Here is a 72089-nt window from a genome sequence, read left to right as displayed (position 1 = left end):
GATCGAGAAAATTTCTCGAGTCCAACTCGGGAAATTTTCGAAATAGCAGGATAATTGATGCGAACTAGCGCGCTATTTAATAATGTTCGGGCTGATGTGAATAGGAAATGAAATAGCGCGCTAATGTGCGATCGCGAAAAATATGTCGAGCTTGGATTTTTATCGGGCTGATGTGAAAACGCCTATTATCAAATAGCGCGCTATTTCGTGATCGGGTTAATTTCCCCAAGTCAGAAAATAGCGCGCTATTTCGAAACATCGGGCTGATGTGAACACGCCTAATGATTTACTCTCATGTGATGCAGTAAATCATAATTTGATTAATATGAATAAGTTCCTGAATGCAAATAGAGTGTCTGTTGTATTGACAATAGTAATTCTATACTATTTAGTAATCGTCTACGATCTGCTCATCTAACAAGATTCAATCTTCATTTGAATGGCTTTAATCTTCGACGTGTTGATGTAACAACATTTCTTGGAGTTTATCTTGATACTAAACTATTGCGGAAGGATCAGACTATGAGGTTAAAAGGAGAATTTCTAAAAATACCGGTATTAGAAGCAAACTTTTACATATATTGCCGAGTAACGTCTTGGGAAGATCATATTGTATATTGTCATTCTTCCATTTTTATCGTATTGTGACATACCATGGGCAAACACATCCACTTCAAATTCAAAACATTTAATAGCTCTACAAAATAAAGTAATTCGAATAATTTTAAGAGCGTAGCCACGATCACAATTATGTCATGTTAAACCATTTTATCAGGAATGAAAACTTCTTATAGACCATGGGATGACATGGAAAAATCAGCCTAGTTTTTCAGTTTCGTAGTCCGTATTTAGGCTCCACCTGAAAATATGTCTCTCTAAGGTAATTTTGGGTGCTGAATCCAAATATCAATGTTGCCAAGTCAGCAACATGCACGTTCTAATGATATTAGTGCTTAATTATGCAAATTTATGCAAAAATGTGATATTTTCCGTTTGTGTTGGTTGGTCTGCAGTTGGATCACTAAAAATTAGCATAGTGGGATAATTTCTGTGTACTGAGTCCATATGAATGTCATTTAGTCAGAAATGTGTGCCTTTTTTTGATAATAATGCTTAATAATGCAATTTCACTTATTCTATGCAAAATTCCTATTATTTTTATTTCATTGTGGTATCATATATACGTTTGGACCAATGAAAATTCATACAATGGAGTTATTTGGGGTGCTTAGTTCATTTATGAATGATGAAAAATCATCAGCCATCATGTTAGATTGGTATCAGTGCTTGATTATGCAAATTAGATTAATTTATGCAGAACATAGTATTTTCATTCTTTCAGAGCGAGTCTTCATTTGTGAAACAATGAAAATTTGCACAGTTGTTAAATTTGGGGTGCTGATTCCAAATATAAATGTTACTCAATCAGTCACCTGCATGATTGTACTTGATTATGTAAAGTTAATTAATTCATGCAAGATACAGTAATTTCTTCTTTCTTGGTTGGTCTGTGTATTTGGATCACTGGGGGTAAAATGCCCAGTGGGGTTATATGGGTTAGGGTCCATATGGTACAGGAAATGTTTCCAAGTTAAGCTGCAGGTGATCAGAGCTTAATGATACAGAGTAAAAACTGCAGTGCAAATGGTTTGCAAATTAAGTGCTTAATTAAAGCTTGTCCACAACCACACATTATCCAGGGTTGAAATTAAGTGTATACGCAGATCTTGGTCATTGTTATGACAAATAAATCATAATCATATTGCCGGCTGATATGATCTCTTATTATTCAAAAAATTGAAACTATTCAATCATACAGTCTCTGTCTGTCTGTCTGTCTCTCTCTCTCTCTCTCTCTCTCTATATATATATATATATATATATATATATATATATATTTGTGTGTGTATAATATTATATATAGATCTATATCAACATCAGACCTTTTCGCAACACAGGCAAAATAGTGCACAAGGTACTTTCAAGTCAAACGAGATCTTACAAAATGTTTCACATCGGAATACCAATGCTATATTGCACAAACAGACTTCAGTTTGCAAATCACTTTTATTTTACTTTAATCTGATCTCAATTTCAGTCACACAAAGTGGTCCATAAGTATCATCAGATACTTCAATGGACATAAACGTAGTGGTCAACTAAGAAATATGAACATAGATAGTGCAAACAGAAAAAAGGGACTGAAATTGACGTATGTGTGGTTTCCTTAATCTTTACATTCAAGAACACTCTTCTTTCTTTTCTTTTTTTTTTACAGATGTACCTTTAATGGAGATTACTTATTGCTTGTTTGTGAACATGGGAAATCCAATTTAATATTCTTTTACTGGAATATGGCAAGTTCGACATAGCAAGAAAGAGGAAATAATTGTCAAAAAAGTAATCGATTCTATCACATGTATAAAATGGAAATTACACTTCTACCAAATAGTGTCAATTCATCACCTCTGTGTTCTATTCATTAAATGTGTAGGCCTACTTTGCTTTGCAACACAAACTAAAAAGTGTGTGGCATATTATATATAACAGTATCATAAACAATAACTCATGATTTCTACAAATTTTAATGTATCTTAAAGACTATTTTGTCACAAAAGTCTATTATGCGATAAGCAAAGGGGTCGCATCAAGATGCAAATTTTTACACTGTCACAGTCACATATGCACAAACTCTTAGTACAAAGTCACTTCTTTAAACCAGTTCAACAGCCCTTATTATGATGTAAAGTGAAGAACATTCAGGGATACATATCTCATAATGTATGTAAATACGCGATTTACATGTGAAGGCCTACATGTGTATTTTCACTGCTAAATAATGCGAACATATCTTGACATATTGTTGAAATCAATGTGAAGGAAAAGCTCAATCTTCAGCACATATGCTTTCAGCCACTTCTTGTTACAAAAAGACGCACACACAGTGACATTATTTGCTATGCATACCATTAAATATGACACAGTGTCCAACTAAATGCATATCTATTTGATATGCATTGTGCAAATACCTAGATAACATACTAGACAAATCAAACCAACAGATAAACTTATGGGAATACTCACCCTATACTTTACATAACTGTCTTGAATAGTTTTCTCTGTTGTCCTCTCGCAAAACCTCCATACTATCAATGGAATGCTGGTTATTGTGTACATCGTTTCTGTGTATTTATTTATTTGATATACAACAACAATGCGGCACCCTTCTTGACAACATTTCCTAAGTCTTGAATGTCATTCTTAATTTTACATGTAAGCAACTGGAATTATATACATCTTTTACCCAAAGTAATTTACTAGGCACTGCTTGCGAAAACTATTTCCATCCACTGAATAAAATTCGTTGTCACATCACTTCTTATTTCTTCAATAAATAGTTAAGCATATATTAACACATAATTTCACGTTTACCAGTGCATTAAGTGTTGCCATGCTCACATTCAGCCACAAGAACCATGATAATAATGACAATGATAATAATGATAAAAATGATGACAATTTTTCAGTCCAAATAGGGTATGCATCCACTACAAAGATTGTAGCCAGACACGAAGTCCCACAAGGACAATTTTTCATTTTGAAGAGGAAAGTTCACATTATTGTCATCCCGCTGTATCGACAAACTTGAAAAAATACCGATTTGTGGGTAATCTCATGATTTCACTGAAGCAAATACAGTATGCTACTCCATATCAGAGTCAAAGACATCCTCAATTTCATCAGTGCCATCATTCACAGCCACTGGCAGATTTCTGCATTCAAGACATTTACACATGTCTGTGCATGGCATCTTATTTTTCAAGCATTCACACTGCCTAGTACTGCATCTACTTTTACGGCAGTTACACTTTACTGTTGCTAGGAAGTTGTCAGGAGCTGGTGGCAAGGTTCCCCACTTGATCAAGAGATCATCACCCTCCTTAACCCATCCATGGAGAGTTGGGCAAGGAGCCTTGACAAACTGTTCTAGAGATCTCCTGTGGATAGCGGCTTGGTAGTTTCTCCCAGAATTGTCCTTGTTGCGATTCAGGCTGGTACCATACTCTTCGTATTTTCTAAGTTCTAACATTTGCAAAGATCATCTTTAACGATGGTGATCCTCAATCGGGAAAGCGTTCCCAGAAAACCTCACGAGTCTGTGCTCCCAGTCTCATGGAACTTAGTAATAAGAAGATCACACTCTCTGCTCACTATTGTAAGCTGAACCATTTTGTGATTTTTTGCGTAAGCACATGTCATATATCTATACACTTTAATACACCCATCCATAACATGATAAAAACCGCATTTCAGAGCCGTCATGTTCAGTCACTTCAGTAACAATCCATTTGGTATGTAAGGCATCTAATGAATAATTCCTTTGACTGAAAAAAAAAAATCAAATGAATAATGCAACAGATGCCTCATATATCCCAGACATGCATAAAATGTAGTGAAAAGACCTCCTCTGGTGACAGCATCAACTGGTTTGAGTGTCTTTGTGCAAGATCTGGGAGTTAGAAAAAAAGTGAACTTTTGCATTGTCTTATTCAAGAACAATATTCTCTCATCAATGAGTGTGATCTGACGTATGAATTTGACATTAATGAAAAGAGGAAAAGTTGTTGTTTCTTTGCATGCGCTAGCTATAACTCTTCAATTTCTCATGTTTTTTTTTTGAAAAATAATGCCTGACATTTGGATTACCTTCTTTTCTTCTTCCTCTTCTCTCTCTCTCTTTTTTTTTGGATACTCATTATATAGCCTGTCCATCACGTCCAACCACTGCTACGGGCTCTGGCACTCTTGTATATAGTCACACTTCTTCCGGAGAAACAACGGTAGAATCACTTTATTCAGTAACCATTGTAATACAGGTCTTAAATCATGATAGAATATTATTATGAGGTCTTTCACGAGTTCCAGCAGGCGACCTTCAATTAACATCAATCAAAACTGCAGAAGTTTCGTTCAAGGTTTTGTATTTAGTGGTTGTGACGCTCTGGTCTAATATTTCCCGGTATCTCGTATATGCAATTCCTGCACGAAGCCATGTTCGGACTTCAATCTCTTATGATCTCTTAAGGATCTCTTATGTTCGGACTTTAATCTCTTAACAGATGATGACTTTGTTACTTTATTTCAAAAAGACCAAAATGTACCTGCTAGAAACACCAAGTTTGATAGGACTGCAACTAGAATCTTAGCCGACAATCTAGACGAACTTAACATTGAGTTTAACAGCCACGATGAAGCGTGTCAACTTGCTCAATCGTCATACTTTACAGAAGCTAGCCTTAGAGAATATTTACGAACGCTAGAACGAGCTGAATTATTTTGTTTCCATTTGAATATAAGAAGTGCTAATCGAAACTTTGAAAAGCTTCGCTTATTTCTTGATGATATTGATTTGCCCATGTTACCTATCATAGGCCTCTCTGAAACGTGGTCTGCTGAAACTCCAGCGTCAGGTCCAATTAATGTTCTTGCTGGTTATGATATTGTCATTAACAACAGATCAAATAGACCAGGTAGTGGAGTAGCTATATTATGTTCCCCGAATATATGATTACGCTAAAAAGGAAGAACTGAAATATATGAATGATGTAATAAAATCATTATTTATTGAAATTTCTGTCTGTAAGGGCAAAAACATTCTGCTTGGAGTTATATACAGACCTCCTTAATCTAATTATGATGATTTTATGAATATTATGAACGATATTTGTCGAAACGGTGCATTCCACAACAAGGATTGCATCATCATGGGTGATTTCAATATAAATCTTTTGTCAAGCAGTAATGCTGCCTGTGATAACTTCCTTGATAACATTTTACAAGCCTCATTTCTGCCTCTTATTTCTAAACTAACAAGAATTACTGGTCATTCTGCTACTCTTATTGATAACATTTTTGCGAACCTAAAACCTGTTCCAAAATCTGGCATAGTGGTGAGCGATATATCAGACCATTTTATGATATTTTGTCACTTTGATATTGGACCAAGGAGTCATAGTACAATTCGAAGGCATGTATTTCGTCGTAAATTCACCCCTGAAAATATCACTCTCGTTCAAGAAAAACTTCAATCTGTGGACTGGTCAATTGTGTATGACGGAAATGAAAATATTGACCGAGCATATGATAACTTTCTTTATCTTTTGAATAATTGCCAAGATGCATGCATTCCCTTAAGGAAATGTCGTACACAGGATTACAAACAAATCCCCAAGCAACCATGGGTTTCCAAAACACTCTTACGCTCAATAAATCGCAAGAGTACTTTATATGTTAATTTTATCAAAAACCGTGACGAAACCTCTCGAATGAAATATATTTCATACAAAAATATTCTTACCAATACACTCAGATTAGCTAAAAAGAAATATTTTGCGGACCAATTGAGTCAATTCAAATGTGATATCAAGAACACTTTGAAAATAATAAATACCGTTTTGAATAGAGGGAAGGCTGTAAATCCCATTTCTAAAGTTCAAGTTGATAATACTATCATTGAGGACAAGTCTGAAATTGCCGAGATTTTTAACTCATACTTTTCAGAGATATGTTCAAACTTAGCACAAACTATTACTCCGAGTGATAAATCATTTTACGAATTTCTTTCCTCACCAAACGACCACTCAATTTTTTTCAAGCAAATTAACAGGCAAGCATTAATCAAAATTGTACTTCAGCTCAAAGCAAACAAAGCCCTTGGCTATGATGACATTGGCAATGTCCTTATCAAAGACATTATACAGCTTGTATAGCAGATCCTTTATTGTTTTTACATAACCTTTCACTACAATCTGGTCAAGTACCATCTAAAATGAAACTCGCAAAGGTGACTCCAATATTCAAGAAAGGAGACAAATTATGTATCAGCAATTATCGCCCAATATCTTTGTTAACTTCGTTATCAAAAATCTTAGAGAAAATTGTTCCTTCAAGTACCTTCCTTAAATCTCACAACATCATATCTGACTCCCAATTTGGCTTTAGAGAAAAACATAACACAACTCATGCCATTCTAAGTTTAATGTAGGTTTTCCCGGTCAATTTCACACTTTTGTCACTCAAATTCATTAATGTGCATTCAAATTCACGCAGCACACGCACGCGAAAATATTGGGGCATTCAAATTCAGAATCCGAGCGATCAATTTCATTTATGAACTTCTATTTCGTTTTCGTGAAATCAAATTCACGATTGGGCATTCACGTGTGGAGTTCCCCAAGGAAGCCTACTTGGTCCATTGTTATTCTCTGTTTATGTAAATGACATTCGATGTTCTTCGAGTGTTCTCTCTTTTATCCTTTTTGCTGATGATTCAAACTTATTCTATACTCACAGTGATCCTAATAAGTTAGTAGAAGTTTTAAATGTAGAACTTACACATGTAACAAATTGGATAAAAGCAAATAAATTATCTTTGAATAAACAAAAAGCCAATTACATGTTATTCAGTAACTCTGTTAAACAACTTCCTGACCAAGTGATATTTGATAATTCTGTCATTAAAGAAGTCAAGACTACAAAATTTCTCGGTATTACAATTGACAATAAGCTAACTTGGAATTGTCATATTGATAATATTTGTAAGATAGTTTCAAGAAATATTGGCATCATTAATCACGTTAAACGGATTCTCCCCAAGTCAGTGTTTCTTATGTTATATTCAACTCTGATTCTTCCTTACCTTAATTATGGCGTAATGGCATGGGGAAATGCAATACAAACTAAAATGGTCAGGGTGCTTCTCTTGCAGAAAAGAGCGATGCGTTTGATATGCAATACCGCTTATAGATCACACACTGATGTCTTGTTTAAAGAAAACCGTATTCTTAAGATTACTGATTTATATCGTCTTCAGCTGGGTTGTTTTATGTACAATGTAGAAATTAACGCTACCCCTGCTGTATTTAAGGAAATGTTTCGAAAAAAATAATGTTATACATAATTACTCAACAAGGTATGCGAATGATTATCATCTTCCTAAAAATAGAACTAGCTTTGGTAACAGAAATTTCATGTTTACTGGTCCTAAGCTTTGGAATTCCTTTGATCGTTCACTAAAACAAGCTCAGAGCTTGAATAGCTTTAAGTATAAGCTCAAAAATGTGTTTCTTGATAAGTATTAATAAACAGTTTTATGGTTATAAAACGTATGTATATTTCAATCAATGTTTTCTAGAAGTACTTTCATTAAGTATACTCGGAAGGTTATCTTCTGTTTCATTCATTATTCTAATGGTACACTGTATATAATGTACACTGTAAACACTTTATACATAAACTTGTGCTTTGTAACATACACATGACTTGTTTGTATATCCACAATACGGTTCATGTGCCCTTGTAAATAGTGTTTATATGGTGTTTTTGTTATTTCACTAGGCCTTATCTTTGATATCATTTTGTCTATAATCTGTAGGGGGACTACATTTAACAAGCAGTGCTTCTAAGTAGTCCCCTCCACATTTGTATATGGTGTTATTCTATCTCAGAATATCACTATATTTTGTATATACATGTAATATACTCTGTATAATTTTGATATAATGTCCACCATGTGGAATATGAATAAATTTCATTTCAAAATTTCATTTCATTACTGTAAGTCTTTTAGCCTTGGCTGAACTTCCTCCGCTTGGTAATCGAGTGCAAAGTTCCAATGCTTCTATTAGCTGTATAGATAATATCACTGTACTTCTCCATAAATATGTCTTTCTAAAAACCATGATCAGATTTGATGAAATTATGGAGCATCACCCTCTTCATGATTAAGTCGTGCTCATTTGCTTATTTGGTTTCTAAATTAAGCGTGCATTATTATGCTCATATGGAGTGAAGTTGTTCATTCATACATGTGTGATCAGGAAATGCTTCCCCCTCCCCCCCCCCCCAAAAAAAAAAAAAAATGTGAAGTCTAGACCTAAGCAAACCGGGTTTCCTTTTCAAAAGATACAAAGATCCCATACAACTTGTCAGGCCCTTTATCATTTCAGAATTTCAGTATCCAACCATGACAAGGGAAACGAGAAACACACTTCAAAATGAACGAAAAAAAAAGAAGAATTTACAGTGATTGATTGGAAACAAATATCTGGGATGTCACTACAAAATGTCATTGTAGAATTTCCAGAGAAAGTGCAGTCACACAGAATTTTCTTTTTTATATCTTGCAAACGAATGGATGGGTCTGGTTGTGATTCGCGTCACAAACGGTGTCAAGCCGTCGACACGTCCCCGCCACATTGGGTGAGCCCAGCTGTCCGTCATTTCTTATATCTCTCCATTCAGATTTCCTACCTTTAAAGCCACGATAGGAAATAACATATTTCAAGGATGAATATCAGACCTAAGAGAACTCAACGTTTCACTTAATAATAACGAATAAAAGTGATGACAGTGAAGTAATCAACAAATTACATACAAAATGGAAATGATAAAAGCACTGCAAAACAAACATGAAATTAAATGACCAGTGGATGTATAGATTTATTTATAATTAATTACATGAACTGACGAAAGAATTATGAATCAACAAATGTATTTTCAGCAACAATGAATAATGATGACAACATGAATGCTATGGGCGTGATAGTTGATAATGGTTATGATCCTGATAATGGTAGCACTTTTACATCATAATGTGCATAATTTGGAATCTGGTCTCAGTGCTGCCACACGGATAACAGATAGTCCCTGCCTTATTCTAACAGGATATTCCCATTATAATTTTGAACAAACAGATTAAGTTTACAATACATGCAGAATCATGAAATCCATCAAGCAGTGAAGTAACATGACCGCCAGTTTCGCAATCTCAGTGTTTATGTCATCTGATAGGTGGCACGTTTTTACAGATCCTGCATGTTTCGAATTTACACGTAAAAGAGGATTAAAGAGCAATTCCACTTTATGTTCAAGTTCGTTGTTGATAAACAAACTAAAACCATGACAGACGAACAAAATTATAGTGCTTTCACGTTTTGTATGTTTTCACCAAATACACGCATATACATCTCTCCCAATGGTATGTTAGAGAAAGGTATAGAATTATGTTCTTGATCGATGATTTAGCAGCTGCGAACTATTCCTTCTAAGAGTGCTTGTTTCTATTACAGTATTACGAGACCAACATAACTATACATATACGAATGATATGGGGTCATCCCACGAGACCGACACCCACGAGTCCGACAATTAAAAAAGGTCCATGAGTCATACATCCCACGAGTCATACAGCCCGTCACTCTGATGAGTTCTACACCAGTCAAATCAGGCCCATGAGTTCGACACTTAATAGGTAAAAACAGCCCACGAGTTGGACATTACAACACGGAGCTTAATGTGTCGGTCCTGTGGGCCTTCTTTGCTTAGTGCCAAACTCATGGGCTGTATGACTCGTGGGCTGTATGCTTCATGGGTGTCGGTCTCGTGACGTGTACCCGATCGATACGGGGTCATCTCATATTGACTTCCTGTGAAGAAGGAATTATAGTGGAGACTTGTGTGCAATTCAGTGAGTGACTTGTAAGATGATGACACCTCTGTTAATTCGAGTGGGTGACGTTCGTTATTCCGAAACACACAAATTCCGTACACCTACAAGTTAATCCGTATGATATGAAATATAGCATTCGTTAATCCAAACATTTGAGGCGTTTTCTCGAAGGTTCATAATCTAAAAATGCATTATTCCGAAAGTTCTATCCCGAAAGGTCGTTAATCTGAATATGGAATAAGGCTTGCTATTCCAAAGGTTCGTTAATCCAAAATGAAAAGAAAAAAAAAATGCGTTTGAACCTTATATTTCGTTTTCGGATTGTCAAACCTTAGGAACGACGGACCTTTTTCATTACCGGATTAATGAACCTTCGAAATAAAGAAATGTAACAAATTCGACTTTACTGTGTGGTTGTGAGAAATATAATTGATTTGTGAAATCGTGGGAAAGTTAAAAATTCCATAGCTTTCTTATTTCATGCCGATACAATAAACAAAAACAAAAACAAACAAACAAACAAACAAGCAAACAAACAAACAAACGTCTACCATTTTGTTCGGTTTGAACTTTACCTATACGTCCAACCTATGGTTGCACTTGACATGGATTCCTTTGCGCAAGTTATCTCTTCACTAAACTTCAAAATTATGCCTATATGTAAAGGAATTCAAAAGGAGGAAAAACGAATCCTTGAGAGGTAGTACGTACTACGTGGCTGTAGTGGAACCTTGGAAAGCAGTAGCCATTTATTTTCTGCATGAAGTTAAACAGGGCAACCTTATTGTTATGTGCCACATGTAATGAAATTATAACCATGTGAATATATGTATATATAATATTAATATCTGGAGGAGCGGTAGGTATAGCTATGGATTTCAACAGGTTAGATGGCCGCCGAGCTTTCGGTCCGTCAGTCGACCTTCATCAAGGCTGTGTTAACAGACAAGATAGATTAGATGGCTCCTTGCAGCATCACTCTGCTTAAAGCATTACTTGTAAAATATAGAGCTGCAATGTGTGTGGAATACACTTGAAATCATGTACTTCACTTAACTTTGAAAAGAAACATGATTATATCTAAATATCACACAGTATAATGTATCAACATATAGCATATAACATACATATATAGCCTTTCAAAAGACACATTGACATAAACATCATTTAGAACATGATGATAGCTTAGCAATGCAATATCTTGGTACTGCTAGGTCTGTAATCATAATAAAAAAGATACACATTATGCACAGATTTTATTTTTTCAACCTTCAGTTGATGTGGATGCTGGGCTTGGGTGTTCGTGGGTGCTGGCTTGTGGGCCGTGTGTGTTGTGATTTCGTATATTATGGAGAAGCAACACTGCGTCTGTACATGGTATTACACGCCCTTCATTGCACTATTGTATATATATATATATGTATATACACGTATATATATATATATATATATATATATATATATGTATGTATATAATTATATATAGGCCTATATATATATCAATATATATATATATATATATACTGGTAAGTTCCCTTCACTCATTTATCTATTTATGGGGGAGAGGGAGGAGGGAAGGTGCATGGAGGGTTCACGATAGGATGAACTCTTTTTTTCGCTAATAGAAACTCAGCTTACGTCCTTGTAAGCAATGCCACCATGTCTCCATTTCATAAAAGATGTTAGGATAGCAACTCTTGCTGGAATGGCAACTTGCCATACCAACAGCCAATCAGGAAGCTGGATTTTTGTCGTTTCCACGACAATTGCCATTCTAGCAAGAGATGCTATCATATCAACTTTTGTATGAAATGTGACCCTGATTTACCAACATGGAACTCCAACAGTTGCTCATTAAATCTGGCTTTGTTCTCGCTGTTTATCGATAACTTCATGATTAAAACAAAACCACATTCTGGATGTCTCAGTATATATTATCTGGGCAGAGTTACTGGTTTCACTGATTCTTCCACTCGCCGGCACTGTAAAAAACACCTTCTCTGAAAACCAGATGTGTGCTTTGCATTCATTTTTCTTCGAAGCGTCCTATATACTAACCGTGGTGCTATTATAATGTGCATCGGAATAAGCAAAAATCTCTCAACTGAGTTTTACCCTCGTACAAACGACAAAATCACCAATGCAATGGCAGATAATGAGAATATATAGGGTTACTCCTGGACTTGAGTAAAGCAATAGATACGCTTATAAATTACCCGATATTACTTCGAAAACTCCATTTTTATATGGAATTCGAGGGCACGCACTGGATTGGTCAAAGACTATTCGTCTATTGACAGCAATTATATTACGAACAGGTGATGTTGGTTATTCAGAAGGTTCGTTAATCCGAAATGAATCATAAGGTTCGTTATTTTGAAGGTTCGTTATTGTGAAACACACAACTTATGCCTTATAGATGTTCGTTAATCCGAAAATGAAATAGGGTTCGTTAATCCAAACATTTGTGGCGTTACACAATTTTGTTATTTCTAAGGTATAACAAGTTACTCCGAGAACGAAAAGAAGGTGCGTAATAGCGATCTTTCGGAATTACTAACCTTCGGAATAACGAAGTGTAACCGTTACAACAATGATATAATTATACAGATTCATGCATGCTACCGAACAAAATGTGGAGTCCCACAAGGCTCCATTTTGCTACAACTTCTTTTTCTCCCACATTATTGTCAATGATATCGTTAATGAATCGCCCCACTTGCCATTCATCCGCTGTCTTCATTTTCTTTTTTTTTTATTGATTTGTTGGTTTTTTTTCACTTTGTCTTCACAAAATAAAAATAAAAATCAAACATAACTGAGTTACAATTAATATTACTATGCAAAACATGTTGTCTTTTTTTGACGTACAAAAATTATCGAAACATACCAGTATTCTAATAAAAAAGGTTAATGGTGAAGGCCCCAATAATGAATTACATCATAGAGAGACAATTAACCACATAACAGAGTATAATACCAAAATGTATTAAATAAAACAAAAACCAACAACTAAAACTGAAGCTCCACTTCGTGAGAAAGAGACAGCAAGAGAGGATAAGAAAAAAAGGAATATAGATGAGTCGAGATGAGATTAGAGGGGAAAGGAGAAATGGGGAGAGGAGAGGATAAAGAGCTGGAGGATTGATAATTTCAAACAGAAAATCTTTGTAATCATATTTTCATTCCTGAATTGTTTCTGAAAGCTAATCAAACTAGATATTTATTTTAAACTTGTGTCATATGAATTCCAGAGTTTAGGGCGACGATAAAAACTATTTTTTTTTGATCTGACAAAATAAAGATGAAACGCTGGTAAACAAATGAAATTTGGAACTACAAAGATGTTATTATGGTTTAAGGGCAACAAGTTATCTCTAACTGTATAAATAAAACAAATTGTATGCACTTCAAATACACATACATGTACTCCAATTCAAATCAAATGGCTAATGTTCCAGTCAACAAAAATAACTTGCCCGTAAAACAAAAGCAGAAATCGAAACTTCTTGGTGTTACATTATGATAGCTTAATATCCCATGATCATTTAGGTCATGTTACAACATCGATCAAAATTAATGCGCAGGTATTTCTTATAAATCACAATTACTTCTTTCCAACGCAAAAACTCTCAAAATTTTCATTCAACAAACTCAAACTGCAATTTTAGTACATAAATCAAGATAAATAGACATCATGGACCTGAGCTTATCCCCACATAAATTATGAACCAATCTTCTAGTCAATGTGATATTATGCAATACGATTTATTCCTTTAAAGCTGCTATAAAACATAATTCCATCTCTTCAAAGTATTTTTATAGGACAATTTAGCATTTAGACTATGTTGATAGAATAGGAAATAATGATGTATCACTATCTTCAAATATGATTCGCGTACAATATCATTGATGTGTGCTAGCTGTTCGCATCATGCCCGCTTATCGCAAGTATTTTTTAAATGTTTATTCGAATTTAGTTCAGTGCCACAAAAAAAAAAATCACATTCACAAAAACAAAACATTCTACAAGACAAACAACATTTTACAAAAACTTTGTACAGGGATATATCAATCTTACATCATGACTCATTTGACCAAAAACGAAATCCGTTGTTGTTGGTTTTTTTTTTTTGTGTGTGTGTATTTGTGAGCAGTCTACTATCCAACCGGAGAGTGATAAAGTGATGACATCATCGCCTATTTCATTTGTGTGCTTCCGACGAAACAGTGAAACTTTGTGATTCCCATGAATTCAAACTTCTTGATAAAGCTGCTGTCATTTTGTTCATCTGATTCCATCTATCACTTAGTAGGCCTATCTAGAATATGATGTTGGTTCGCACTAAGCAGTTTCTTCTATGATAACGTTTAGTGCCTATTTTCGTATATCTCGTAAGTGGCCAATGAAAAAAGAACTTGAGAAAGGAATATAAAATCTACAACATTTGTTAAACGTAGATATTTAACTTGATATTCAAAATTTTCATTTGGATAAAAAAAAGGCCTTTCAATCGGAAAAAAGGCTAAAACCGGAAAACAGGGGAGTTGACTTAATGCATATTAGGTCTCCTGAAAAGCAATCCATGTCATGCGACACTGTGCGAGTTATGAGAAAAACGGTCAAATACTATGCGTTCGCAATGTCGGGCTGCGCATTGATGGAACACATCACATTGACGCTCTGACACACCCTTGTCTGCTATCAACAGAAGCATATGATGTACAAAAAGCTGCTCTTTTTTCATAGTCCATATAACCGGGCGTGAAAGATTACCTGAATATCATTCTCGACAATGTCATTTGGAAGAATCGAGATAACAAACAGCAAAAATTTAAAAAGAAGAAACAACCAACAACAAAAACGCCACAATTCATAATACTTGCACCAATCACTGAGGTCATACCACCTAGGCCCCTATGTTTTATCCTAACAGTCTCGAAAGCTCCTTACTCGAATGGTGCGGCTGAAGAGATTGTCAATAAGTCGAAATATGGGTGTTGCATGTACAACGTTATCGGTACATAGTCCAGTGAGCCCTAATACACTCTCCTGAAATCAATCAAATTTGTTCCGGATTTAGCTTGGTATGGTGTTGCCGTATGGTGCGCTATGATATTCGAAGCAACGCTTTGACATAAACGGAAGAAGCCAAGGAACAAAAAATAATATAACCCCGATCTCGGGTAAGAAGATCAAATGCGTTAAAGGAAACACAAACCAGTTCAGGAATTTCTGTTGGGTTTCTCTTTTTTTGATCCCACAACTTACTCACACAAGAGCAATACAAATAAAAAATAGAGTAGTCACCTCTCGTTAAATGGCACAATGTTGATGACGGCTGTATTTCTCGCAATAAATGACTTATGTTGTTCTTCTATAGTGTATTTTTTTCGTAAGCAACATAACAACTGACGTCGTGATCATTTCGTTTATATTTCAGTCGCTTAATTGTTTCGCAAAGAATGAAGGTCTCTATATATTGGAAGATATCCCTTTACTCAGTTCACAAAATGACGGAAAGCTTTGATAATGTGTCAAATGCAGTTTGACGACAGCAAAGAGAAACTGACAACTTTTTTTTTTTGGGGGGGGGGGGGTCATATAGGGCATTTTTCTATCTCCAAAACGCTGTAAAAATGACTATAACTTGATAAATCTGATAATGATCAAAGTATGTTACGTGTAGATAATTTCTTAATCTTAAGTAAGCCAACAAGCAAAAAAGGTGAGTAGATGAACTATGTATAATTACATACATGTGTATGTGTGTGTGTGTGTGTGTGTGTCTGGATCTATATGCATACCTTTTTTAGTAACTTGATATGTGTATATTATTAAGACTATGCATACTCTTCGTTAACCCTCCCCCACCCCCCACCCCCACACACACAAACCAACAAACAAAAATGGCACATGCATGGAAAATTTACACGCCTTTGTCAAGTATAGCGTGGTCATTTTTACTTTAGTTCACACAACTGCAAGTTTTAAAGGGCCGATGGTCATGCATGCGTCGAAAATCTGCCGTACCTTGGGTGCGCGTTTCAAACAGAATCACACTGTGTGACGTCACTGTCATAATGTATGAGAAATATTTTTATCACGGGCGAAGCGAGTCCTCGAATAGTTGCGGTCTATTAAAAGAATGGGGCTCTGGCAAGGGGAAAGTCATTTACAAACACCGCAATTGTGAAGAAATGCCAGCTAATTTGGTAATTGCGTTTTCCCGTCTACTGCTCAGAATAATAACCATACGCAAACAGTTGACTGTGAGGTATGGTGAAAAAAAAAAGGAGGAAAGGTCAATGATAGTCAATGATGAAACTACAAAATAAAAATCATAAAAAATTACAAAATATGAGTGAATAAAAGCTTGCCTACGAAATTACTCAAGGTTGTATGTGTGTGTGTGTGTGTATGTATGTTTGTGTGTCTGTGTCTGTGTATGCGTATGAGATTGATGGCGGGCGTGTGATTTTTTAGTGTTGCTTACCTTATCTGATATGTGTCAGGAATCTTTAGTGGGAGTTGCTTGTTTACTGAAAAGAGAAACAAAGTAAAATATGGGGAGAGAAGAGCGTGTGCATAATTACACACGGGTCGGCGGCACGGTTTCTGAGGCGCCACGAGCACCAAATTGGCAGGTTCACCATTTGAGAACTGGGTTAATAGATGGCGCACCCGGTGAAATGTGATATAGAATCATGTAACCTCGTTTGCGTCAGGGAAAATCTCGAGCCAGAACTACGTTCCTGGTGATTTGAGCATCAGCAAGAGGGAAGAGCTTGTAGCTGAGCAATTGGTGAGGAAGAAGAATCTTTGCACCCCTCTCCTTTTCTCCTTATTTTTCTACAAAGAATATTGTTCACTAGCATTTTTTTTTAAAAGCATGACTCAGATTGATGGCAAGCTTCCATATCGATCTATCTTGGCTGATACTATATAATGGTTAAAAAAAATGAAAAATAAAAATGATTATCATTATAATCATATATGTATATCTATTATAAAAGCCACTTTTAGCTGACCTTGTCCTAGGACCACCATCGCCCCCTAACTCCCAATAAAAAAGAAAGAAAAACAAACAAACAAACAAACAAACAAACCACAAAACAAAACCCACCAACACACACGCAGAAGAAAAAGAAAATAAAGCATCTATAAAACGTTTGCCCTGCATGATCCACGGATAGTACGTGATGCCTCAGATCCATGAATGCATAACACACGTATTCGCATTATGTGACAATTATGTACATTCATACATACACATAATACGTGTTTCTAATAGTGAGGGCAGTACACTACAAGGAACCAAAAAGCAATGGCAATGGAGGCAAAAATTGTCTGTCCGTCTGTCTGTCACATACAGGATGAAATGATTATTATGACTGCATGATAACGTAAAGGAACGAAAGAAAATAGGAATGAAGGCTTGACCAAAAAACAACAAACAGACAGACAAACAAACACAGAAACCAGTGAATAACATGCTCACTATCCCTCAGCACATAGAGGAGATAAAATCTTATTTTGACAATATGACGACATCGGATATCCAGCACTTAGTCGGGTTCACAGTTACTTCCAAGAGTGGTAATGAATGCGGCTGATTAACCAAGCGAGGATGGGAGATAAGGAAAACGTATCACCGTCCTCATCGAGCTGATGCAGGCGTCTTCTTTGCATGTCGTGGATGAAATCTCCTCGGGGCCAATCTATCGCTTGTCACATGTCATCCGGGGTCTCCATCCGGAGGGATTTGGCCCATTGATTGATTTCAGGTAAGGGGAGATATGGGCGGAACGGGATAGGTGATCACCGCCATCGCCTTTCGGCCACCGCTCGGCAAGGGATGGGGGCGGCTGTCCAAACACATCGTAATCGTGGTGGAGATGCGAGACGGCTGGCCGTAAGGGATTGAACTTAAAGATGAATAGCCGCCAGGTATATGTGACTTTTTGAGCTCTGTATCTCTCTCCCTTCCTTGTCATTGCTTATATTTTAGAGCTGTCGTTTAGAAATCAGCCAATTTATTATGTATACTTTGATATGGACATGATTTATATGGGCGAAAATCATTCGACATGGAAAACAGAAAAGTGAAATGAAATAAAACATGGAATATCGCTAGATTTGACTTTCTTCCTATAATAAACCATTACGTTAAAAATCGAAAAAAAAAAAACACTCTAAGAATAGTTTACAACAACCACTTAAAATTGTCATTGTTATACCAATGTATCAATGTTTGGTCGAATGATATCAATACATAAATGATTAAGTACATAGCTTAGGTTTTAATTTTGGTTTTTTAATCTTGTTATGGATTTGTACACGTTCATTAGCATGTAAAACCCCAAAATGTAGAGAAATGTGAGAGCTGCTTTCTAAATTCAGATTAAATTCAATAGTTTGCCGTTTCTGTAGAAACATGGACATAACATTGCGCTAGTAAGACGAGGATATGTTCTTATATACACGCCATGTGAAGACATAGAATACTCCATGTAAAAATGAAAATCTTATGATTTTGTGAATGTTTTGTGCGCGCAGAGAAGGGAAGTATTGTGCAAAAGAATAATAATTATGTTCTACATTCACATCAGATGCTATATAGGCTAATACGTAAAAAATGACATAATCTTGTTGATGTATTAGATATACAGTGGGATTTGCCTCTTTTCTTTCCTCTTCTACTTTCTTATTTCTTTGCATGTGGCCAGTGATATCCATCACGTCGCGTTATCCATCCCTTTAATCAGGCAGACGAATTAAATGACCGCATTATTCCTAACCTTCTTTCCTATTGTACGCAAGGATTGGCAACCAGAGATTTTGTACAGGCAATAGACTCAAGCTCAGCCTCACAGACCGACTGTCCGCATAGCGGGCGTGCCTCAGATACCAACGACCAAATCTTCACATAGCGGTCATGCCGCAAACATAGTTCCTTGAGCCCAACTCATACAATAAAACTCATCCAGTACAATAGCGTCATTGGTTTAATGCGGGTATAATAGTCTATCCATATAGCAATAATAGGTACATAAGAAAAGTTAGGAAATGCTTCAACAGTCTGTTTCACGTGCTTGGCAAAGGATGAGATGTTCAGACGAGGAAACACAGACACATACACACACACACACACGCGCACACACACACACACACACACACACTCATCAAATTATGCGTTGCACCGAGCTGTGTTCAAATCCCATGACGGATAAAGGATCTTCCGGCGAATCGAGCGTTTTGTCATCAGGAAAGAAGGGATGAGATTAAGAGAGACACAAAACGACAGAGCAAGACATTTTACACACAACACACAAGATTACCATACACAGAAAGACACAATACTTACGCAAAACACCTATTCACGTACATAAATGTTGATATGTATAATATACATTGTAATATGTATATATGTATATAATACGTATGTACGTGTGCACATGTATTATAATTATGTATGTATGTATACGTATATTGTTATCCCGGATTGTTATGCATAATGCTCATCGTAGTATAATGAGTATATCTGATAATGTTTCAGAAAAACAAAACAATTCTAAAAGGAAAGAACAATAGTGGGAAAGTTGTGGTGTAGTTGATAAGGTTCCTTTTTTAACAGAAGGTTCTGAGTTGGAACCCTGCACAAATCTACATTTTAGGACGATTTTGTTACACCGCTGTTCCATTTAACCAGGGTAAACTCTGTAGGCCCTACGTAGTCAAATGGGATACATGTAATATGATCGCAGAGTCTTCTCTAGAAAGGGTGGTGCGAACATTGCAAAGGCCACCTTGGGTTCCAGACAATATTATAGACCGCATAAGTATTTTGAAACTAAAGATAATGTGAAGTAAGACGATGACGTTCAGCTGCAGCCATTTGGATCAAGAAACCAATCTCAAATCTCGTTTGACTATGTATATCAGGTATATCGTCGTGAAGCATGTGTCATCTACAATATTAATGCTTTGAGGCATGGGACAGATTGGCGACGACGCTGGAAGCGTTTCGCTCCAGCGAGAAATATCACTACGGCTTGCATCACAGCGACTATCACCAACTGTTCCGCGTGTATAGGCAACCATATGCGATGTTAGGAAAGTTGGACGCTGGTTTCCATCTGTGGGACTGTTGTAATGAATGAGCGCCAGTCGCCTGAAGTCGGTATTACAAATGAAAATAAACAGTCTAGACAATAAAACTTAGTTATGGAGTCAGTCATAAATGAAGAATGATAGGATGAGGTTCCCTTTTGTGACTTTGAACACCTATCGTTCCCATTTATCATAACAAGCAAGGCCCAACTTTTTTTCCCCTCGTTCCTTCTCTATGTTTGCTACCGAAGATGTGAACTCACTATGCTTGATCACGCCCGTGGTACAGTAACGTCAGTTCCAATTACCACATGCTACTCAAATACTCTTAGAGGAGACATCCAGAGATTTCTAGGTCAAACGATGTAAATGCATACAATACAATACAATACAAAACAATACAATACATTGGAAATTTGTCGATCTCTGGCGACACGCAAGGAAGTGTGTTAAACCATTATTACGAAATTCGAAAGCAAGTCATCAAATTCGAGCCGACGTGTTCGAGCGTGACGTATAGCAGGGTCACACTGGTTCTCTAGCGGGGGTCCAAAATAAAACGCTAAGCTTAATACCTTTGATGAATTACCTTTTAATACCTTTTGATAGTTTCGAAGGCACCATTCATGTATTTAACATACACAATGTTTATATTTTGCCTAATATATTTTACGTTCAATCTTTAAGGAAAATGAGGAATGTACATTAGAATGGGTGTAAATAAATGCATTTTGTTAATACAAAATGACAAATTATTTCATATTTCTATTTGGCAACGAAAAACAATGGCTGTATGATAGCAGGCTACGCACAGTATACACCCATCAGCGTATCGTATGACACAAAGTGTCTCCATGGTTTTTAGTCTTCCGATATCCAATATTTGGTGTGTAAATTCATCATTAAACAGTCAGGGAGACTACCTATTTTGAGGGAAGATTGAAATCCCCCAAAAGAGGGAACATTGAACCGCGAGTAGATGTTACGTAACGGAGCGACGCGATATGGTCAGAGCGAACCGTTACAGATGTTCTTTTTCCAGTCGCTATGAGAATAATTCACCGAGAGGGAGAGAGAGAAACACGTACACACACGCGAGCGTACACACACGGAGGGTCATCCGCATCGAGTTGGAGGACGGATCGTTGTGTGTAGCTATTTTTAGCGCTCCTCTCTCTCCCCCTCTCTCCTCCATCGTTCTGTTGCTGCGTACCCGTGATCAGTGATGATGCTGATAAGCAAAATCCCCAATCACTTACCTTTCGCGACCCCCATGGCAGAAAAAACAAAACAGCAAGTGAATTGACCATGCACATCGACATTGTGTTGTTGGAAGGCGGAGCATGGTCGTGCAGACCTATGTTTAGATCGAAGTTAGAGCACGAGGAAGAGACATGCAAGTTTGAAGAACAACAAAAACCTTCACAAGACAAGACTAATAGTGAGAGGTAATTATCATCTATTAACTCTATTTCAATTTCAACTATTTTAGTTAAAAGCATTTAAAAGCATATGTGATTGTGACGTGTTGATCAAACATTTCTAGAGACAAAGTGAGGGTGGATGTTGCAATATAGTTCCCTGGTTCATTACCGTGATAGTGTACGTGTGATGTTGCGATGATCTAGATGAGGTAACCTTGTGGTTGCATGAGGCTTGTAACTTTTAACCCAGTGAGCATGATCGCAAGAGAGCAAGAAAGTATGAGGACACTGATGGTCATGTAGCAAAAGAAAGAACCCCGGAGCTCCGGCGGTCCGCAGTTGACGTTCGACGGCTGTGCGAGAGCTCCAGCGTCATGCAACCTATTAGAACACCTACGGTGGCGGTCCTCTCTTGCTCTTTTCATTCGGACATTCCACAGAAATACGGGCAAACCAGGAGTTTAGGGGACCGGACTATCTAAGTTCAATACCAGTTCTCACCAATTCTTGATCATTTGACGAAAAAATAACTGAATTGTTGATAGAAATATCGGCAAAAGCATGACAGGCTACCACAATTCCCACAGACGTTGAAGGCGCTCAGCGGTAACAGCGCTCACGTACGCACGGTACGTGCGTGCACTGTGTTAACGCGATTCATGCATAGCGCATTGCAGACACACACACAGTCCGTCCCTGTGTTTCGTTGAATAAGAACGCCTTGAAAGAAACTATGACACGGAGATTCAAAAAATACACTTTGGATTCGCGTTTTCATCCTTCAATTACAAATTTTCCTCACTATATGTGAATATTGATTTTTGGAGGAGATAAACTTTATTTATTCATCTTTCATTGGGTGAAATTTCAATATCAACATTAAATGAGGATTTTTTAAGGTGAATTTTTAAAGACATGCATGTCAAAACGATGCAGTGATAGCCATTGACTTTGTACGCGTCGAGCTTCGGCCAGAGACTGCGGAAAGGTCATGAATAATTCATTAAGTCCAACTTTCCCGATTTTTCGCGAATATCTCCATTCCCTAAAAATCGGCAGTCTCCCTGACTGTTAAACATCAAACTGATACATGTTTTTGTTGTAAACAGTTTCTGCGACTGGCAATCGTCTGGCAGGTCCCTTTCAGAAAAACCAATGTTTGTCTACACATTTAGTTGTACACTTTAGTGTGCACGGTAGAGCGTACATGATTATTGTGTACATGTATGCTACTGTGAATGAGTGTGTGTGTGTGTGTGGGGGGGGGGGGGTATAGGTCAATAGGTGCATGTGAATCTGTATATGTGTGCGCAAGCCTGCACGCATCCAGCCTCGAGCGTAGTGATGAACACAACCTCGATTGTCCATGACCACAATCTATACATCTGCAATGTGGGGTAGTATCAATTGCCGCCACTTGTGTATCATCAACTCAACGATATTAATTGGGGAGTTTGCTACCCATGCAGTGAATTCATCTTAATCCAGCACAGCTGCAGTACAATCCACAATACTGAGATTTCGTAGGTCATATATGCGGTCAGTGTATCTAACCAATATAATTTCCTGTTGAGCTGTGAATAGGTTTTGTATAAGGTATACGCTTTGATATTAGATATTATATTTTGGATCAAAAATTTATCCTCTCGTGATTAGTTGAAAGAGCATCACGTGACCATACATATTTTCAACCATTTTAGAATGTTTATGACGACATTTTCCAAATAGTACACTATTTGTGAAATGTGATGTCATAGAGCAGTTATAACGTCGTGCGCTGCTTCAAGCACTCACTTCGCGTAATGTTATAATAGTGGAGCGGCATAGCCGAAAAATTGTGCATTTAGTGATAAAAGCACCAAATTTCGTACACAGGTTGACAATAACGTTCAGATCAAATTTAGATATTGGGCCATCGTAAATAGCGCCCTCAACGTCCGTGGCAGCCATTTTTCAAAATGGCTGCCACAAATGCCATGTTTTCGTAAAATTTGCTAATTTTAGGAGAGAAAAGTCAATAAGATTTCGGTTACAAATGGAAAATTACATTCAAAATAAATCTAGATATCGGACCATCGGAAATAGCGCCCTCAACGGCAATGGCAGCCATTTTTCAAAATGGCCGCAATCAATGCCATTTCTTCAAAATATTTGCTAACTTCAGAAGGGAAAGCCAGTAAGATTTTGCAAACAAGTGGGAAATTACTTTCAAAATGAATCTAAATATTTGGTCATTGTTAATTGCGCCCTCAACGTCCATGACAGCCATTTTTTAAAATGGCTGTCTAATGTGCCACTACTTCGATGATTTTGCTAATTTCAGAAGGGACAAGTTAATAAGATTTATCCCATAAATGTTGATTACATTCAAAATGAATCTAGATATTAGGCCATCGGAAATTGCGCCCTCAACGGCCATGGTAGCCGTTTTTTCATCAAAATGGCTGCCACAAATGCCATTTTTTGTTTTAAAAATGCAAATTTTAGAAAGGAAAGCCAATGGTCTTTTTTTGTAAGCAAGCGGGAAATTACATCCAAAATAAATCCAGATATTGGGCAATTGAAGATTGCTCTCTCAATGGCTATGGTAGCCATTTTTTTTTCAAATGGGCACCATAAGTGCCACTTTTTCATTAAAAAATGCTAATTTCAGAAGGAAAAGTCAATGAAACTTTGGTTATAAATGGGAAATGACATTTAAAATAAATGTCGATATTGGGCCATCGGAAATTGCGCCCTCAACGGACATGACAGCCATTTTTCAAAATGGCCGCCATAAATGCTATATTTTCGAAAAGATTTACTAAAATCAGAAGGGAAAGCCAACAAGATTTTGCAAACAGGTGGGAAAGTACATTCAAAAGTAAACTTTTTGGGCCATTGCAAATTGCCCCCTCAATGGCCATTCCAGCCATTTTTCAAAATGGCCACCATGAATGTCTTTTTTTTTCCACAAAGGTGGGAAATTACATTCAAACTGAATTTGATAATAGGCCATCCAAAAGTGCACTCTCAACAGCCATAGCAGCCAAGTTCTAAAACAGCTGCCATAGATGCCCCCTTGTTTTGTTTTGTTTTTTGCAAAAAATTGCTGATGTCTGAAGGAAAAGTCAATAAGACTTTGCAAACAAGTTGAAGATTATGCTCAAGAAATAAATTTAAGTGTAAAGTCTTCTTAGAACGCGCTCTCAAGGGCGATGCTGACCGCCATGGATGTCTGCTTCTTTCTTTTTTCTTTTCTTTTCTGGAAAGATTTGCTAATTTCAGAGAGAAAATCAATGAAATTTGTACATACCTTTATATTGAAAATCATATTCAAAAGAAAATAATATATGAGGTCATTACAAATGGCACCATCAACGACCATGGCAGCCATTTTCCAAATGGCCACTATAGATGCTATTTATTTCTTGAAAATATGATAATGCCACAAGAAGACAATATAATTTCTTGTGCAAATTGACAAAAGACATTCAAATAAATTCAGGTTTGAATTTGAATTTAAACTTGAAATGAAGATATTGAGCCACCATTTAAACATCGTCCCCAACGGCTATGGCAGCTCTTTGGCAAAATGGCTTCCACACACTCCTTATTTTTATTTGCTTATTCCAGAAGGAGAAAGCAATAGAATATTGCTAAACAGCCATTATATCTAATGCAATCTGGTGGTCAAAGAAATTTAGATTTAAAAAAAAGGTTTCATTGATGAGTTAGCTCTAAATTCATGTTTTCAGTTTAGTTCTAATTGCAGTATTTCGTGTGTGACGGCTAACAGTATGGATATCAAAGGTATGTGTTTTATGGAAGCATAGCAAGTAAATTAACTTCTTTAGTAAAATGAAAGGCCATTTTTTCGTATCTGTTTTAAGAATATTTAGGAAGTTACATTTTAGAATAGATACACGTCATATATCCCATATATTCAATGATATGGTGTTACTGTCAAAGTTGATACATGGCGCTATTATCCCTGGATATTCATATTACTTTTTTTTCGGAAATTTTTTATGTTTGCCACGTAAAATATGCATTCATCATTGGTGAGATACAATTGCTAAGCATTTGCCTTGTTTATTTTAAATGTTCCTTTCCGTAACACCATATTTCTGATTATGTAATGTCTCTGTGAGTATTCTACTGTCTTCTCCTTCTGAAGTTAAAGCAAATTTTCAAGACAAAAAAAAGAAGTGTATATTGTAGCCATTTTGACAAATAGCTGAAATAGCCATTGAGAACACAGTTTATGATGGCTCAATGTCTAAACTTCTTTGTATGTATTGTCAACTTGCGGCATTAGAACATCTTCATTAAAGAAAAATGGCATCTATGACAGCCATTTTGGAAAATGGCTGCAATTACCGTTATAATCATTTTTTTCTTCTTGAAAATTTGCGAAGGAACAGTTTCTAGAGTTAATGCAATCTAGATATATTGTTAGATTCTAAACATGATTTTCAATTTATGTACACATTTGTTGACTTTTCTTTCTGAAATTACCATCTTTTAAAACAAAATGACTATGACAATGGCAGCCATTTTGGCATATGGCGGCCATGGCCGTTGAGGGCAGTATTATAATAATCTAATACAAATATTTATTTCAAACATAATTTTCAAATTGTGTGCAAAATCTTGACTTTTCCTTTTGTAAAATCAGGAAATAAAAGATAATGGAATCCATGGTGGCAGTTTTGAAAATGGCTGCAATGGCCATTGAGGGCGCTATTTACAATAATGTAATACATAGGCGCAAGATATATTTCAAACGAAATTTTTTTAATTGAGTGCAAGATCTCACTGACTTTTCCTTCTGGAATAAGTAAATTCGGAGAAAAAGGTGGTATTTATGGCAGCCAATTTTAAACATGGCTGCCATTGGCGCTGAGGGCGCAATTTGCGATGGCCCAACATCTAAATATATTTTGAATTTTATTTTCAACTCGTTTGCAAAATCTTGTTGATTTTCCCTTCTGAATTTGTTAATTTTTTGCGAAAAATGGCATTTATGGCGACCATTTATGAAAAAATGGCTGCCATGACCGTTAGGGGGCGTTATTGCGATGGCCCAATATCTAAATGAATTTCAAATGTTATATCCCACTCGTTTGCAAAATCTTATTGATTTTCCCTTCTGAAATATGTAAAATTTATGAAAACTGGCATTTATGGCGGCCATTTTGAAAAATGGCTGCCATGGCCGTTGAGGGCGCAATTTGCGATGGTTCAATATCTAAATTTATTTAGAATGTTATTTCCCACTCGTTTGCCAAATCTTTTTGATTTTCACTTCTGAAATTTGTAAAATTTTACGAAAACTGGCATTTATGGCGGCCTTTTTGAAAAATTCCTGCCATGGCCGTTGAGGGCGCAATTTGCGATGGCCCAATATCTGAACTTTTTTTCAATGCTATGTCCGACACGTTTGCAAAATCTTATTGATTTTCCCTTCTGATATTTGTAAATCTTTACTAAAAAATGGCATTTATGGCGGCCATATTGAAAAATGGCTGCTATGGCCGTTGAGGGCGCTATTTTCGATGGCCCAATATCTAAATTTATTTTGAATCTTATTTTCCACTCGTTTGCAAAATCTTACTGATTTTCCCTTCTGAACTTTGTAATTTTTTGCGAAAAATGGCATTTATGGCGGCCATTTTGAAAAATGGCTGCCATGACCGTTGAGGGCGTAATTTGCGGTGGCCCAATATCTAAATTTATTTTGAATGTTATTTCCCACTCGTTTGCAAAATCTTATTGATTTTCCCTTCTGAAATTTGTAAATTTTTACGAAAAAAGTCATTTATGGCGGCCATTTTGAAAAATGGCTGCCATGGCCGTTGAGGGCGCTATTTTCGATGGCCCAATATCTGAATTTATTTCAAATGTAATTGTCAACATGTGTGCGAAATTTGGTGCTTTTATCATAAAATGCACAATTCCTCTAATTTTTCAAGCTATGCCGCTCCACTATAAAGCAATAGTGCATCAGTGACATCACAAAGTCATTTTGACATCGCGCGCTGCTTCTTACGGTCACTTCGTGAAGTCTCACCAAGCAATTCTGACATCGTGCCCTGTTTTGTGCGATCACTGTAAGATCCCTCCACAACATCGTATTCACCAGACCTCGCCTCATTTTTCTCTCTTCTTTTGAATAATTTTTAATCAAAAATATGAAACAAAATACTCAGCTTAATTTCTCGTTTCTGTTAAAACTATGAGCCTCCGTTCTTCTGCACCCCTCGATCACTAATCTGGAGTCCCTGCTACCGATAGTTTTATTAATCAGAAACTCTCAAGGCAAAACTATATTTGTATGCTATGCAGAGGAGGGTTGAGTACATGTTATATACCCTTTCATAAAGTCAATTACGCGGATAATATCTGCATTATTTGGCCATAAAATCGGAGCGGGATGAAGTCACATTTTCGAAGCTTAACAATTTATATCCGTTATCAACAGGTTACCTTTGAGGGAGGGGCGTGTGCAGTAACCATGACGATAATCAAATCTTTTTCAGGCTTTTTTTTCTCTCTCTTTCTCTTTCTCTCTCTCTCTCTCTCTTTTAAACGGGCCCTCGTTAAAAAAAAAGAAGCTTATTGTTTTCAGATATTCTAAAAGTAATTTTTATTGAAATGTCTCCATCATTCTATATAATTGAAAAATGCATTAATTTGTGAAAGAAGTATGATACAGTCACAAGCAAGCGAACACTAATCTTGGTCAAGTGCGGAAGGTACTTCAGATATTTGATGCAATTATTGGTCGCCTAAGTGTCGCAAAGACATCTCTATACGGGACAATCGAGGTAGACGTAGTGGACATGTGTTAGCTAACCTTGGAGTCTAGTTACGTTGAGCGGCCCAGCTATTTTTATGTGAGTTTTAGATTCTTATGAGACCGATGGTTTTAACTCCCCTCCGCAGGGCAAGGCAATCAGGATAAAGCGCCTTGCCTTTGAAGGGGTGCAGAAGCTGTTCCAATGAACTCGAATCAGGGATCTCCATACAGAAAAGCCAGAATAAACCAAAAACATAAACCCAACGACACAAAAACAGCAACATGTGCAGAGGCATTATGAACTTTTAATGGAAACATGATTAACACATTGTAATAATTCATACCCACTGTATACAGCATGGCACAGAAATGCATAAATAAATACTTCTACAGTCATAAAATCAGTCACCGATAAATTGTCAAAGATGATCTTGAAGTGACAATGAGAAACTACAGTATATCCACTTCCTTCACATAATTACACACATTTGTGAAAACTGAAAGCCTTCCTCACCATTTAGTCATGTACAACCACATCTGACACAAAGAGTGCATGTAAATTATCATGAAAATAAATATATTTCATCTATGTTTACTTCTTCTATTTTTCCTCCTTCTTCATCATATCCTCTGACAATCCTCGTTCATGATTATCCACTTCGATCTTCAATCCCATCGTGTTCCAATTTTCATGTGTGCAAATATCTGTCAAAGTGCAGAAAATATATTCAAGTGACAGAACCCAAATATTCCACGTGCAGGAAGAAATGAAAACATTCTAAGATTACAGCTTCTTTTCTGGCTTCCAAACTTTTTTCTTAATCTACTCGTGATGTATTATATTATGAACAAACAATACATTTAGTTATACATTCCGATGAGATTAGTTTCTTGACAGAAAGCAGATACTAGATACCAGCAAGAAAACAATTCTGAGTCTTGTAAAAGTATGACGAAAAAGCACCATTATCAGTTGATATAGTTTATAAAATACATGTCTTTAAACATATAGAACGTCTTACGCCGACTGCTCTATGACAGTGTTATTCACACACTAACAATAAGAGAATTCAATGAAGGAATGACATTTACAGAATTATTTTTCTTAACATTGGCCCCTGACATTTTCCATGTCTGCGATAAAGTAGTAATGTTAGCCAGATAAAAATCGTAGTGGAAATGACATCTCTTCATCCATGCAATTCATAATGGCATCCATGATCGGATGTGATAGATAATAGAGTGATGAAGAATTGCTATTGTAGTACACGTATTTTTGTAGGTGATAACATAATTCTTACACCGGTATACAGTCAATGAAACGATCAAAAGAATATTTATGAGCGGAAGTGACAATTTCATCCACATGCACAATTAAATATTCATACTAAATGTGAATAAAATACTTCATGTTGCCAATATCATCACAATGAAAACTTTTAAATGTGAAAAACTACACGGTCACGTGACCTCGACGACCAGTCTGAAAAAAAAAAATGAAATCATTCTAGAACAATGCAGTGTCAATGACTGGTTAACAAAGCTTCCATTAACATCATCAATCTCTTCATTTGGGAAATGCTGTTTTCTATTCATTTTTTTAATGCAATGCATCATCAAACTATTCCATTCTGTGTGGAATCCTGTTGATGTCCCTTTAAATTTTTCATTTCTTGCAAGATATTCCCATGGTGCCTTCGTGCGAACGCAAAAATGGAGAGAAGACTTTTATGGGCATGGAGGAGAGGCGTCATTAGCCTACAAATGCGTTTTCTGACCTTTAAATGGCCTTTTACTCTACACTTTTTATTTCATTGTTATGAGGGTGTTAATATCACCTTTATCAGCTTTTACATAATGGATAGTCACAAGTATTTGGCCCATACTTCTGAAGTATCTTCAGGAATACTGTGATTTTCAGGCCCAAGACATTTCGTTACACTTTAAAATGGAAAATTCTTACCGTGATAGGTGAAAAGTAAGATCTTGTTGCACTGATGCCCATCTACTGTATCGCAGCAATATAGAACTAATTATTACCAATTCGTGTACACCCGTCTATGTGGTTTTCTGGATCAAGTCCTGCCAAGGCGGTGAAGATTAATTTACATTGTTGCATGCGCAGCATAGCATTTCACGCGACAAGGTAAATCATGAATTCAACCCAGCCATGGAGAGATCCTCAAAGGATCGCATTTTATGTTTACTATGGGTACTATAGTGCTTCCATTCGAACGTGACGTTCGTATTATAATGGATTGCGTTTATGTACAGCAATTTCGCCATAGCTCTTATTCAAGCTCCGGGGATTGCGCCAAGCGAGCACGGCTTAACGGAGACTATTTTTAGTGTATTTAGTGGTATCGGCGGTAACTGAGAGCTGCTTGGATTTCCCTATCAGTATTCACTTGACCCTCCCTTCGTTACGTATTACGAGTATACAAGCTGTACATTATTGTATTGTATGATTATCCATCTTTGCACGCATATTCGTACAAAGCAAACTCAGAATAATGACAATCCATTGTTTTCTTGTGGTCATGGGAATTTCAACCACTACATTACAAAGCAATTGTATTCACCCGTGAAGACATGAACAATCTGTAACAGTTCTACAGAGCTGCTGGATAACATACATTTAGGTCAGATGATAATAATTGCATGATTATGACAATTACCTTTGTGCCTTAAATTGCACTTACAGTTGCAATATTTCAACACGTTCTTGCCCCAAATATACAGGTGATGGTCAACACAGTGTTTCTTTGATAATAAATGCATACATTGGTATATACCAACTTCTGTCCCGAATAGAATATGAGTATTACAATGTACATTACCAGTGCGATTACTTAAGAACCTCTTGTCTGATTTTAAGCTAATATGTTGCTTTGGTTAATAGTTTTATGACTGATTCATCACTGAATGAAATAGATCAGCTGTCAAAGTTGATATCAAAATGTTTAAAGGCAAAGTAATTTTCAAGGATTACGCTTATTAATGTCGTATAGTTAGAAAATTGAAAATTAAATTTGTCCTAAAAGAGTATGACAACATCAAGAAATATACACGTATCATGAAGAATAAAAAGTGTACCATTGTCATGACTACACATTGATCACATGCCCCTAGTCCTGTACATAACAATCCGAACAACCGCAAAGGACATGCAAAATAGTTATTGAGATTATCTGGCTTCGGCAGAGAGACAACAGTATACAGTTGTATGTTCAGATGTTTGATATCATTATTTCTCTTTTTAATTTCTGTCTGTTACATTACTGGTACGTAATTATATCATGAACAAATATTTTGCAGTGTCGTTATATAGCTATGCATGGAGAGCGAAGTTCATACATTTGCAAGGTATATAATGAGAATATCTAAGACAGGCAAAAGCACAGGTATATAAGTGCGTTATGCAATTATACCATCAAACAGAAACATATGCCCTTTTAACACAATAAGTTTATACACATCTGACAATAACTATGCATTACGCAAACGATACTTGAGACCATAACGATGAAAGGTAATGAAGAAAATAACACAAAGTTTTATTAGCTTGAGGATAACGTAGCTAAACAAACACAGTCTAATCATACGATGAATATATACTGCAATTTCGGCAACATTATTTTCCGCAATCGAACAGACATTTAAAATGTTACAATAATTTTGGTAAAAAGGCAAGTTAATTGGTATCAAGATCCTGACAATTTTGGTATAACACTCCAATTTTGTGTACAAATATTTACAGTATAAATACGTACATTTGAAACCGATTTCATAATACACCAGGTTTTCATAGTTAACACTTTTATAATACACCCTCCATCTCTGACTAAACGATGTGACGTATGTCTATGTTGGCGCAGTCGACTTCATGGTCTAAACTTAGACTCTCCTTCCCTGGGCCCAAACATTCTCCAGAAAATGTTTGCGAGGAGAACGCAAGGCAAATTCATATCACACACGGTTTTGCTGCGCCCCTGTTTAATAAGGATCAGATGGGCGATCTATCAAGTGGACAAAATGGGAAAAGTAAACATCCAGCGAGGCCTCAGCGGCGTAAATGCACGGCAACACAAGATGTGGAAAATATCACGGTGGGTATGGCGCAAGAACACAGGGGGTTCCCGTCTCCGTATGACTGTGTGCATAATTCTTGAGTTGCCAATCCACATAATTCACAAGGCCGCAGCAAATATTAAGAAACAACCTCTCATACTGGTAATCGTTCTTAATTCTCCCTTATTCCAACAGACAATGCGCCATCGACACAGGTAGTAAAATAACGATCTAAAAATTGTAATACTTTTTAGCGGTCTATACAGAATGTTTCTACAACAACGCGTCTTCCGGCAGGGGTGGAGGAGACAATCATAATAATCTTGATCACATACATCACATACCATGAGCTTTCAATACCGACCCCCCCCCCCCAAAAAAAAAAAAAAAAAAATGGACATGTTTTCACAATCTGAAATGATCTTTTTTTTAAAAATTCACTTTCCGTATTTTCATTGTCAAAGGATCGCAAATTGGGGTATAATCAAACAGACAAATATAATATTACATTTTCAATCATTATTCAACGGGCAATACTTGGGGATAAATAGCATCGTTATTACACGTAGAAGTAATTTTCCTCTGGATCATTATTGTTAAAAGTGCTCAAACGGTAGAGGCCACATAGGAGTTCACGCTGTCTCTCTTACAAATAAAACACAAAGAACCGTAGTTATGAGCACAGGTGTTAAACTTGGAAACATTATTATCCATACAGATGTTCTCGTCCAATGGAAAATGGTGTTGGCGTAACAGTCCGGTTGCGTTTAGCGTCTTGAGAGCCAAGTAGGGCCTACTGTGAAATGGTTTGCATGTTTGGTTTCATTTAGCCGAGGGAACCCTGTGCGGACTTGATTTCAAAAGTCCAAAAACACAAGCATCGGTGACAGTATCGTCGTGTTGTTGCAATATATTCATACACTTTCTGTTTCCTTTATTCTCTCCTTTCTCTCTTCCTCTCTTTCCTCACTCATTCTCTTATAATCTCTCTACTATACATTCTCCTCTCTCCTCTCCAGCACTGCTTGTGATGATCAGTTAGACAAAGACGAGCATGTCATTAATCGCCCAGTCACGGTCATGTTTTGTTTGTTTGTTCGTGTGTGTGTGTGTGTGTGTGTGTGTGTGTGTGTGTGCGTGTGCGTGTGCGTGTGCGTGTATGTGTATGTTTTGCCGCTGTATCTCACCACGCGGGGATGTCCGAACTAGACTCGAAAATTCGGAAACGCGAGGCCCAAGTACATCAGTTTCATTAGGTAGGCGTCGGAGACTGCTGGCCAGTCTGCAAGTGGAGAAAATGAAAAAAATACAGGAACAAAAGAGAATGATAAATAATGTTGAATTCTATAAGGAAACAAACGTCAATCATGTGACATGAATCACTCATCCTCCCCACCCCACCCAAAATAAAAAATCTGAATAGTGAAATGTAATTGAATTGGAATAGATCATTTACTTCATTAACAACATAATGCACAAGCATGTATGATTGTACATGAATAAGAGTATATACGCCGAAATGTCATGGGCTAAAGATCTATCACAAATACAAAATGGTTTAATGCAAACATCTTTCATAACTCTTTTCGGATGAAATCTGAAAGAATGGGTTAACCACTGTTCAACATTTTTTTTTCTACGAAACGAAGAAAAGAATGGACAAATAAAATATAAACAGTACACGGGATTACCATGCAGGCTTGGATGTAATTTTCTACATTAGTTCTCCCGCTCATGTTGTCAGGATACACGCGATTATTAAATGACACTTTCGTACTAAATTATATTTCCCACTTTTATTAGTGTTAAACGCATTGCCATCGTCTTCAAAAGGTGCAGGGGGAGACGGTGGCGTGACATAGCTTTGTTTCTTTAATTGCCTGCAAAATTATGGACTTTGTGCTGCCATTATCTTCCATGGTTAGCCTCATGACTTCTGTGATCTGTCAATAACTATGGATAGTCCTTGCCATGAGCCGAAACGATCAAAATAATTTCGCAAAGCGACGCGATGCACTACTGTTTTCACTGTTTTTAGTGGAGTGACGTTTATGCCGATATGGCCAGTCAAACGCAATGAAGACTATACGCTGATCTTGAAATTTATTGTTTTTTTATATTTACTAGAAGGCTAATCCAAGAGGGAACTTTTAACTCTAAACATCTTCTGGTCTAGCTTTATCGTTGTTATCTTGGTTTAAAAGAAAAGAAAGAATATGGTTATTATTTGAAGTTCGTTGGTTGCTTATTCAGGTTGACTTGAGAAGATATAATATACCAGCAACACGATTTAAGAGGCATTTACACAGCCACCAAAAAGCCCTATTTTCATTCATTTAGTTTTTCTTTTCTTTGGACCATTCCAGTTTTTCGTCGGAAGTTGCTGTACACAACTAACGGTATGTGAGCGAATAAAATAAAACTCAACAACCTGAAATTGAATATCAAACCCTCCTCAGAAGTGATTTTTTTTTTTCAACTCCGCAATTTCATTCAGGCATTTTCCTGTGTAAATGCTCGCCTACCGGCTCGCCAGTTTTAATTCTGGCTTATGGTCACGTGACATCGTGCCCGCCTGCCTACAGCACTGTCCTGACCTATTAATATGTAAGAACAACGCAAATTAAAAAAAAAATACAACGCAGATCTGTACTCTCCGAGTCGCAAATGTGCACTATCCCCCCGAAAAAAAACCAACAACAAACAAACAAACAAACCACCAACAATAACAACAAGGAAACACGAATACAGTGTATTCCGGGTTTTCTCGCGCATGCGCATTTCCTGCCAAATGGAAAGTTTCTTTTGGTTCTGGCAATATAAATGGTATAATGGTACATTGCAAAACTTCGGTTTTCCCATTCAATTCATATTTATCTATTAATCTATTTTTTATACCTTTAGTTATTATCTCTTCTTCTTCTTCTTTTTCCCTATGTAAATGCCAATGTAGAGAGACAGAGAGAGAGAGAGAGAGAGAGAGAGAGTACATTATTTCCCAAAGCCAGAATATTATCAGCGGTGATATTTTGATCTAATGAAGCGGTCTATTCTCTCAGGTGGAAATCGCATTAAGCTGCTCTTTCGGGCGGAGCGTATGATATTGCCAACGATGTCACGATCCGCCGTAATACTGCGATAAAAAATAGTCATGTCCAAGTCCATACCTGCACACAAACATAATATGATGATGTTCAACCAGTGCACTCTAAGAAAGGAAGGAAGTATAGTTGGGGGCAAAGCACTATCTCCATGTAATGGTCAGAAGATTTTGTTTGGCAGGAAAAGGGTTTAGAGATTGACAAGTTATCATCACAATGACATTTAATTCTCTATCTTGTTTCCACTCATTGCGTTCTCTTCGTCATTTTCAATGTAAAATTCTGCACAGAAATATTACTGTTCATTAATTACTTTTTGCAATGGGAATTTCTAATACAGATCTTTGTACGTTTTGTCCGAGCTCCACTGAAACAACTACACACTTGTTTTACGAATTAGAATTCTCAAAGACTTATTTCTCGAATACAGGAAATTATGCTATAGAATCAAACTCAAACTACTATAGGAAGACTTTTATACTTGATTCTGCAGTAAACTGTAAGTTTTGCAATGTGTTTGTTTGTTTGTTTGTGTGTGTGTGTGTGTGTGTTTGCATCATGCAAAGCACTTTATATATTCTGCCAGAAATAAAACAGAAATCATTAGAATTTTGCCAATTGTGTAATTCTTTAAAGCAAGCGAAGAAAGTAGATGAATATAGGTCTGAAAAAAAAACAACTAAAGGTGCTGTGTCCATATCAACTGTATGGAATCGCATTCATATCATTTAGACTGTTTGTAGTTGCCTGTCAAATCCTATTATTTGTTTTATGTATCATAATATTATTATGATGTATCATTCTCGTATCTGAATGTTGCTAAGTTAATAACATTCTTTGTGGAAAAAATATTATGTTTTCTGCTTACAACATCGACGATTTCGACACGGTGATCGGTCCCCTCCATCCCTCAACACAGCCAACACTTCTTATCCACTCGGGAAAGAATCCCCTCGCCCTTGTTCTCTTTACATCCTCATAATTGTATTTGGGCTTGGCAACAGCTGTTCTTTGTTCACGGCAAAGAGTAAATTCTAATGATAACTCGTACGAAAATACAGCTGAATGACTGTAAGGACAAACAAATTTGATAGTCAATACTGAATATACCATGCCAGAGCCATAAATTTTCATGTATCCTTCAAGCAGAAGATTGCTTGCGTATCTTGAACAAGACGTTTCTAGGCTCAGTTTATCATCATGAGACTACGGGCTTGCTGGTATGAACCTCATTAAATTATTGCAGTATGATTTCATCGATGCTCTTCGCGCGCATGAGTTCATGTTATTTGGTTGAAATTGCATTTACACGTTAGTGTCTTCTTTTGGATCTCCTTTTTGTCTGCCTATTCTGCGTTTTAAGTCATGTACGCTATAGTTGAAACATGAATTACTCTAGTTGTTTCAATGCCACGGTTAATGCTCATCCTCTACAGTATCTGATCTATTGTATCTCTCTTTCGGACTCTTCTCGTCACGTCTCCCGAAATATATCCCATCCTCCCCCGCCTCTCCTCGACTTCTTTCACGTATGCAATCTCTTTGCGTATTCGACTTAATTGCCTCGGTATGACATGAGATAGTAATCATGATCATGTATTGCGTTGTTATTTTGTGACTAATCAGAATCATTCGTATATATATATCTATACACACACACACACACACATAAATATATATATATATATATATATATATATATATATATATATATTATGTCCCCACCCCTATCCCAAATATCCTAGAGGTGACCTCCAAATAACCAAACGTTACAGTAAATCGAGATGGACATAGTATCGAGCTTTTTCATTCCTAAAAAAACAAACAAGCAAACGGAACAACACAGAGAATTGTGCAGGTGATGGCATATTAAATAAAAATCCATTGCTTGATAAAAGGAACTGTAAGCAAAGAATATTATATTGCGTACTGACGTCGTCCAACTTCTGAGAAAAACAGTTACGACCGATCTTCCAGGGAGGAGCTGAAGCCATGGTCATTACAGTTATCACAGACTTAATCTGCTCTGAATTTGAATTAATCGACAGTTACATGGTTGATCCAATCACGATCATTAAACTGGAGGCAATTCTCTGATGGTATTAGGAGGAGCTACTAATAGTCGCATAGTGCATTTGACTGACACATTGATATAACAACAACGATATCAATGTGTCAGTCTGTCAGACTCAAACCCAGCTCCCCCCCTTAAAAAAGAAAAACTTACAGCATATGCTGTAAGATTCTTTTCGTCTTTTTTTTTCGAGGGGGAGGGGGAGAGGAGTGGGCATCCGAGGAAATTCAAGACTAATGAATCTGATCCTACTTGAACTATACTTATTACTCGTAGATTATCACCTTATAAGAATACTCGTATTTCTCATTTTCATGCAATTTACAACAATATCGATAATAGTACATCAGCGAATGTATGATGTTCTTTGAGTAACGGATATCCACTAAGTTGTAAGAGGAGGTTTAAGAGGACAATACCTCATTATGCAAAATTGTCTTTTGATCGGTGTGGGGTGCAAAACACAAGGAAAATTCAAAATGTTGATAAGATCATTCAACCTGTATAAACCAGTAAGTAGTTAGCAGTGGTCTTCAATGACCTCTGAACCACATACTTTTCAAAACATGAAATAATCTTTTAATTAGAACATCAGTTGAAAACAACCAGGCAGAAAATCGTCTGTATGAATAACTTTCGCTAACATGAATGACAAGAGTCATATTCACATGTCATAGTTTTGATGAAGACCTATCCAGTTTTTCCAATACCTCAGTTTCAAGAGAAGTCCATTTCACTTTCACGAGAAGGTCTGTAATGACCTTTATCTGCATAATAGCATGCTCACAGTAGAACTGGCTGTTACAATCATAGCTCAGGTTACGTAAGTACGTACATTTCGTTTGCAACAAAGTCAGTTACTTCAGAATGGACAGGTATATTTCCTCAGTCCATCTTTCTGCATGAGCCATATTTTTTTTTTTTTGACGGGTGGTTCATGCTCTTTGACTTTTTTGTTTTCACCTCATGCTATTTTCAAAATTGTTTAGAGCAGTATAAATAAATGGAATGAAAAGCATTTTTGCGAATCTGCCATCGAGGGCCGAGTATTACACCAAGAAGAGCATTGCAAGCCACTCCAAGACGTCGAAGTTGCCTTATCCGAGTACCAGCAACAGTAATCATTCATTCACTTCTCCGGTTTCAAGTCTTACTCCTCTGCTACCAGCAAACTCGGGTGATACGTCTCAAATGCGCGTCCAGCACGTGCAGCGGAGCATGCAAGACAAATTGGCGAGCGCTTTATCAAAATAGCATACTAGTATACGCAATTATACCTATATAATGTCATGTCCCATTTTGTGTGGCTGTCAGTTCAGCTGCAACTTACATTTAGTATAGTTTTGACATTCCCTGAAGTTGCCTGTCAAACCAGTTAACTGTTCATGTATGTATATATATATAGCTTTTCCTGTTTCGACGATCAGGGATTGTCACGATCTGCTCGACTCACCTTCCTTATCCATAATTTTCAATACGTGGAGTCTGTGATATGTATATTGTATTATATAGTTTTTGCTATATGAATGGAAATTCTCGGGCAACCTTTTTGTAGGCCTATACCAGAAGTATAACCTTTGTGGACAGATACACATCAAATTTTAACACAACAAAATATGACAAAACAGGTGACTGTTGATACAATGGATTCACAATCAACGTTATCCAAGAGAACTCTGACAAAAAGTTTCTACATTGTACCTGGTTAACTTGCCTAAATTCTATACATCGTGTTTTTAAATCCATCTCAAACTATCAGATAAAATCAAAGCCACTATCATCGAAATGTCCTACAGAATCATCTTACTCACTTGGAATCATCCAAGTACACTAAGTAAGTTCTCCTCTGTAGTAGTAAAAATCAGTGAGCATTAGGCTGCGTTCACATAGAAGTATTCGGTATTCGCTATTCGGTATTCGCTATTCGCTATTCGCTATTCGAGCACCGAATACACCATCACTCGCACCGTTAACTCACCACCCCATGTAGTGAGGATTTCTTCCTCCTACATCGCAGCAAATCTTATTAACAATTTCTAAACTGCATCAGAATGTCAGTCTACACTGTAAAAAATGCGACATGCGACATGTTTATGAACTAAACACAGTGTTGAAAATATAAACACTTTGTTTAACATCTAAACACCCGGTGTGTATAGCACGTTTAAAGTATTGAGAGTTAAAGTGTTTAGCTTGGAGTGTTTAGTTGGAGTGTTTATTCTGGTCACGCTATGTTAATCTCAATATGTCCATATATACATGTAAAAGTGTTGGAAATGGTGTGTAAATTGCAATTTCTAGTTTCCTTTTATCACGAGAAAGTGGAAACTGTTACGACATCAAGATGCACTATGAAATAATTCATGTTTTATGCCTTTCATGGAAATGCCTAATCAATAAGGAAAAATGATAACCTAAAAATATGTAATAGAACTGTAATAAAATTATATTTTGGTTTCGCATGTACAGTCCTGTATTTTAACTGCTAGAAAAAAAATGGGAATTGCCTTTGTTAATGATTTCGTTCATGGTTTAGGGCATTATCCAAATGTTTGTTGGTTAGGCCTAAACACTTCTACTGTCAGGGTAAACAGACGCGTTTACATTTAGAACGCCTCGTAAACACGTTCTAAACGCCGCACATGTTTAACATAAACACTGTGATACTCGTACTCTACAAGTCAGCAGCGCATGTGACATGACGGTCGCGGCCACAACGCACGCAGTGGTGCCCTGTGCGTGTGCTTCTAGCGCACACTCGTGCTATGCCTATTATTATGACCATAATCAATGCACAATTGGCGGGAAAGGAGATGTGCGCGTACGTACCTTGCAGTGCCGTATATTAAGAGAGTCTGGCCAACTCATAAATTGGACGCCATGTCGTTACCCAGCGTACCATGCGCTAAAGGTTTTAGCGTATGTGCTTGGGGGTTAGCGTAGTACGCGCAGGCGTCCAAAAGGCGCTTGACTTTTTTTTTTCATAGAAAGATAGAGAGAGAGAGGGTGTAGGTTGGGGGAGGGACATTCTTTCATTCCATCCATGTTGAACAAAGCCAACAATCAATCCTTTTAAACATCTAAATAGACCGGATGATTGTAGACACAAGCACCGGATAATAGGGAAGCTGTCTAAAGGAAAATTCCTGAATATAAATATGATAAATTTTTGCTGTAGAAATAAAAGAAGAATGCACAGTATGCCGTGTCGTAAACTTTCACTAGACTGCATCCTACATGTATATTGTATTTAACAAGATGTCCAAAGAACAAGAATATTGTATAACAAAATGATATATAAATTTACAATTCTAGCAGTGCACAGGCTATAGACGAATTCCACAGCTATTACTGTTTTGCACGTAAATAACCATCAATTACCAACCTATTTAGTACCATATAATATAGTTATGTATGAAATTGACATGAAGGCCTACTAGTATGTAATTCAAAAGGAATACGCCTATGTACAATGTACAGCCTGTACAACATGAAACGTCATCGGCAAGCGCGTATGAAGGTATGTAAAATGATCTAAAATTGTTTAGAAATAATTTTCAAAAAGACCTGTAATTAAACGAAAGCACAAATACCTGGATAACATGATAATGAGGGATATCCTCAGTGACATCCGTACCAAATATGAATTACGATCAAGATGACCATTAAATAGATTGAAATAGGTTTAAAAAAAACAAATGAAATTGTCAAAATGGCTACCGGTATACCTTAGCCATATTACATTGTTCTCTTAGCAGGTGTAGAGTACGTCTTGACGATGTTACACGATAGTTTCATATAATTGAGAGAAAAAATGGCATGTTTGTCATAAAATTTAATGCGTAGAGTGTTTACTTACCTTGAACTAGGTGTGAATGGATGACTTTTATTGTTTAAGAGAGCAAGTATTAAGGAATTTAAGCATATTTTTACTCGTAAGTTGACCTATAAAGATCTATTTTCATGGCAATACTTTGAGTGGTTGTTTTAACAATATGTGGAAAATCTTGTCATTTTACTATTTTTACTTGACCTTTGACCATCAGGGCCAAAATCCTTCCCTACACGTAACTGTATAGTTATGATGGCATGAAAATTACGTGTTTGGTTTTAAGTTTTTACACTGGGTAATCTCCAAGGTATGGAGTAACCGGGTAATAATATTTCAACAATGGATAGTAAAATTTTAACATTTTACCTGACATTGATCCTTGACCTTCCCCCCCCCCCCCCATGACCCCCACCCCCTCCCCCCAAAAAATAATGATAATAAATCACAAGAGAATCAAAGTCGCCGCAGTAAGTTTCGTCTGGAAATGCACGTACTTATACCTTCAAAAATTTCATATCTATTTACTATATAGATATGGGGGAAATACATGCAGTAATATCTTAAGAAATTAACCATTATGTACATGACTTTGACCTTTCACTTTGAACGTGTTTACATAAAAGTTTATAAGCTAAAGACAAAACTTCGTCCTCTCACACATGCATACATGTCAAGTTTCATTACAAACGGTATCCACAAAATTGATTACGGAATGAAGGACAGACGGAAGGACGGACGGACGACCCAAACAAATGCCTCGGCGACACTTCGTACGTTATGGCTGTGACATACAAATGTAAATCAAAACTTGGATAGTCTAAAAGACACCGCGAGTAATCTAAAAAAAAAATCATATAGTTTTCCGGACGCACTCTGATTTCCCACTTTTTTTTCCTTCGTTTTGGATCTGTCGGAAAGCGGTGCATCAATACGCTTGAGTCATGTCTGTTCAAGCAACGCCATGCTGGGCAGGAGTAAAGGCATGACAGATCTTCAGTTTATCGCAGAAAGATATCAAAATAATTTTAGAATATATTATATACCTTCTACTTCAATAAAGTAGACAACGGCAATGACAATTCATTATCCCCAGTGCGCCATGACTGATATTGGGGATTTCCCAAAGGCAAACAAAATTAGCGCGTAGCTGCGCGTAATCAACAATGGGCACTGCGTATGAGCTTTGCTCGCGCCCGCGTGATTGCCTTTGGTAACGACATGGCGCCTGTAGATCACGGGACCAGCTTTTGACCAATCACAGGCTTCAAAACACGTAAGCCAAAAACCGAGTTGGCCAGACTCTCTTAATATACGGCACTGGTACCTTGTACCTGTACGGATGGATCTGTCTGATTGGCTGGCTGGTGCTGCCCTAGCAGCGTGATGTACTACTCAGTATGTGCGTATGCCTACAGTACGTGCGCATTCGTTCTAGGCTTGGTACACACACTACACTGTACTTACGACTCGATCGACTGCATGACTGTTGTATACTGCATTAAAGCTAAAGGCCAAGGAGCGGATCTAGCTAAGATGGCGTCGAAGCGATAAAGTTCTAGCCTGGCCGGCCTGCATGAAAGCGGTAAGTCTGCTAAGCCTGCTAAGTCGGTGAATATCAAGATTTATTGCAAAATTGCCCTCGTTTAATGTAAAACTGTAGTAGGCGTAAAAATAGGCTAGGCCCTTAAAGATTTTGCTCGTTTGTTTTAGTTTTCTATTTCTAAATCTAACGGTTAACGTTTATATAGAACGGGGAACGCTCTAACTGTAACGTGTTAGTGTTGTTAACGTTACAATAGGCCTACACTCTACAGATGACCGGTACCGTAGTTATGGGTAAACGCGGCCTAGCGGGTAAACTCACTGTATCTTTTACGAAGTTATGAAGTATCTTTCATGTGAATGACGATGGGTTAGTGACTATATTTTGAGTGAAATTCAGTTTTATTCCCTGTAAATTCTTTATAACTCAACAGGTGGTGAAAATTGAATGTAAAGCCCGTTAGGATGTCTTGGAAAGGGATGCCGATGACACCAAAGTGGGTGACGATGATGTCCTGACGACTGTATAAATACTGCAAGACATTACCTCTGCTGGCAGAGAACGAGGCATGCTGCAGTCAGCAGAGTAAATCAACTGGGGATAGTACATCACTGTATACTACCCATGTGGAAAGTGGAAATCAAGTAAGTACTCAAACTTGCAGTGCCAAATCAATGAATATGTACTTAAAGGGCATGTAAATGATTTTCTATAAAATGCAGATTTTAGATGCTTTAAGTTCTTCTGTTTTTTTGTCTGTGTGTTTGTTTTGTTTTTGTTTTTGTTTTGTTTTTGTTTGTTTGTTTGTTTGTTGTTGTTGTTGTTGTTGTTGTTTTTTTTTTTTTTGGGGGGGGGGGGACCTACTCCCGACTCCCGAATCCATTCCATTACCTAAAATATATATGGAAAATTGATTTATTGCAAATATTGTTGAAAGTGTAAATTACAGATGTGAAAATCTTCACCCAAGAGACAAAGGATACAGTAATGGTCGTAACTCTGCTTGATAATGATGATGAATAAGAAAGAAGCAACAACAACAAAAAGACTTGAACTATGTCCAGAAAATTCAGCAAAGTGAGTAAAAACTGACGCAAGACACTAAGTGCTAATGTGACAAAGGGATTCTGTCATTCCTTTTAATTTGAACTTGCTTATGGATTCAGTCAACTTCTTTGCTACCCATTCATTTTCAGAATCTATGGGAGCAGTTAAAGGACAAGTTCACCTTCATAAACATAAGGATTGAGAAAATGCAACAATATTAGTAGAACACATCAGTGAAAGTTTGGGGAAAATTGGACAATCGATGCAAAAGTTATGAATTTTTTAAATTTTTGTGTTGGAACCGCTGGATGAGGAGACTACTACAGCTTGTGAGTCATATGCGTACAACAGTATAAAGAAAATGTAAAAGAAAATTCAACATATTTTCACTTTTTTCGCATAATAAAAGAGCACTTGACTTGCCTCTTTCTAAAGGCAGGGGGAATAATATTACCCATAACATTTGTCGGTAACGAGTCAGGGGAATGTGTACTTTTTTCAAAAGATGGAATTTTGTGAAATTCTCTGTATATTTTCCTTATATAGTTGTACGCATGTGACATCTAAGTTATTCATACACTGCAGTAGTCTTCTCATCCAGCGGGTACTGCACAAAAACTTCAAAAATTCATAACTTTTGAACGGATTGTCTGATTTTCCTCAAACTTTCAATGATGTGTTCTACTAATATTGCTACATTCTCTCAATCCTTATGTTTATGAAGGTGAACTTGTCCTTTAAGTCCATTGTATTGCAAAGCCAACTGATTTGTTTTCCTTGTGTAATCATTTCTTTTTACCAGCACCAGTACGTCATGGAAGAATTGATCAGGGATCACGCCAAACCTGTCTGGATTAGAATGAAAGATGCATGTGCTTACTTCTATACAACCCGTCTAAAAGTGCAAACATCTGAGGATTACAAGGACATCGCAAGATATACTGATATACAGTATATCTATAGGCCTACATGCCATATGAAGGAAATGAACCATGGATAAAAATTTTGAATATTAATAATCTTTTTTCCCGCTAGCCATGTGATGTCTCACATCGTCATGATGGACTACAGACCTATTAGGAGGCATCCCACCTGTTAGAGCAACCTTTCTATTGTTTTTTTTTTCTTCACTGACAGTGTGCATGTAAACCTGTATACTAGAATAAAGTAAATCATATGGGGGATGATAGGGTTTTGTATGCGATAGGGCTTCAGTTCTCCGTGTGTGTGTGTATACGTGTGTGTATTACATAATGACGAACCTCTAAAGAAATATGAAGGTAGGGGGCCTATATAATTCGAAGAGGAATTCAATGCTTATTTGATGAAAATTGGTTTTGAAATGGCAGGGATATCCAAAACAAAGCGATTCTATTGTCCTCTGTGCTTACGATAATGGTCACCTTCATTCTTATTGCTCATAGATATGTGTAATTGTCTTTTTTAACAGCTAGTACGTAAAATTGTAATTTTATCTAATATGTAAAGACACTTGCTCGAAATCGTTTTGCACTATTAAGAAAAACAGTTTTATTCACTTCATTTTATTCATCAACCAATGTCCTTGTAATTCACTGTTAAGATATTACTCAAGAACTTTGTTCGATTGGCTTTCTGTTATATTCTTGTGCAAAAAGGAATATAGAAATCAAAACAAATCAAATCAAAGTATCTGCCATTTCATTTTTTTCCCTCAGGTGCTTCCTATACAATCAGCAGATATTGGACGCAATTAGGTGTGGAAGTAGTTGTATTTGTTCGGAATTCTTTGCAATTTTTTTGTAGACCTGATAGGAAATGCAGTATTCAGTAATTAATATTTTCTTTCTGAGATATTCTTGAAATCCGTCACATGGAGAGAGGTATTAGAAATGTAGTACAACATGTATGGAGAATAGGGAGGAGTCTTGCAACTGACTGACAAATTGACAAGGGAGGAGTCTTGCTTATCACATCGCGTGTTCATGACAGCCTTGCATACCCTTCCGCCTCCAGTTGCAATGCATTATTTTTTCTTTGTTCATATCCTCTTGTCTTTACCAAAAATTCTGCTGTGTCGAGATTGAAAGTAGCCCTCCATACCATGATTATGTGGAGTATGATGAGACTGATTGGACTCTAATAGACTATTCAAGCATACCCATTGAGTTTGACTTCTTTCTCCAAGGTTCTAGCAAGGTACAGTTGTAGAAGTTTTTTCTCACTCACCCCTTGAAATCCACTAACATTCTAATATTTCTCTCAAAAATGTTAGTCTCTCTATGATGGAGTGCATCATCTATACTCCCTGATCAGTACCAATACGACCATAGTGTTGTGCATGGTATAATTTGCCGTGAGCCTAATCTGGTTCGGGTACCCAAAGCACTTTGCCAATAATTGATGCAATCTTGGATTTGTTCACAGACTGCAGTTATGTTCCTGGAGGTGTTACATATATGTCAAGCTTCCGAAGCGTTGAGTTGCAATTCACAATCAACAAGTTTATTAGTTTGTTTTACAATACTAAGAATTAGTTCTGAATACAGTAGAAAGAAGGCAATTCTTGAAAGTAGGCCAAGAATTACATGTGACTGAAAAGTAGTTGTTAAATGTAATATTTTTTTTCTCCAAAATGAGTTGTGTGCCATTTCCTGCATATACAAACTTTACTGTCTGTATAGGACAGAATTTCATTTATGTCTTCGTGTACATGCCAGTGACTCCCAGGTATCTTGCATTTAACTCAGTATGGTGTCGTATAGCAAAACATGGCAACAGCTAAAGGGGAAATCCAGTCCAGATACAAGTTAGTCTGATAAGAAAGAGTAGAATTTAAGAGTTCATTGGTAAAATTTTGATCGAAATCGGATGTAAAATAAGGGAGTTATGACATTTTGAAGTTTCGCTAATTTTTGAGGAAACAGTTCTTGAATGGTTAATATGAATATGCAAATCGATGGCAACGTGGGCATGTCAATCCCTCACAACTTACTTAATTTAAAGTTTTTCATCCAAACGCAATTATTCCCGAGGCTCAAGTCCTGATATATCTAACTGATCACTTTCTGAAGTTATTCAACCAGTAATACCATAATGTTTCACATTTCATCAACATAAACATTGAATTTCATCATTTTTTTTTTGTACACGATCAATGGAAAATTATGAGGTTATGACGTGGTCAACTCACTCATTTGCATATAATATCCACTTTTAACTGCTTTGCAGAAATTAGCAAAACTTCAAAATTTTATAACTTCCTTATTTTTCATCCGATTTCATTCAAATTTTTACTGTTAAACTTGTAAGATTTTACTCTTTTTTATCAGACTATCTTATTTATTGGACTCGATTTCCCGTTTAAAGGATTTTAACTTATTATTCATCAGATATTGCCCAAGCTTTGACTGATGTTTTGATAACTTACATTCAGAGAATTGCCTTTGACTCTTGTAGCCAAAATGTTTGTGAAAGCTAACCCACGTCTTCCCTTGTATTATGCCATGTAAGTGTGCTGATGATTTGGTACATCACTGGGTAAATTCTATATAATGTTATGCGTTTATCTCATTCCATTCAAAAGTGGAAACAATCCACTTTACATTAATAATTACATGGGAATTAACATGCATGATGAGTAACATGTCTCATTTAAACACGTAGAAATTAGCATGTATGAATGTATAATGTGTAAACATGTCTCATATAAACACGTGGAAATTACCATGTATGATGTGTAAACATGTCTCATATAAACACTCAGCATGTATAAGGTGTAAACATGTCTCATATAAACACTGAGAAATTGCGATGTTTAATATGTAAACATGTCACATGTTTAGTGTATGCAATTTTGTGATCGATCTAAAAATCAGACATGTGTTCTGAGAATAAACACTCAAATGGCAAATAAACATGTCGCAGTGTTTTTAATCTGTCACAGCGAATAAACATGTCGCAGTGTTTACATCGTAAACAGTGCGTCATGTTTATTTTTTGGTTCAGTGTTTAGATCTTAAACATTGTGGGTGATTATGTGACTGTGCGGTGTTTAGTATTTAAACACTGTGAGTGATTATGGTGTAAACGTTTGGTGTTTAGGCTATAAACAGAGCAGGTGTTTAGTTTTTAAACATCAGAACCGTTTAAAACATAAACATGTGTGTGTGATAAACACCTAGGGTGTGCTGAAAATAAACACAGCATGTGTTTAGTTCCTAAACATGTTTAATATATAAACGCGTCGCAGTGTTTTTAAACTGTCACAGAAAAGTGTTTAGTTAGGTGTTTAGAAACTAAACAAATTTTTTACAGTGTACATGCTTATTTTTGCTAAAGGGCAAATCCAGACCAAAATTGTCATTATTTTATAAACGAGAGACGGTATACGCTGCAAGAAAATCGAACAAGCTCGATTCCCACTTTGCTATACTTTTCGCAGCTATTCGGTACTTTCGAATAGTGCACTCTTATGTGAACCGGTGTGTGGAAATCCTATCGTTCGATTCAAGCTACACTGTATTCGCGTGCCCTCGAAAAACGAGCCCGAATACCCGAATAGTATACTTCTATGTGAACGCAGCCTTATAGACATAAGAACCTTACGACACCACATACAACAGCACACGTTGCGCAAAACACCAGAAAAAGCTAAAGCTTTGCTTTTACCATTATACGTTCATAAGCACACAGCAGTCGGATGAGTAACGCATAAGAATGCCTGATAGGCAAAGACACTATCTTAATACACTTATACCTATATTTTTGTCAATTTTGACGGTCAATCTAATCAAAATAATTTCTGTCAACGAAATATGCACTGTATAGCAAGTTTGCACAAGTACATGTGTACCTGTACAATTAGATGGTTCGGCGAGCGTGCTGTGTTGTAACTCTGAAAAGCATCGTTCCCAATACTAGTAGGCCCTAAGTTGCGTCTTTCAATGTTCAATACATCTAATGAGTACAAATACTTGTGAAAGGGTGTGCATGGATTGGTTATTGCTATGTCAGGTAGTCATCGGGCAGTTTCTTGCGTTGTCAGGAACAGCCTTTGTTTAAACTGGTATGAATATGATACATAACATTTGGATGTATAGGCCTATTGGTAAACCGGCTCTTTAAATTCCTTATTTCGCACAATGTCTTATCGAAGGCTCGTCTGTTTGGCCACTTCTTTCTTTTTTTTTTCTTTTTGCATAATTAAACTGGGACGGACACTTCCACAAAATCTGAATAATGCAAAGCCAATTGAATAATTATCTATACTCTCTATACATCTTGGTTGTACTACATTGCCCATGATTTGTGTGTGTGCGTGTGTGTGAGTGTGTGTGTGTGTGTGTGTGTGTGTGTGTGTGTGAATTCTTGTTTCAGTCAGTTCTTGATTAATTCTGATCTCCCTATTGATGCTAAGAATTTACCTTTCCTCACTTTTGGAAACCTGTAAGCTTAAGCTTTTTGGGAATAGGTTCTCTTCATGTTTCTTTCTCTGCCCTTTTACATTGTACAATATCAGCGTATACTGACCATAAAAACCAGCTTATACAGCATATTTCTTTTTGACACGTTAAAAATTGTGTCTTTATGTGCATGTTGTCACCACAATGTACTGTTCATTCTTTAGAAATATGGAAATGAACTCAACCAAAAACTGAAACTGATCTGTCGGATGGAAAAGAGTGTAAGGAGGTATAACTACGGAATCAGCGGAATGGGAACATTATACGCATTTGTCCGATATCAACCTCATCTACAGAGCATGGCATTAATTCATCAATCTTATAACTATTATAGCTAAACACACCTCCGTCAATGAAAAAAAAAAAGCAAATCAGAAAAATAGCAAAAAACTGAAACATTCTAATGATTCCGTTTATAGAATAAAGGTGATAACCCTGCAGTTCAAATATGGAATTGTTCTTCAAATGTGAAATTCTTCCGTCGAGTTTTTTTTTCTTTTTTTAATTGCAACTGACTGACCAATTGCCTTACATCGACGTAGATGAGCACTGACTTGAACAGTGTTTTAGTATTAGCCATGATAAAAGAAATCATGGGCATTATTACATACTCGAGCAGGATTCGAACTAAGGACCTCGTACTCCGCACAGGCGTCTTATCCACTGGACCATCGAGCTTCCACCCCACAGCCAGTGCCGGCTGTAATATAGCGCGCCGCGGGTACTGCGTAATTATTGTCGAGTTTGTTTGTTTGTTTGTTTGTTTGTTTGTTTGTTTGTTTGTTTGTTGTTGTTGTTGTTTGTTTTTTTTTTGGGGGGGGGGGTACGTGCGTTAATTGCAGTTGATTGACAAATTACCCTACATCGAGGTAAATGATTATTATTGCATATCCTTCGCATATTCCATTGATTTGTGGGTAGCAAACGGGTGTAGATCAAAGAGACAACAGCCATGTTGATGTGCACTTTTTTTTTTTTAATGTAGAAAAGTACTGAGAAGAATGAGCTCGTGCTCTGGCAAAATAGTCCATTCCTCAGTAAATGTCATGTTTGTCTTTTTCCATCGGGCGGAGTAAAAATGTTTGTTCAGTAAAATTCAGCTATTAGCTTGATCCTATTTTAGACTATAGGAGCACCTTCCGACATAGAATTCTCAGGTGTGATTGATTATGACATGTTTACTCGCGTTCTACGACTCTTACAACCACCATCATAACTGCTATATTTGCGTCATGCTCAACTGATATACCGATGGCAATCATGAAAACGATTATATACAAGACTACTAAGCAAATGTAGGAACATAGAATAGTATCAACGGTAATCAACATTACCATGGAATATAACTTTTTGTACGTAATGACAGAGATGCAATCCTTTCAGTACCATTATTTCAAATGTCATTGACTTTGTAAATAGGCCGCCAGCAGTGTTGAGACGGTTGAGAGATACATGCTTTGGCACTCTTGTTTTTTTTTTTTTTTTTTTTTTTTTTTGGAAAGTAAGGTACAGTCGTGAGGAAATAATTTGTGATGCTGCATAATCGACACACGCAAAAACGACACTCAGCATCATCTTCAACAGGATACTAGAAGTTTGACAGAAACAGAAAGTGGTTGATTTCCAAGGCGTCGGTATCAATGCAAACCTATACAGTGAAATATGACATCCTTCCCTCTCAGACATTTTTATTCAGCAAATCATCCACATACACTTTTCCCCAAATAATATCAAAGACAGCAATTCAATTTGATATTAATATGTGCAACGCAACGAAAAATGATCAATGTCACAATAAACAAAAATAGTTCTCTATTTAGCGTACAATATGTTCGAATTTTGAAAATATTTTCACTCATTTTGGAGTGACCTCAGGGATCACTCGAAGATTTTGGAGTGATCCCTGAGGTCACTCTATAATGAGTGAAAATGAACATTTTCACTCAAAATCCACTCCAGTTTCACTCTAATTTCAATTTTTTCTGTTTTCTGTTATTCACTCCTTCAAGAGTGAACAATTTCACCCGATTTTTTTTTAGAGAGTACAACCACTATCCCCTTAACATTCACAATTACGAAATTATCAAAACATTGCGAATTAATGTAAAGGATACAGGATATCTATACCATATTCCTGTTGATTTTCGTTTAAAGAAAAATATGAACATGGGTGAATATTTTGTGTGCAAGTAATTTGGACATCTGTTGAAGCGATGATACTTCATAAGACCTCATCTTATTCGAATGTGTTGCTGTCATTAATATCACTGTTACTTTTGATTTACCTCAAAATTCAATAACTTCATATTTTATTGTTCGATTTTGATTCAATTGTTCTAGGATTTTATTTGTTTGATTTTGCTCCTTTTATAGTCAAGTGAAATATTGAGTGGAATTGCATTCTTTAAAAAAAAAATCAAATAATGATGAAGCGCTCTATATAGTCCATGGGCCAGGCCAGATATTGGTACCATCTGAGGTGGCAAAACCTTTTTGGTGTCATTTTGTTTGTCGGGCATAGATATGCTTATCAAGCTATGATAGCATTTCCAAATGAGTAGCTTACAACGGCGTAGCCAGGATTTCATCTTAGGGGGGGCGGTTAGTCTGCGAGGGAGCGAAGCGACCGAGCCCGAGCGAGCGGAGCGAGCGAGGGGGGGGAGGGTGTGGGAGGGGGGTGTCCCCCCTCCCACGGTAAGAACTTTTTGCATTTGGATGTTGTAAATGGTGCAATTTGATGCATGTTTTTGCGCGTTTTATCGACGTGAAACAGTCCCACTTGTTTATGGTAGCAGTTTATTTTGATGTAGATTATCATTGAACAATTTGCCTATAAAATGATATAATTTAGATACACTTCTTGTATTAATTCTTTTCACTGAATATCATGAACGCGACTGAGCCCGGGCGAGCGGAGCGAGCGAGGGGGTAGGGGAGGGTGTGGGAGGGGGGTGTCCCCCCTCCCACAGTAAGAACTTTTTGCATTTTGATGTTGCAAATGGTGCAATTTGATGCATGTTTTTGCGCGTTTTATCGACATGAAACAGTCCCACTTGTTTATGGTAGCAGTTTATTTTGATGTCGATTATTATTGAACAATTTGCCTATAAAATGGTATAATTTAGATACACTTCTTGTATCAATTCTTTTTACTGAATATTATGAACGCGACTGAACCCGAGCGAGCGGAGCGAGCGTGTGGGTATAGGGGAGGGCGTGGGAGGGGGGTGTCCCCCCTCCCACGGTAAGAACTTTTTGCATTCTGATGTTGCAAATGGTGCAATTTGATGCATGTTTTTGCGCGTTTTATCGACGTGAAACAGTCCCATTTGTTTAAGGTAACAGTATATTTGAGTGTAGATTATTATTGAACAATTTGCCTATATAAAATGATATAATTTAGATACACTTCTTGTATTAATTCTTTTCACTGAATATCATGAACGCGACTGAGCCCGAGCGAGCGGAGCGAGCGAGGGGGGAGGGGAGGGTGTGGGAGGGGGGGTGTCCCCCTCCCACGGTAAGAACTTTTTGCATTTTGATTTTGCAAATGGTGCAATTTGATGCATGTTTTTGCGCGTTTTATTGACGTGAAACAGTCCCATTTGTTTAAGGTAACAGTATATTTGAGTGTAGATTATTATTGAACAATTTGCCTATATAAAATGATATAATTTAGATACACTTCTTGTATTAATTCTTTTCACTGAATATCATGAACGCGACTGAACCCAAGCGAGTGGAGCGAGCGAGGGGGAGGGGAGGGTGTGGGAGGGGGGTGTCCCCCTCCCACCGTATAAGAACTTTTTTGCATTTTGATGTTGCAAATGGTGCAATTTGATGCATGTTTTTGCGCGTTTTATCGACGTGAAACAGTCCCATTTGTTTAAGGTAGCAGTATATTTTAGTGTAGATTATTATTGACCAATTTGCCTATAAAATGGTATAATTCCAATACACTTCTTGTATTAATTCTGTTCACTGAATATCATGAACGCGACTGAACCCGAGCGAGCGGAGCGAGCGAGGGGGGAGGGGAGGGTGTGGGAGGGGGGTGTCCCCCCTCCCACGGTAAGAACTTTTTGCATTTTGATTTTGCAAATGGTGCAATTTGATGCATGTTTTTGCGCGTTTTATTGACGTGAAACAGTCCCACTTGTTGAAGGTAGCAGTAGAAGTATATTTTAGTGTAGATTATGATTGACCAATTTGCCTATAAAATGGTATAATTCCAATACACTTCTTGTATAAATTCTTTTCACTGAATATCATGAACGCGACTTAACCCGAGCGAGTGGAGCGAACGAGGGGGTAGGGGAGGGTGTGGGAGGGGGGTGTCCCCCCTCCCACGGTAAGAACTTTTTGCATTTTGATGTTGCAAATGGTGCAATTTGATGCATGTTTTTGCGTGTTTTAACGAGTTGAAACAGTCCCACTTGTTTAATAAGGTTGCAGTATATTTTAGTGTAGATTATTATTGAACAATTTGCCTATAAAATGGTATAATTTAAATACACTAGTCTTCTTGTATATTCTTACACTGAATATCATGAACGCTGTCTGTTCAGCAATCAAACAGAAAAAGCATGCACACGAGGGTGTAGATAGGGGCATATCCCCTCCCACACGAAGGTGATTTTGCGTTTTCAGACCTGAAATTCAGCGATCTGGTGCAAATTTTTGGTGCAATACTTTTTCATCGAAGTGTTAAAATCACGGAATTTAGCTCTTATTCCGAATGTGCACCATCTGTGCGTATGTATAAAGTCTAGTGAGGTAGAGCTTAGGGGAAGGGGGATTCCCCCTCCCGCTCGCGGAGCTTTTGCGTTTTTAGAATTGAAATAAAGCGATCTGGGTATAGCCACAGTCTACTTCTTTGCATGGCGGGGGGGGGGGGGCGAGCAGGGAGAAGGCGTGGGCGAGTATTATCTCCACCCTTCCCTTCCGATGGAGCTTTTATCTTTTTAAGGTTCAAATTGAGATATCTCGCAAACGCATATTTGATGGAAGCAACATTTGGGAAATCACACACACACACACACACACACACACACAAACTGATGGGGGGTGGGCTGAGGGAGGAAAGGGTCGATTAAAAGGGAAATTCCCCTTATACATGAGGGAACCTTCAGTTTTCGGAATATAAGTCTTCTGCACCCAGAATTATTCAGAATTTTTTGTAAATCTAAAAAGTGTACTTAGCTAGGGAAAGAGGCACAGAGGGGGAGGGTTTGGGAGGGGGATACCCCCTCCCAAGCACGAGAGATTTTGCATATTTTGAATTGAAATTCAACGATCTGGTGCACACTTTGAGTGAAATATTTAAAAAAAATATCTTATTTGATGAAAGGTTGCAAAGGAGATCCGCTTCATGTGCATGCATACAGTATACACGCATTTTTTTTTCCGCCTCCCAAATCCCCGGTCCAAATCTTAGGGGGGGCGACCGCCCCCATCGCCCCCCCTGGCTACGCCAGTGGTAGCTTAGTCATAGTAAATGAATTTTTAACCAATTTGGTCTCGTTGTTATATTCCTATACTTCTGAATTGAAACTAACCGCTTTACAAAGAAGAGCACTGTCTTCTGTATGTTCCATAGAGCTGTAAAATGCAGCTCTATGGTATGTTCACAGGTGTTCTGTTGTAAACGCGGTGCGCTTAGTCTTTATTCAAGGCAGCGAAGGGAATATCCAAAGGTTATGATGTCCACAGCGCTTAGTCTTTATTCTAGACGGCGAAGGGAATATCCAAAGCGTATGATACAGTGTATGTCCTTTTATCTAAAAACAACAACAACAACAAAAGCAATTTCTCGTGAATTTTACCGTATCTTTCAATTATTTATCATTTTCCGGCGAAAACGCTACGGTGAAAACGCTGATACCACGCCAATGTCGCTTTATTTCCCTCCAACAATATAAGATAATGCAAAAACAATGTACCGGTACACTACAATACATTATAATGAATGATATTGTAAATGAACAGAGTGATTTTTGTTTAAAACTGATGTATTTGTTGCTAGGGTGGTATAAACACAGTATAGATAATCCCTTTTATGAGGAACTTTAGATATGATAACGGTACATTGGTCTAGATAAAGACTAAGCGCACCGGGTGACAGCTGTGGACGTCATAACCCTTTGGATATTCCCTTCGCTGCCTTGAATAAAGACTAAGCGCACCGCGTTTACAACAGAGCACCTGTGGACATACAGAAGGCAGTGCTCTTCTTTGTATAGCGGTTTAGTTTCTATTCAGAAGTAAAGGGATATAAAAACGAGACCAAATTGGTTAAAAATTCATTTACTATGACTAAGCTACTCATTTGGAAATGCTATCATAGCTTGATAAGCATATCTATGCCCGACAAACAAACTGACACCAAAAAGGTTGTGCCACCTCAGATGGTACCAACAATCCATTTTTCTGGTCTTGGCCCATGGATTAATACGTGTGAGCAGGAAGGCTATATCCTGATACATGAAAAAAAAATCATCAACATTACATTTGCTGCTTCTTTGCTTACACGTATACCAAAAAAGAAAAGAAAAGAAGAAGAGATTATTAAAACATTTATACAGATGCTATTTTTAGTCACCTGTTTTCGTTCATAGCAAATCCTCTCTAACTTTAGGTAAGAGAGACAAATGATAAAACCAAAAAATAACCTTCCATCTCGTCCTTTAAACATATCCTGCCAGCAGCTATTCTCATGTGAGTCTGTGGGTCCGTCACGTCGAGGTCATTAGTGTGTATCTGTTTTTTGTTGCTGCTATTCAAACTCGATATTGGCATGAGATACGCCACTCCCACAATTTAAATATTGAAATCGAGGATCCTGCCAGATATACTGGGCCTATATTTTCATGGAATTACAAAGAAAATTATTTCTGTTCCCGTGGTTGCCCGTACATGTGATAATCATTCTCTATGACATTAAATTAAGCACCTTTACTTTTACACACCATGTAGACCGTGTCTATAATTCTGTTTGGTTTTTTTTTTTTCTCATTTGCTAAATATGTTATGTTTAGTGCTGTAAACGTCCACAAGGGCGAGCCCTCGCAAAGACACGGTTATGCATTTCCCAAAGGGACATGCCAAGTGCCATACATTCGCTTTTTAATATTGCTTTTGTTTATAAGCAGTGTGCGTGTGTGTGTGTGTGTGTGTGTGTATGTGTGTGTATGCCTTGTACGTTCGTGTATTGCTAATGTTGTTGTTGGGTGTGGGTGGGTGTGTGTATGTGTCTTTGTGTGTGCGCGTATGTGTGTGTGTAAAAAAAACAAAACAAAACTGCATATTGACTTCCTGTGATAAGCAATCCCTGCAGCTAACAGTGAACTACGCTAAAGGCAGGTATACTGAATATTTCTGCGGAACGTCTATTCACGTTAGTCCAACCAGCGAGGTACTTATCTCACCTCCCTGGTCTAACTAAATAGTGGTCATGACTTAATGCAAACTGATTTTGATAAATCACGCGTGCAGATACATTGTACAGAAAGAATACAGGCACAGTTGCACAAATAGGTTGTACGTTTGTCTCACTTCACAACTTTGAATAGGACAAGCCAAGCTGAGAGTTAAGTTTCGCGCTTGAACGGAATGGATAGAGGGCACTTGTTCCGTGTACTGACGCTAAATACATGTATGAAAATCAAGAGGAATTTGTCTCGACAACAGCTTCGAAGCCAGCATTTGTGTGACAGCGATAGTACGCAGCATCATCTTTACAATCACGTGATAAGATGTATAAATCGGGAATTTCTTCTTTATTTCCGTCTTTTACGCAGCATGCTTGGATATTCTTTTAATGTGTATGTGTGTGTGTGTGTGTGCGCGCGCGCGCGCGCGCGTGCGTGCGTGTGTGTGTGAAAACCATTACAATGTTTGTATAACGCACATCCAAAGAGACTATGGGCTAATTATGAATTGAGTACATTTCATGTGGAATATTTTAATGTAAAATATCTTGGTAATTGGCATTGGAGAAACCTTATTCATCGGAGCATCGGCTTTAGAGTGATCAGCATCACTGTCCACGTTTCCTTCATTCCTGTTTATTTTGTAACAAAAAAAAAAGTTGAAAGGAACCGCACTTAAAAGAAAAAGCAGTCATACCCGTGTACATGAGAAACACTTATTGATTGTTTTCGACTCGATAGCTCTGAAACATGAATTGATAGAGAATTCAGTGGTCTTGCATAATGGTATCACATTCGTATCAAGGCAACCATATTGGAATTACTTCACATATAAACAAGCTCTGCCAACTGTTCTTTTACTTGTAAACGGTCATCAAAGGAAGGTAGGCCTATATATCATAGAGAAGGAGAAGAAACTAGAATGTCCCCTTTATCCAAGTTATGCGCTCCATGTTTTGACAAAAGGCAGAATTTCTAAGTATGCATAATTCCTAAATAACAAACCCAGCGAGCAGGAGTTCGCTGTCCCTGTCAAAATTTTGGTAACAATTTTGTGTGCACAGAAAACAAAAACGAGTAAAAGATTTACGTCTTTAAGTGTTAAACGCCTCCGGAAACACGCATTTGCCAGTTATTACTCAATCCGAAAGATCTAAAATTTAAGTGCTCACTAAGTGCACAAAAAATGTGCTCAAGATGGTTATAAAATAATGTTAATTTTTTGTGAGATTCTAATATTCCTTTTTTCAGTCCTGAGGTAGGGCCTATTTGTAACGAAGAGATTGAATGAAGAAAAATGGGAATGAATTCTTCCGTGCCACATTATATAAATTACCAAGTTCCATACAGGATTTCAGTATTTTCTCTCAAATACGGCGTACAATTATCAACAATCAAGAACATCTTCTTTGGTCTCCACATCCAAGCTCCATAAAAGAGCGGCTTGGAGCATGAAACACCAAAGCCAGACAAATATTAAAGGGGAAGGCTAGTAACTGATCAGTGGGAATCAGTGGAAATGCTGGGGGATGATTGTTCCAATCCTTATGGGATTCATTCAAGAGTTCATTATATATCTATTGTTGTGTGAAAATGATTTGCTTCATAATGGTCTCATATTCAAGTAATGTGCAGTTTAATGCTTCCAGGTTAGCGTCCCTGGTCAGTGACGGAGCATTAATCTGCACATTACTTGAATATGAGACCGTTCTGAAGCAAATCATTTTCACACAACAATAGATATACAATGAACTCTTGAATGAATCCCATAAGGATTGGAACAATCATCCCCCAGCATTTCCACTGATTCCCTCTGATCAGTTACTAGCCTTCCCCTTTAAGCAGTCAATTGTCATGCTATAGAACTTAGACATAAATTTGCACAAATTACGAAGAGATTCTACTAATTCTCTTAACACCTCCCTGGTCATCATTAGGAAACATTGTCATACACTATAATATAGAATGTAGTTGAAATCATGGATTCTGAGTTGGCCGGTCGCCAAGGAAACAATGATCTCATCAGTGGCCCGAAACAGTTCATAATATTTAGTTTTAAATTGTTTCCATCTTGCAGCGCAGATAATCAGTGAACCGCGGTGGTCTATATGGGGCCGGCGGATATCAATCATCAATAAAACGAATATTTACAGAATATACAATATTTGATTAATTGTTTATAAATCTCTTCACATTTTTCATTATGTCACCTATGTGGTCAACGTCATACAAAACAATATAACTCATTGCAACTGATTGACAAATTGCCCTACATCGACGTAAATAAGCACTGAATTAATCAGTGTTTTAGTAGTAGCCATGATAAAAAATCATGGGCGTACATACTCGAGCAGGATTCGAACCCACGACCTCCTGATCACCGGACAGGCGTCATCTCCACTAGACCACCGAGCTTTCGCCCGACAGCAAGTGTTGGTTCTAATCCTTATAGCATGCAGCGGGTACTGCTTTTTGTTATTCAAATTTATGAAGTTCTTCCGTCGTGATGTTTTCATTGCAACTGATTGACAAATTGCCCTACATCGACGTAAATAAGCACTGAATTAATCAGTGTTTTAGTAGTAGCCATGATAAAAAAATCATGGGCGTACATACTCGAGCAGGATTCGAACCCACGACCTCCTGATCACCGGACAGGCGTCATCTCCACTAGACCACCGAGCTTTCGCCCGACAGCAAGTGTTGGTTCTAATCCTTATAGCATGCAGCGGGTACTGCTTTTTGTTATTCAAATTTATGAAGTTCTTCCGTCGTGATGTTTTCATTGCAACTGATTGACAAATTGCCAAAACAAAAAGCAGTACCCGCTGCATGCTATAAGGATTAGAACCAACACTTGCTGTCGGGCGAAAGCTCGGTGGTCTAGTGGAGATGACGCCTGTCCGGTGATCAGGAGGTCGTGGGTTCGAATCCTGCTCGAGTATGTACGCCCATGATTTTTTATCATGGCTACTACTAAAACACTGATTAATTCAGTGCTTATTTACGTCGATGTAGGGCAATTTGTCAATCAGTTGCAATGAAAACATCACGACGGAAGAACTTCATAAATTTGAATAACAAAAAGCAGTACCCGCTGCATGCTATAAGGATTAGAACCAACACTTGCTGTCGGGCGAAAGCTCGGTGGTCTAGTGGAGATGACGCCTGTCCGGTGATCAGGAGGTCGTGGGTTCGAATCCTGCTCGAGTATGTACGCCCATGATTTTTTATCATGGCTACTACTAAAACACTGATTAATTCAGTGCTTATTTACGTCGATGTAGGGCAATTTGTCAATCAGTTGCAATGAAAACATCACGACGGAAGAACTTCATAAATTTGAATAATATAACTCATTGTTGATGTGTTTCCCCTGAGTTAAATGTTTATTGAATACACAAAGCGAAATTGTACAAATTATGCTACCATAATCGTGATAAAAACAAAAAACAAATTCATTTCGTGCAATTTCAAAATCCCAATGTTCATTGACTGAAGTTTTATACCAAGAAGAAAAAAGACCCCCCCCCCCCTCTATCCCATGTGCGACTCTCCAAACCTAACCTCGCCTCCCACACGTCTGGTGGACTCAGAGTACTATACTTCTGTAGGTCTACAGAAGATAGAGTTTATGTCTTTTGAGAGAAAATGACGAAAAAAAAAAACGTTTTTCACTTTTTTCTTTCACCGATAAATCATCTGTTATTTTCTTCATTTATTTTCTTCACTTTACACAGGCTATCGATGAAAAACCATCGATGGATAGCATGGAATATAAGTACAGTGCACTATTACCATGAATGTCGTCAAAGTATACATGATGGACAGCAAGTTACTAGTAGTTTACATTATTTTTGTTTTAACTATCGAGAATATCGTATAGCAGTGCTCGTATGTCTGGGGACATGACGCCATATTTACCAAAGACTGAACAGGATTTCATTTATGAAGGATATATCAAATAGATAATTATGTTTTAACCCCCCCCCCCCCTCTCTCTCTAACTCCATCTCTCTCTCTCTCCCTATCTATCTCTCCTCCCCTCTTTCCCTCCATTCTCTTTCATTCTCCTTTTTCTCCCACTCTCTCAAAGGTTACTTCCAGTTTTACAACATTGTAATTATCTTCTAAATAATTTAAATGAAAGAGGCTATCACAGTGCAATCGGCCAACTTGCTTATATTGCTTTACCATCTGCAGCCTTAGAGGAGCGCATAATTATCGTGCAATCTATGTACACAACAGTATATTGTCTCAAAGATGGTGCGCCGGCAAATTAGCGGTGAAACTCTATTGTAGGTATAGCAGAAACACGTACAGTGTATAATAAAGTTCACAGCCGCCGTTACAAACATGTCGCTTTTCTCATTCACCACAAACACTGTGGAAGGCTGCTCTAGTATGTAGGTGTATTGACACAATACCATATCCATTTAATGCGCAGAATATGAGAACATTTATTCCCATGGCGACGGCCGACATCAACATCCGTGAAGGGTATTGGGAAGAGAAAGTCTGCGTACTATCTTACCATAATAAGGTGTCAACCTGTTTGCAAATATCTCGGAAAAGAAGATTGTGGCTTGTTCCAATGACGTCAGTACATTGTATAAGTCGTCGACATATCCTATAGGTACTCCTCCACAGCTTATTGTATGCAGTACTGATTGATTGCAATTACAGCTTGACATTATAAAAGGACAGACTTTTCATTCGATTTTGCAAATACGAAAGAAACTTTTAAAAATGTAAACACGGACTTCGCCGGTATTATTATTTGCACATTTACTAGAGAAAGCAAGCGATTTATGTTCAGTTATACAGTGAAATGTACATAAGGTATACAGATAAGCAGCACAAACAAACATGTTCAAAGTCACAGAGACATATACAAGTAGTACAGCTGTAGTATACATATACATACACACATACATACACACATACAGACACACACACATTTTACATTTACGTACTGACACACATTCACATTATCAATGTTGATTCTCTATATAAAAGCGGGAATTTGCGGGATTTAAAACTGCCTGCGAGTGTTTTGGGGACTGAAGATGGTAACACTACATGCATGTGCAGACTATCGACACACGGAGAGCACCAACGCTATTACACTACGTGCTGACAATATTCAGGCTTCATCTTTTTTTTTTCATTATTGCGAATATTACCTAAGACACTGAGGGTTATACTCTCAGGGTTTTCTTTCATATAAAGGGTCTAGAAAACCTATAAAAGCATTGCCGACAGTTTCCCCGAGATGTATAGTAACACGTATGTATATAATGCATGCATTGATGTACATGTCCTCATGTGGTCTTGTTTCAAAGAACATCAGCACTTTGCCAGTCGCAATGCGATTACATGACAAAGAAAAACAAAGACAGATCAGCCAATACGTTGGAAGCACAATACAGCGCTCTCGGACAGCCCGTACGTCCACATGAAGGCAAGCATTCTTTAAAGGGGTGGTACAGTTTTGGCTGAGATGGGGCTTCAGGTTTCCCACTCTTTCGTGAGATAATGAGAAATCTTATATAAAATATGAAAGAGCATACAATTCTTAGAGGAATTCTAATTTTATTTGATGAAAATTGGCTTTCAAATGGCCGAGATATCGGAAAACAAAGAGACGATGGGAACCAACCTTTTATTAGGACCACTTTGTTTAGCTTTGTTTTTGCATATCTCAGCCTTTCAAAACCGATTTCATCAGATAAACTTTGAATTCCTCTTAGAATTGTATGCTGTTTGATATTTCATAGGTGGTTCTAATCATCTTGCAAAAAAAGGTAAAATCTGAATCTCCATCTCAACCAAAACTCTCTATCATCATTCTCTTTAAGCCCCAGTCACACAGTAGCTTACGTTCAGTTACAATAATACGTCCACCGCGGATATACAGACGCGGTGAATGCAGCACAACAGACGCAGGTATCGGCAGGGTCGCAAGTAGACGTAACTGTCCGTAACTGATCGCTGTAAAACTCAAAATTTCGGCGAAATTCCTGCGAAATTTTGAAATTTTCAAAATTTCGCAGGGAGTCGCCACGTATGCAGACTTACGCATGTGATCGTTACTAAATGTAACTATCCGCAGCTTGCCTGGATGCAGACCATCTGGGAAAATTTTTACCTCCTGTCCAAAGTAAGATATTAATGTTTGTAACGCAACGCCGGACGCAGAGCTCTGTGTCTGGGGCATTACGACCTTTGCGCCAGTGATTGACAGATACGTGCATGGAGAGCAGCAATTCCTAGATAGCGGTTCCAATCGCCCATGCTATGAATGAGATGCTCCAGAGATATACCCCTCTCTCCACGCGATAGATGGAGAGTCACATCACCATAGCAACAGAATACACATATGTACTCTCTAAAAAAAATCGAGTGAAAATTTTCACTCTAAAAAGAGTGAATACAAAAAAGAGTGAATTTCGAGTGAAATTGGAGTGAATTTTGAGTGAAAATGCTCATTTTCACTCATTTGGGAGTGACGTCAGGGATCACTCCAAAATCTTCGAGTGATCCCTGACGTCACTCCAAAATGAGTGAAAATGAGCATTTTCACTCAAAATTCACTCCAATTTCACTCGAAATTCACTCTTTTTTGTATTCACTCTTTTTAAAGTGAAAATTTTCACTCGATTTTTTTTAGAGAGTAAATAGATGTAGATATCATAAGAACAAGACCTGGCTTTGAGCAATAAGAGGGTATAAGGTCCGTCTCAATAGAACGCACAATTCACCTACGTTGTGCATAATCACTTACCTGTCGCTTTATGATAATAATAATAATAATAGTAATAATAATAACAATAATAATAACAACAATAATAATGATAATAATAATAATAACGATAATAATAATAATAGTAATAATAATAATGTTAATAACAATAATAATAAAGTCTTATCTACCCAGGGTAAACATGTAAACATGTCTCATCCATTTTTTTTTTTGAATATTTTGTTGTTTGATTAACTGAGCACAGAATCGACACCGATACAGACATCAATCTATCTTCGTCTCGATCAGGCGATATCATAAGATAAGATGGACGTTTCTCCCTCCCTTTGGTCTTTTCATTGATACAGTACGATCGGTATAGGATACATTTGCTCCACTTCATGACGTCACAATCTTAAGCGGGGGAAAAAGTTGGCATATACAGTGTATCATTTTTTCAGACGGATACTGGTTAAGTATAGGTCATCCAATAATATTAAAGAGAGACTGTATTTTTTTCCACCTTTGTTTACGTATACAATTGTACCTTGAATGGTACATTAACTCATCCCTGTTACCTATTCATCATTCCCCCCCGCGCTGTAACCGGGTGTTTTGTGAAGAAAGCGGGGATCGAGCACAAACTTTAAGTGTTATAATGACACCCTTGGTTTGATATCATTCCGGATTTTTTTTTCCATATCTCCTTGCTGTTTATGTTGTTTTATTTATTAACACACAGGATATACTTAGCATCATGCCCGTTATGTTTCTCAGTCAATAACATGGCTGCAGTTACAGGACTAATCAACGATGATGCTGACTTGCCTGTCTCTATGATCGACTAAACACCCACCGCAGGCTGTACACGACAAACATATTGATATTTTCATGTGCCCTTGACAGTGCCCTTGCAGTGAACCTTCATGCAATATACCTATACTGCGCTTACATGTTCTTCGCAAAGTATTCATAGATATATTCATAAATGACCCCTCCCCAAATCCATAAACAGGAGCACATAGTACTCACTATATACATTTTGCATAACCATCAATTCTGTCTTCTCGTCCGTCCCACCCCAAGCCCAACTACTCCTTGTTTAAGACTCACCCAAACACAGTATACTACTGAGCAGTACGATAGCAAGGTGTCCCTCGTGAATATACTATATCCGCTGAGGGTAGTATACTGTATAATTCAAAGAACTAGAACCGTGGATGCCTGCACGGTTATTATTTTTTGTTCTTTTCCATAGTCAACCCTCCAGCGATTTTGTCACACCAAAGAAGAGAATTCAGTTGAGTGAATCAATTCGAATGGTGGCGAGAATGTACATGTACCCATTGACAGTAATCGTGAAGGACACACAGCGCAACACAATACAGACTGACAAAGATCAGTATAATGGTTTGTGAATTAAAGGTGGCGGCCATATTTACTGGTTTCTGCAACAGCTCAACCACAGGAATATGAGTGTTTAAATATTTTGGAAATATCAGATCATTCAGTGACAATTTGTATTTCTTAAGAGGTGAAATACTGGCTTATTCAATAATATACTGCTGTATCAGCTGTGAGAAAACACAGGGAAGTATAAGTTGTGAAATGTGCTAAAAATTGTTTTGCAAATAAATCTTTTTGGAATAAACTTTTTTTTAGCGATCATTAACGCAGCAAGATACCTTCTGTATTCCTTGAATTCATTCAGTGTCCGATGGTACTGGATTTTTTTTTTTTGGCACAAACTATAATTAAACTTTTGAAACTATTGTATAGTACTTATAGCGGATAACAACGTTAATAAAATAATGATAATAATCTATAGAGCTTGTAAAATAGGAGACTCTAAGAGTGCTAAAACTTTCCGGAATATACATAAGATATAGGTTTTTGAGGATTTTACGAATTAATTTATGTCTGTCTCAGCCCTATTGTCTGGCAACCTCTTCAACAAAAATCGATGCTGCAACAGCCAAAGAACGATCTATCTGTAACAAACCAAGATTATCGAGGATCACTCCTCTTCTGAGAGAACTACACTGGCTTTCTATCACTGTCTATCTGCAATGGTATTCGTCAACGAATATCTTTTAATGGGACGATACACTTTTGGTTTAGATGGGGTTGCAGGTTTCCAGTTTGTGTGTGTGTGTGTTTGTGAGATAATGCAAAATATCTCATGAAATATGAAATATTGATTATGTAGTTCTTAGAGAAATTCAGTTTATTTGACGAAAATTGGTTTTGAAATGGCTGAAATATGCTATATCTAAAGCAAAATGATCCTAATAAAAGGCGGGACCTATTTTTTATTACGATGCTTTGTTTTACTTTGTTTTTGTACATCATATCCCAGCCATTACAAAACCGATTTTTATCAAATAAACTTTGAATTCCTCTAATAGAATTGTATGCTTTTTTAACATTTCCTACAGTATTTTCTCAGTATCTATCAAAATGTTAAAAGCTGAATCCTCACCTCAACCAATATTATACCATCCTTTAAAATCTTGCTGATTGTATACAAAGCACTCATTCGTCAAGCTCCAAGTTACATTTCTAAACTACGTAGGCCCTACTTAAACACTCATAATCTGAGCGGTTCTAAAGACACTTTGATTTTACAAATCCCAACATGCAAAACAAAAATAACGTTGGGAGACCGAGCATTTGTCTGCGCAGCCCCCAAACTGTGGAATTCAGGAAATCACCAATTGTAGCAGTCTTTAAATCAAGACTCAAGACACTTTTTTATCTATTTAACTGTGCATAATTGTCAAGCATATTAGAAGCTTTTGCAGCACATAAGAATAATAATCAAATATATGTACATATGTTTTGCACTTCATAAATTGATATTGCTATTATTATTATTATCATTATTATTATCATTATTACTATTATCATTATTATTACTATTATTATAAAGCGAATGCACTGCTGCAAATCGATTCTGCTAGTTGACGTGTGGACTACAAAATGTCTCACACGCGACCCTAAATTATAAATACGCCCGGTGCATCCCTGTAACAAACACCATTATTTACTTTCGCAAAACCTAGTACTGTATTCAGTGATACGAATAATGGTCGGTTGTAGCAATGCCATATTCTCTGCAAGCACACACTGTTCCTACGTGCATGTAGAAAATGCTCACCATACGAATTATGCCAAAGCTTTAAAAAGAATGAGATCCCACAGAAAACATCGTCAAATGATGATAATACATAATAATGACAATTTAAAGTAATGACAGATAGTCGGAAAGAAAACAATGACATATTCAGATTTTGACAAAACTTATCTACCATTCTATTCGTGCATCACTGAATAAACAGGAAAATGAAATATTTGCTTGTTGCTTTTGTTGTTGCCCAAGTGTTACTGAGTATCATTTCATCATGTACAGGAAACATCACACTGTTGTACGGTACCATGCAACTTACAAGGGCATCTCCCTTTACACGATGCTCGAGGAATCCTTGAGGTGTAAATAATGTGTTTATACTTTGTGATTACTCGCGACGTGACCTCTCCTCGTACTGCGTGAATTTCAGTACAAGTACTAGCTTAATGCTGCATGTCTTCAACGGAAATCGCATGACAACTGACAACGCCATACAGCATTAAACATTCATATAGCCTATTCGGGGAATTTAACACGAAAACAGGATCTCTTCTGATGTAAACTATGTGATGTGCGTCATCGTCAGTACCAGTCGAGTGCTGCATCCTTTACCAGTTATATAGGACTGACACTACGTAAAGTAATTAAAATGCACGCCTTCTGTGTATGCGTTGTGTGTGTATGTGTTGTATAATACATGTGTGTGTGTTGTGTGTGCATGCCATTATACCCGTTATTTTTATTTGAGCATGATGTACCAGCATCTCTTCACCTCCCCGTCCACAGGAGTTCATTATTATGATATATTGCTTTGTTTTGTTTTTGTTTCATTAAAAAAAAAAGAAGCTTTCTCGTTTTACGCAGGGCTGGAGAGCTATGATAATGATCTTACCAAAGTGAAATGATCGATGATCACCCGCCCAATTCTACCAGGAAAGAAGGAAAAATAAATCGGCCATTGCGATGGATTATACAGCTGTAGCATGATGAGATCAATCCTGTATTTTGTTTGTTTATTTGTTTTTCTCGTCGAGTGATGACGACAACGATGTAGATTATCAACATTTTATCCGGTTACACGTGTACATTATAAAAGTTTCCATTATCATTGTCGCTGTTCACATAATACAATGGGGTTCCTATTACTACCATCACAACCCCGGTATTTGCTACACTAATTTGTTGCTATAGGTATATACTTGCAGTGTTCTCGCCTTCATCAGCTTATCGCTGATTTTATGAGCTTAATAATAATTATCAAGACTATACTGTCATTTATAATACTAATACTCGTCATTGGTGTAACTATAGCCTGTATATGAGACATATAGAACCACAGTAGCGCAATAAAATAATGTGAACAGACGACATTCATTTCCATTATTGTATGTCACTACCAACTTTGCTTACGTTAGCAACAGGGGCGACACAAAAAGAATGAAGGTGATTTTAAAGCATTTCAAACAGGGTGTGGGTAGGAGAGGTATTGCATGCAATACATATGGGTTGTCAGTCGTAATCTATGTATACATACCGGTGCATTCGTCGTTGTTGCAGGGCTTGTTGATGTCAACATTGTGGCGTTAGCAGAGGCCGGAGAGACAGTGGTCGGAGAGACAGTAGTCGAAGGGTTGTCGCTCGACTGCCAGAAGAAGCTGTAATAAATCGCCAGGATCACGGCTACTAATGACACAGAGAGTACGTATGCAAACACGGTTGCTAGTCGCACCCATTTCTTGTTCGTTTTGAGGTTATTAGTGCCATTCCCACCTCCATTTCGTCTGTTGTCTAATCCGTTATTACCTGTTTGCATGTTGATAGTTGATCTCTACAATCCTAACATTCAGCTGAACTTCAAAACAGCACAGCAGCTGCATTAAGCGCTTGCGGCTTCTCCGAGAAATTTGGAAATCCCTGCACACCAAAGGCCAAGTAAGCACAAGCTCGCCTAGACTGCGTTTGATACCGTGTGTGGTGCTCTTGAAATCGCGTTCCGCTTCCAGAGAATTGAGAGGATGTCAATATCTTTAACACGATCACTGTATTTGCTTCACACACAGCGTTAAAATCCAACAAGGCAGATTTGCAATACCCGCAGAAAAAAAGAGGAGCGGGTATGATGTATTCGAAATGGCAGCGGCTTCCTTTAGCTGTGTTTACAACAGTGGTTCGCACAACGTGTAAGCCTTTTGAAGGGACACTCGCAGTGAGAGATTAGCGAGATGTATACAGCCACAGCTCCAGTTGGTGGTGTGTGAACGCTCTATTGCGCTTGGCAGAGACGTTGTGGCACTCAGGTAACTCACGTTCAACACGCCACAGTGCTAGTGGCGTCGCTTTTCGAACGCTCACTCCACGTCTTCTCCAGATTTTTAACTTGTTGAGCGCAGATGGTTGGCTGTGCACACTACGAAACTGCTGCATGTCGTTTAACCATGAAACCAAACATGACACGTCATATTCTAAGTACATCTCATCTATATATAGGATGAGGCGTGTTGTGATCAAATGGAAAGAGTAGATGAATTGCAAACGCGATGTCATTCGAGATGGTGCTCTTTCATACCAAATTAATGATGGAGCGTCGCGCTAAAGCAAAAAAAAAAAAAAATCTCGAGATGATTTTAGTTATCCTATTTTCTTACTTAGCGTATTGCAACATCCAGATTAGCACAATCAGCACAGTACCAAGGAATAATATGCGTTGACCACAACACGTAAAGCGTTCCCTTTGAATCCCCGTCGTTAGATGTGATAACAGTAATAACCACTTCAACCTTTGCTAAGAACAAGAATTTTAGAATCCCCGTCGTACAGCAATCAATTAAAGAAAAAATTAGAAAAAAACCCACCGTCCTTCGTTTACAAATCAATCGTATCACCGGGCATGCTAAAACTGCTAACGTGGTATATACTTGTATATAATATTATGTCTCATATTGTTGAAAATGCAATTCATTACATGACCACAGTTGATATTGTAAAGGGATGGTATAGTATTGGTGGAGATGAGGATTGGGCTTTTGACTTTTCGCGAGATACCAAGAAACCTCCTGTGAAATAGTGCAGCGCATACCATTCTAAGAAAAATTCAAAGCTTTTTTTTTCATGAAAATCGCTTTTGGAATGGCTGAGCTTTCCAAAAACGAAGTATTTAAAACAAAAAGATCTTAATAAAAGGTGGGTCCCACCTTTCATCAGAGGATCGCTGTTTTGGATATCTCAGCCATTTCAAAACCATTTTCCATCAAAATAAACGTTAAATTCCTCTTGGAATTACAATCAAATGCTCTTTCACATTTCAAAAGAGGTTTCTCATTATCTCACCAAAAATGTTAGAAACCTGAAGTTAGGTCTCAACTAAAACTATACAATCCCTTTAACATTGTGAATGATTTATATAGGGCACTATTATAGTGTACAGCACACGCAGTTTTATGTCAGGTTGAATTCTACTGCCTTTGGTGTTCCTTATAGAAGTGTTATCATGGGGGTGATCCAATAACATTTCTTTTATGCACTGCATTTTACTATTGTGATATGCGTATAAAATGTTCATAATCTATGTATCATGACGGTTATGTTATCAGATTTTCTTACGTTATACCACAGCGAGTTGCTTCAGATGAGTGTTGAGTAATATTTGCTATCCTTTTCTACAATATTCTTACAGGCTTCTTTTTCTTCACAGGACTGTAATATACAATCCCATGTAGCCTTTCTTACCGTGTAAAATGTATCGGTGATTTAACACACTATATTAGCCATTGAGTGACCACAAGTACCGAATATCTCTATTTTCACCTTTAGGCATAACGATTCTCCAATGTTGAGTTGGGAATGATGTATAGCAAGATACAAAAGTGCCAGCTCATCTCATGCCTTCAGACATTCATGAGGTTTTATACTGCATAAAGTACTTATCATTTTCTTTGATATATACCCGCCATCATGAGCCTGCCGCTAGTAGCTCGAACCGGTAATGTCTCTCAAATAGGCGATATAGTGTCATGATTAATCGTGTGGATATTACATTCACTTATACACTCTCATTCACTCATACACCAATGATACCATCAAATCAAACACGCGCGAACTCACACAATGACACACAAACCAGACGAGACCTACCAGCCTTGGATGGGAAAGGTCATTTTTCATTGATTACTGCGACGTGGCGACGGTCTCTGTGAGTAACAATCGAACAGTCTCTTGTATTTATTGCTCTCATGGGAAACGAAGGACAACGAAAAGTTTGAGTTACACAGACGAATGTTTGCGTCTTTCTGAGACTGAAATCACTTCCTATACCGGTATTATCTGCCTGTCCAAAACATATTTATGTACATCTTATATACATCATGAACGTGCAAAGATCCATGTTTTGTCCATTCATCTTGATCTATGAGCTGTGCTTCCAAATATATATATATTTTTTTTCTCTCGTGTGGTTTGTAGGAGAGTGTGCTCTGCCCTGCCTGAAGTCTTGGTTATGCATGCCAAACACACCCACAAATAATATCATTTTGATAGAAGCATTTTTATAGATTGTATTAATGCATGATACTATTATGTATTTTCTATGATTATACAAAATTATAAAATCCTGATTGTATAATGTATACTGGGTATTTTTAACGTTTTTTTTTTTTTGGTTGTTGTTAACGAATGGAATGAAAATAAATCACAATTGAACAATTGGACAATGTTTAATATTTATGTATCTACTTTTCTGATCTATGGAGCTCTCGAACATTATAATATTCCCCTTGTGACACATCATCACATCTCTTTCTGTCATTCCCTCTCTCTCTCCCTTTTTAACCGAATTATTGCAACA

General features: G+C 37.3%; 1 long non-coding RNA gene across 1 annotated transcript; it reads right to left on the bottom strand.

Moving 5' to 3' along the window:
• Positions 1–34004: 34004 nt before the first annotated feature.
• On the bottom strand, positions 34005–69652 carry LOC139722855 (uncharacterized). Its single transcript, XR_011710309.1, has 2 exons — positions 68784–69652; positions 34005–34185 (listed from the first exon to the last, which is right to left on the bottom strand). It is a non-coding gene; the product is annotated as an uncharacterized lncRNA (long non-coding RNA).
• Positions 69653–72089: the final 2437 nt, after the last annotated feature.

Source organism: Diadema antillarum, unplaced genomic scaffold, assembly GCF_040938485.1.
Source record: "Diadema antillarum isolate AM-2024a unplaced genomic scaffold, OU_Dant_1.0 scf00000173, whole genome shotgun sequence".
Classification (NCBI taxonomy): domain Eukaryota; kingdom Metazoa; phylum Echinodermata; class Echinoidea; order Diadematoida; family Diadematidae; genus Diadema; species Diadema antillarum.
This window is presented reverse-complemented; position numbering and strand designations above follow the sequence as displayed.